This window comes from Hyla sarda, chromosome 7 (genome assembly GCF_029499605.1).
Source record: "Hyla sarda isolate aHylSar1 chromosome 7, aHylSar1.hap1, whole genome shotgun sequence".
NCBI lineage: Eukaryota > Metazoa > Chordata > Amphibia > Anura > Hylidae > Hyla > Hyla sarda.
The window spans coordinates 181,329,019-181,401,107 of NC_079195.1; the positions used below are offsets into that span (position 1 = coordinate 181,329,019).

The 72,089-nt window shown below is 46.0% G+C and overlaps 1 protein-coding gene across 2 annotated transcripts; it reads right to left on the reverse strand.

Moving 5' to 3' along the window:
- Positions 1-13,357: 13,357 nt before the first annotated feature.
- LOC130282820 (protein kinase C delta type-like) lies at positions 13,358-33,209 on the reverse strand. 2 transcript variants are annotated; one of them, XM_056531626.1, is made up of 4 exons: positions 32,533-33,209; positions 32,173-32,448; positions 20,444-20,760; positions 13,358-14,786 (listed from the first exon to the last, which is right to left on the reverse strand). In XM_056531626.1, the coding sequence occupies exons 1-4, from the start codon at positions 32,857-32,859 to the stop codon at positions 14,228-14,230; spliced, it is 1,479 nt and encodes a 492-aa protein (XP_056387601.1). In that variant the 5' UTR covers positions 32,860-33,209; the 3' UTR covers positions 13,358-14,227. The 2 variants fall into 2 exon arrangements, with proteins under 2 accessions (XP_056387601.1, XP_056387600.1); XM_056531625.1 differs by having other exon boundaries at positions 32,173-33,209.
- Between the last annotated feature and the right edge of the window lie 38,880 nt (positions 33,210-72,089).

Genomic DNA, 72,089 nt, shown 5'->3' on the forward strand with positions numbered 1-72,089 from the left:
GCAGCACACAAAGTCAAAGCCGCCATCCTCCTCCTGGTCCAGCATCTTCAGCCAGGTCAACCACTGCTGCCCTCCTTGCCCCTCTCAACCATCCGCCTCTCCGTCTCTCGCCTTGAGCAGTTCCTGCTCATCTGCCCACAGTCAGGTGTCTGTCAAGGAGATGTTTGAGCGCAAGAAGACAATGTCTCAAAGTCACCTCCTAGCCTGGCGTCTGACAGCTGGCTTGTCGGAACTGCTAGCCCGCCAGCTTTTACCATACAAGCTGGTGGAGTCTGAGGCCCTTAAAAAATTTGTAGCCATTGGGACACCGCAGTGGAAGGTACCCGGCCGAAATTTTTTTTGCACAAAAGGCAATCCCCAACCTTTACTCCATTGTGCAAAAGGAAATTATGGCATGTCTGGCACACAGTGTAGGGGCAAGGGTCCATCTGATCACTGATACCTGGTCTGCAAAGCATGGTCAGGGCAGGTATGTCACCTACACTGCGCATTGGGTAAACCTGGTGACGGCTGCCAAGCATGGAATGCGTGGCTCTGCAGAGGAGTTGGTGACACCGCCACGACTTGCAGGCAGGCCTGCTGCCACCTCCTCTACTCCTCCTACTCCATCCTCTTCCATAACATCCTCGGCCGAGTCCTCTTCCACTGCTGCGTCTTGCTCCACATCACCGGCACCCTCCCCCCCCCCCTAGCTCCCCAGATGCTATTCCACATCCTGGATACGGCAATGTCACGCCATCTTGGGGTTGACTTGCCTCAAAGCGGAGAGTCACACCGCACCAGCCCTCCTGTCGGCCCTGAACGCACAGGTGGACCAGTGGCTGACTCCGCATTAACTGCAGATCGGCAAGGTGGTTTGTGACAATGGAACAAATTTGTTGGCGGCATTGAGGTTGGGCAAGTTGACAACTGTGCCGTGCATGGCACATGTGTGTACTCTGAATGTACAATGCTTTGTGCTCAAGTACCCAGGCTTACAGGATGTCCTGAAGCAGTCCAGGAAGTCACTTGTCAGATATCCAGCGGCGAAACAACATGCCAGTGAGGCGCTTGATTTGCGACAGCCCAACACGTTGGAATTCAACACTCCTAATGTTCGACCGCCTGCTCCAACAACAAAAAGCCGTCAACGAATATTTCTATGACCGGGGACTAGGACATCATCTGCGGAGCTGGGATTTTTTTCGCCACCTGTAGGCTCATGCGTCCTTTTGAGGAGGTGACAAACCTGGTCAGTCGCACCGAAGGCACCATCAGCGACATCATACCGTTTTTTTTCTTCCTGGAGCGTGCCCTGCGAAGAGTGCTGGATCTGGCAGTAGATGAGCGTGAAGAGGAAGAGTTGGGGACACCATCACCACCAGAAACAGCCTTATCAGCTTCGCTTGCTGGACCTGCGTCAACGCTGGAAGAGGATTGTGAGGAAGAGGAGTCAGAGGAGGAATGCGGCCTTGAAGAGGAGGAGGAAGACCAACCACAGCAGGCATCCCAGGGTGCTCCTTGTCACCTATCTGGTTCCCCGGTGATGTACGTGGCTGGGGGGAAGAAGATTATACCTTCCCTGACATCACTGAGGACGAGGAACGGGATATGAGTAGCTCAGCATCCGTCCTTGTGTAAATGGGGTCTTTCATGCTGTTGTGCCTGTTGAGGGACCCTCGTATAAAAAGGATGAAGGAGAACGACCTGTACTGGGTGTCCACACTACTAGACCCCCCGGTATGAACGTAAAGTGCCTGACATGTTACCGCATTACAGCAAGGCGGAAAGGATTCAGCAGGTCCAAAATAAATTAAGAAGTATTTACACAGCGTATAAGGGTCATGTCACAGCACAACAGGGATATAACAGGGGAAGAGGTGAAAGTAATCCTCCTCCTCCTCCCACGAACACGCCGACAAGGACAGGAAGCTGTACAGACATGCTGTTGATGGAGGACATGCAGAGCTTTTTAAGTCCTACGCATCGCCACAGCCCTTCGGGGTCCACCGTCACAGAATGACTTGACCAACAGGTAGCAGACTACCTGGCCTTAACCACAGATATCGACACTCTGAGGAGCGATGAACCCCTTGACTACTGGGTTTGCCGGCTTGACCTGTGGCCTGAGCTATCCCAATTTGTGCTCAAACTTCGGGCCTGTCCTGCTTCAAGTGTCTTGTCAGAAAGGACCTTCAGTGCAGCAGGAGGTATTGTCACTGAGAAGAGGAGTCGTCTTGGTCAAAAAAGTCTGGATTACCTCACCTTTCTTAAGATGAAGGGATGGAGGGATGTGGATGGAACCCGAAGGGACTGACACTGGGCGATACATTTGACTGAACAAGGCCTGATCAGATGAGCTGCCTTGGGCTAAAAATGGTCCACACGCTGCTGTATTTGAACTCTGAATGCCGGATGACTTGCGTGACTTATCCGCCACCAACTAGGGTTCAAGCAGAAATGTTTTAGGGCACTTTCTCCCTGGCGAAATAAACAGAAATTTTTCTGGCCGCTGCTACAGCAGCGGCTGCGACAATACCAAATTTTCCAGCCATGTGTACATGCCTAATTTTTCTGGCCTCTGCTGCTGCACTTTTTCTGGTGCTGCAATTTTTCTGGCTGCTTCTACAGCTGCGGCTGCGACAATACCCAATTTTTCATCCATCTGTACATGCCTAATTTTTCTGGCCTCTGCTGCTGCACTTGTTATGGTGCTGCAATTTTTATGGCCGCTGCTACAGATGCGACAATACCAAATTTTCCAGCCAGGTGTACATGCCTAATTTTTCTGGCCTCTGCTGCTGCTGCACTTTTTCTGGTGCTGCAATTTTTCTGGCCGCTGCTACAGATGCGGCTGCGACAATACCAAATTTTTCATCCATGTGTACATGCCTACATTTTTCTGGCCTCTGCTCCTGCACTTGTTATGTTGCTGCAATTTTTCTGGCCACTGCTACAGAAGCGGCTGCAACAATACCAATGCCTAATTTTTCTGGTACTCTCTGTCCATTTTCTGGTAATCTCTGTCCATTTTAGCAACCGTGGATATTAGATGTATGCTAAGGGTAGCATGGTGGCTCAGAGGTTAGCACTGCTGCCTTGCAGCGCTGGGGCCTTGGGTTAAAATCCCACTATGTTCTGCCTCAAGGGGGGCTCTAACTATGTGCTGCCTAATATGGGGGAATCTTATGTGCTGCCTAAAGCGGAGCTCTAACTATGTGCTGCCTAACATGGGGGAATCTATGTGCTGCCTAAAGGGGGATCTAACTATGTGATGCCTAAAGGGGGCTCTATGTGCTGCTCAATATGGGGGAATCTATGTGATGCCTAAAGGGGGGATCTAACTATGTGCTGCCTAAAGGGGGCTCTATGTGCTGCCTAAAGGGAGGCTCTAACTATGTGCTGCTTAATATGGGGGAATCTATGTGCTGTCTAAAGGGGGGAATCTAACTATGTGATGCCTAAAGGGGGCTAAAGCACGTTATTCCAAACCATTTAGGAATAATAGTGATTTATGCCCTTTATGGATTAATACCAGACTCTGCATCAACTATGTAATTTTTCATGGGAGTTTTGCCCTCTGGCATCCCCCTCCGGCACGCCACAGTCCAGATGTTAGTCCCCTTGAAACAACTTTTAAATCACTATTGTGGCCAGAAAGAGTCCCTGTGGGTTTTAAAATTCGCCTGCCCATTGAAGTTTTGCGGAAGTTCGCGTTCGTGGTTCGCGAACCAAAAATGTTATGTTTGCAACATCACTAGAGGGGGGGTCCACTGTTCTGGCACCACAGGGGGCTTTGTAAACGCACATGGCCTCCCACTTCTATTCCAACCAAATTCTCTCACCAGAAGCTCAATGGCGCTCCTTCTCTTCTGAGCATTGTAGTGCCCTAGCAGAGCACTTTACATCCATATATGGGGTATTTCCATACTCCATTTTTCTCCAATTACCCCTTGTGAAAATAAAAAATTTGGGGTAACACCAGCATTTTAGTGAAAAAAATCTAATTTTTCATTTTCACGTCCAACTTTAGCGGAAATTTGTCAAGCACCTGTAGGGTGTTAAGGCTAACTGTACCCCTTGTTACATTCCTTGAGGGTTGTAGTTTCCAAAATAGTATGCCATGTGTTTTTTTTTTTTTTTTTGCTGTTCTGGCACCATAGGGGCTTCCTAAATGCGACATGCCCCCCAAAAACCATTTCAGCAAAATTTGCTTTCCAAAAGCCAAATGTGACTTCTTCTCTTCTGAGCATTGTAGTGCGCCCGCAGTGCACTTGACGTCCACACATGGGGTATTTCCATACCCAGAAGAGATGGGGTTACAAATTTTGGGGGGCATTTTCTCCTATAACCCCTTGTAAAAATGTAAAATTTTTGGGAAAACCAGCATTTTAGTGAAAAAAAAAATCCACTTACAAATCCAACTTTAACGAAAAGTCGTCAAACACCTGTGGGGTGTTAAGGCTCAGCGGACCCCTTGTTACGTTCCTTGAGGTGTTTAGTTTCCAAAATGGTCTGCCATGTTGTTGTTTTTTTTTTTTGCTCTTCTGGCACCATAGGGGCTTCCTAAATGGGACATGCCCCCCAAAAAGCCATTTCAGAAAAACTCACTCTCCAAAATCCCATTGTCGCTCCTTCCCTTCTGAGGCCTATAGTGCACCCACAGAGCACTTGACATACACATATGTGGTATTTACTTACTCAAGAGAAATTGGGTTGCAAACTTTGGGGGGCTATTTCTATTTTTACCCCTTTCTAATTTCTAAAACCGGGTCTACAAGAACATGCGAGTGTAATGAATTTTCTCCTTTACCCTACTGCTATTCCTGTGAAACACCTAAAGGGTTAACACACTTTCTGAATGATATTTTGAATACTTGGGGGGGGGGTACAGTTTTTTTAATGGGGTAATTTATGGGGTATTTCTAATATGAAGACCCCTCAAATCCACTCCAAAACTGAACTGGTCCCAGAAAAATTCCGATTTTGAAAAATTTGTGAAAAATTGGAAAATTGATGCTGAACTTTGAAGCCCTCTGATGTCTTCCAATTGTAAAAACATGCCAACTTTATGATGCAAATATAAAGTAGAGAGATTGTATATGTGAATCAATATATAATTTATTTGGAATATCCATTTTCCTTACAAGCAGAGAGTTTCAAATTTAGAAAAATGCTAAATTTTCAAAATTTTCATGAAATTTGGGGATTTTTCACAAAGAAAGGATGCAAGTAACAACAGAAATTTACCATTAACATAAAGTAGAATATGTCACTAAAATACCAGCACGGAATCAGAATAATTGGTAAAAGCATCCCAGAGTCATTAATGCATAAAGTGACAGTGGTCAGAATTGAGAAAAAGGGCTCATTCCTTAAGGTGAAAAAGGGCTCAGTCCTTAAGGGGTTAATGGGATATGGGGTGCTAAATAGTTTACCACTATAGGGTCAGGAATACACATTTGTGTTCCTGATTCTATAGTGTTCTTTCAATACTCTGTTGACAACTTTATTTCAGTTTTAGGAGACACCAACAAGAATAACTGAGTAGTCAGACACATTTTATTTATTTTTCTATACCCAATGTTTGTGTAAAGATATTTTGTAGAATAATTTAATTAGAAAAATAAGATTTCAAGAGCTGTGAATAGCGAGGTTATGATATATATTAAAGTTTGCCTTAAAATATGCAATTTATACAGATAATTTCCCCACCCCCTCAGCCCAACCCTATTTAAGCAGTAGTTAGCTGCACATGGGCCATTTCTTTCCTAGTAGCCTTCCAGTCTGACTGGGAGAGCATGGTAAGTGAGCTATTACATCCCTGTTCACACTGGTGTGGTGCTGTGCGGTGTCCGTTGCTGCCGTGTCGCCGTGTCTGCGGGGGTGTGCGGCCCATAGACTGGTTTGGGTGGCATTGGGGCCGCTCTGCCGGTGGGTCGTTCCCCCCCTGTGGGCATTGGCGTCGCGGCGGTGGTGGTCGCCGCCCGGTGCTGCGCCATTTTATGCTAGGGACGTTAGGGACCCACTCTGGATAGGTGGCCTTGACGTGGCGAGTGGCTTGTACTTTTTGACCAAAAATGTATACTAACAACCTGTTAGTTTTTGATATTAAGCTGAGAAGCAATCAGATCATTATACAAGATTGTAGATGTGCACCATGTCTGTTTTTCTACCCGAATTCACACTGTGATATATATTAAAGTTTGCCTTAAAATATGCAATTTATACAGTTAATTTTAACATCGCCTGCTTACTTTTTATTTTCTTCTTTTTATCACGCTTGGGGGGCCTCAGATTTTTTTTCGCCTAAGGCCTCAAAAAGTCTAGAGCCGCCTCTGAAGCAGGGTTCTGTCCCTGAGGACTAGCAGGGCTCTGTACACTGAGGACAAGCAGGGCTCTATACACTGAGGACAAGCAGGGCTCTGTACACTGAGGGCAAGCAGGGTTCTGTACATGAGGACAAGCAGGGCTCTGCACACTGAGGACAAGCAGGGTTCTGTACACTGAGCACAAGCAGGGCTCTGTACACTGAGGACAAACAGGGCTCTGCGCATTGAGGACAAACAGGGCTCTGTACTCTGAGGACAAGCAGGGCTCAGTACACTGAGGACCAACAGGGCTCTGTACTCTGAGGACAAGCAGGGCTCTGTACACTGAGCACAAGCAGGGCTCTGTACACTGAGAACAAGCAGGGCTCTGTACACAGAGGACAAGTAGGGCTCTGTACACTGAGGACAAGCAGGGCCCTTTTCCCGGCTGGGCCTTCGGACAATGGCCGAATGGACTGGCCGGTCAGTCCACCCCTGCAGGTAAGGCCATCATTTTAGCTGATCGGGACCCAATGGAGGTCCCAATCAGCCCCTAGGGGTCTGGTTATGTATTTATTTAGGGGCCTGGGGTCTGAGATTTTTTCAGGGGATGGGGTCCAAATTTAGTTTTGTTGCTATAAAGTGTATGACATCAGAAGTTAGGGACCATAGATGTCTCAGCAGTGAACTCTACAGTCCTCAAGAGATATTATCATGGTGATCTAGACCAGATGAAGGGAAGGAGAACGACTCCAATCAGATCAGATGCCACTTGTGAGTCCCAAGATTATTGATTCGCTGTCCGCTCTCCTGATATGTCTATTATAGTAAATTATTGTTTTACCCATGAGATAAGAATTCTGGTGTATCTTGGAACTCTGTTTTTTCCATTCACCTCACCCCCACAAAATGGCAGACAAAAACCGCCATACTTTTCTTAGCTGTTCTTTTGAGCATAGCCTTAGACCAGTGTTTTCCGAACAGTGTGTCTCTAACTGTTGCAAAACTACAAATTCCAGCATGCCTTGCATACTTGGAGTTGTAGTTTTGCAACATCTAGAGACACACTGTTCGGAAAACACTGGTCTAAGACTATGCTCAAAAGAACAGCTAAGAAAAGTATGGTGGTTTTTGTCTGCCATTTTGTGGGGGTGAGGTGAATGGTACCCAGTCGGAATTAAATCCCCCATAGATTTCCAGGAGGAATAACAGGGGGCAGCACAATACAGAGTTCTAAGGAAAGATCGAGAATTATTTCCTCAGCATAACTTCAAGGTAAAAAATGTAAAAAAAATGTAAAAAAGTTTGGGGGGCAGCTGTCGCCGGAGATCGTATTTTATTGTTTACAAGGTAAAATAGTTTCACATTTAATATGCTGAATTATTTCATGGTGGATGCAGGTATTTAGGAAAACAGACATGACAGGGCAGTAGATAAATCCTCTATTATAGTTCTGTATGCTCCCAGGGTGATTCTTCTCTGTAGGTCCTGTGTGGTGTCATCTATATGGTCACTGTATAATGCTATTATTTGTTATAATGCTGCTTGTATAGTGGTATTGTAGACCTGTCACTGATAAGTTTTTTCTATTTTTCACGCTTATTTTCTTATTGTATGGTTAACATATAAGCTGGAAGAGTAGTGACTAAAGCATGGCCATGTTTACATCTGTTTTGTGGCCATATTTGTGGCCTTATTTCCAGTCATATATTACCGCAAACATGGCTGAAATTTTTGACAACTTTTTTTCCAGCAGTTTTTGCTTGAAAAATACCTGTTTTAACCCCTTAAAGGGGTACTCCGCCCCTAGACATCTTATCCCCTATCTAAAGGATAGGGGATAAGATGTCAGATCGCCGTGGTCCCGCTGCTGGGAACCCCCGGGATCACCGCTGCGGCACACCGCTGTCATTACTGCACAGAGCAAGTTTGCTCTGTACGTGATGATGGGCAGTACAGGGGCCAGAGTATCTTTACGTCACGGCCCCGCCCCTCGTGACTTCATGGCCCGCCCCCCTCAATACGAGTCTATGGGAGGGGGCGTGGTGGTTGTCATGCCCCTGCCATAGACTTGTATTAAGGGGCGGGCCGTGATGTCACGAGGGGCAGAGCCATGATGTCACACTGCTCCGTCCCCTGTATCGCCCGTCATTACGCACAGAGCGAACTTGCTCTGTGCAGTAATGACAGCGGGGTGCCGCAGCGGTGATCCCGGGGGTCCCCAGCAGCGGGCCCGCGACGATCTGACATCTTATCCCCTATCCTTTGGATAGGGGATAAGATGTCTAGGGGCGGAGTACCCCTTTAAGGGTGCAGGTTTTTTCCGTTTTTGCATTCTCATTTTTTCCTCATCACCTTCTAAAAATCATAACGCTTTAAATTTTGCACATAAAATTCAATATGATGGCTTATTTTATGCGCCACCAATTCTACTTTGCAGTGACATTCATCATTTACCAAACAATCCACGGCCAAATGGGAAAAAAATTCATTGTGCAACAAAATTGAGGAAAAAATTTAATTTTGTAGATTTTGGGGGCTTCCGTTTCTACGCAGTGCATTTTTTAGTAACAATAACAACTTATCTCTATTCTGTAGGTCCATACGGTTAAAATGATACCCTACTTATATAGGTTCGATTTTGTTGTAATTCGGAAAAAAATCATAACTACATGCACGAAATTTATATGTTAAAAATTCTCATCTTCTAACCCCTATAACTTTTTACATTTTCCGTGTATGGGCCAGTATGAAGTTTTTATCGGTACCATTTTTGTATTGATCAGACTTTTTGATCGCTTTATATTCATTTTTTCATGATGTAAAAAGTGACCCAAAATACGCTATGTTGGACTTTGGAATTTTTTTGCGCGTACGCCATTGACCGTGTGGTTTAATTAATGATATATTTTTATAGTTCGGACATTTCCGCATGGGGACATTTCCGCATAGGGAGCTATAACACTGCACACACTGATCTCTTACCCTGATCCCTGCAAAGCCATAGCTTTGCATGGATCAGCGAGATAGGGTCTCGATTGCTCAAGCCTGTAGCTCAGGCTTGGAGCAATCAAATGCCAATCGGACGTGACCCAGCAAGGTAAGGGGGTCTCCGCTCGCGTCCTAGCTGATCGGGACATCGTGATTTTATCGCTATGTCCCGATCAGCCCGACTGAGCTGCCGGGAAGCGTTTACTTTCGTTTTCAGATGCGGCAATCAACTTTGATCGCCGCGTCTGAAGGGTTAATAGCGCGTGGCACACCCAGGGACCCGGCTATGGTTAGCAGCCGGGACCGATGATGCACCATTTTAAACACCGGGACCGTGCGTAGGGCCTACAGGTACGCCCTTCGTCCTGAGTGAGTTAAACTGACTGATACTGACCTGAACAAAGTGCCAAAAAATGACCATACACAAAGCGTTTTACTATTAAAAGAGATTTCTGGCGAAAGTTGAAGGGGTACTCCCGTGGAAAACTTTTTTTTTTTTTTAAATCAACTGGTGCCAGAAAGTTAAACAGATTTGTAGATTACTTCTATTTAAAAATCTTAATTCTTCCAGTACTTTTTAGGGGCTATATACTACAGAGGAAATGCTTTTCTTTTTGCATTTCTCTGATGTGCATTTCTCTGATGTCCATTTTTGGAACTGTCCAGAGCAGGAGAAAATCCACATAGCAAACATATGCTGCTCTGGACAGTTCCTAAAATGGACAGCAGATGTCAGCAGAGAGCACTGTGGTCGTGACATCAGAGAAATCCAAAAAGAAAAGCATTTCCTCTGTAGTATATAGCCCATAAAATGTATTGGAAGGATTAAGATTTTTTAATAGAAGTAATTTACAAATCTGTTTAACTTTCTGGCACCAGTTGATTTAAAAAAAAAGTTTTAAACGGGAGTACCCCTTTAACTTATCCTCTATTCACAGGATATGGGATAATTAGCTGATCGCAGGGGGTTCAACTGCTGGGTCCAGCCCCCCACCCACGACCACCGGGACAGGACCCGGCACTCAGTGAGGAGTGCGTGATGCAGCCGGCACTCGCTCTATTCATTTTTATGGGAGCGACAAAAAGACATCATCGGCGCTCCCATAGAAATAAATGGAGCGCATGCCATCTACCCGTAGACGACACATCCTCCTCACTGAGAGTGACGGGGTCCCGTTCTGGAAATCGTGGGGTGCCCCAGTGGTCAGACCCTGCGATCAGCTACTTATCCCCTATCCTGTGAATAGAGGATAAGTTCATTTTTGCCTGAGTACTCCTTTAAGTTCTGAAGAAGTCATCAATATTTATTAATATGGGCTGGTGCAGTTTGTATGCCAGGGCTGTTTTTCAGTTCCAGTCCGACCCTGTGTGCAACACTACAGTATAAAACGTATTTATTTGATATAGCACACACAGATTCTACAGCGCTGTACACTCAAATTGGTCCCTGTCCCCAATGTGGATCACAATCTAAATGTACCTATTAGTATGATTTGTTAAGTGTACCCAGAGGAGCTGGGGCTGGGGCTGGGGCTAGGGCTAGGGCTAGACTTTAATACATTACACTGTATTAAACTACACTCTTAACTATCAGAAGAAAAAAGAAAATATTAAAAGTATAGAAAATTGAACAAGTAGCAGTAATTCAGTGATATTGTGCTCAATAAGCAGCGCTGAGGTGTTGTAGGGGGGCGCCTCTGGTTCACTTGTAATAACTTGGTTAAAAGTAGGGAACAGATGCATAACATGATTCCTATGGGTACCAGGACATATTTTGCACTTGGCACCCCCTCCATCCAGTGGCGTACCAAGGGGGGGGGGGGGGGCGGCCCGCCCCGGGTGCCACTCTCAAGGGGGGTGCCAGGGGTGGACTGACCCGCCACCGCCACTGCTGAGGTCCGGGACGCTCGTCCCAGATCCCCAGCAGACAGCGCAACATTCTCCTGTATGCGCGATACACGCACATACAGGAGAAGGCGTCCCCTCTGTGTGAGCCGCATCTGCAGCTACACAGAGGAGACGTGACCTCCGCCCCCACGCAGCACGCAGTACAGGCGCCGGTGATGTCACTCATCGGCGCCTGTACTGTGGAGGGGAGAAGACGCAGGCCCTGCAGCTGAGGAGATCGCTGTGTGGTATATCAGGTGAGCATCTTTTTTTTTTTTTTTTTTTTTTAACCCTGCCTATACCTATAGGGAAGGGGGGGTGCTCTGCATATACTTATAGGGAAGGGGGGGTGCTCTGCATATACTTATAGGGAAGGGGGGAGGAGGGTGCTCTTCATGTACTTATAGGGAAGGGGGAGAGGGGGGGGTGCTCTGCATATACTTATAGGGAAGGGGGAGGGGGGGTGCTCTGCATATACTTATAGGGAAGGGGGAGAGGGGGGTGCTCTGCATATACTTATAGGGAAGGGGGGAAAGGGGGTGCTCTGCATATACTTATAGGGAAGGGGGAGAGGGGGGTTCTCTGCATATACTTATAGGGAAGGGAGGGAGACGGTGGGTGATGCTCTGCATATACATATAGGGAAGGGGGGAGAGGGGGTGCTCTGCATATACCAATAGGGAAGGGAGGGAGAGGGGGGCAGCTCTGCATATACCTATGGGAAAGGGAGGGAGAGGGGTGGGTGTAGCTCTGCATATACCTATTGGGAAGGGTGGGGTGTAGCTCTGCATATACCTATGGAAAAGAGGGTGGGGTGTAGCTCTGCATATACCTATGGGAAAGAGGGTGGGGTGTAGCTCTGCATTTACCTATGGGAAAGAGGGGGTGTAGCTCGGCATATACCTATGGGAAAGAGGGGTTACCTGGCTACCTACCTACCTGCCCATTTACTGTGCACGACACCAAGGAGGGCATTATTACAGTTTGTGGGCCTATAGATGGGAAGATTGTGTAGAGGAGGGGAGGGCACTGAAAAAATGAGTCTGACATGTTTTTCCTGCAGATGTTAAGAGATTCACATGGCGGTCTTATCCGGACGGAGAAGAAGAGGAAAGAGGACGCCGCTGATCAGAAAAGACGTAATTGTGAGTCCCAAAATGTAACTGTAATCACTTATACGGTATACACATCCTGTGTACAGATGATATCTACCGCCATATTGTCCTGTATATAATCGCTTATATTGTATACAGATCCTGTATAGTATACTTGTCTGTATATAGTGGTTTTATTCAGTACAGTATGGTGGTATTATCCAGTTATTGTGTGGTGGTATATGTTTGCTCCTTGTATACCAGTATTATTGGTCATGGAAATTTACCTACGTTAAAGTGTTTCTTACATATATAAATTTTAAAATATTGTGTGTGGGATTTGGGTGGAATAGTAGCGTGGCAGAAGATTGACGAACTGCAGAGCCTAGCAGGGGCCCTTGCCTTTTTTTTGGTCCAGGGGCCCCGAGTGTTGTCAGTCCGCCCCTGGGGGAGGGGGTGTAATTAAGGGGGGTGCGTGTGTGTGTGGGGGGGGGGGGAGGGGGGCAAACAAAGGGTCTGCCCCGAGTGCCAAATGCTCTAGGTACGCCCCTGTCTCCATCTATACCCGTTTATAGGGGAAGATCATTTTTTTTAAATTTTGGGCTCCTTGGGGAGAATTTATCAAGCACCATGTGTCAGTTCTTAGGCACATTTTGCACAATTTTTTTCTGTCTTTGACTTTGTAGACATATTTATCCAGCATATTGTGCCATTTTTTTCTTTTTGCTAATTTACACCATCAGTTATACATGTTTGGCCTAACAAAAGGAGACATGGTTTAAGTGCCATGGTTTTTTAAACACTTTTATTCTATTCAACAAAAAGTTGTCAAATGTTTGCACTACCCAATTCCATTAAATATGTGCAAATGTATCAAACATTATGCAACAATATAATACATTAAGTGCAAATGAAGCTTTGTACCACCTCTTTGAAAAGACCACCCCCATAGTGGTCTTGTTTTTTAGGACACCACTGCAATAGAAGAACAGAAGAAATTTGGGTGGTCTTCTCAAAGAGGTTTCACTGTATTTATTAGAACAATACATGATCAAACAATGGAAATAAAGACACAGACACAATGATGTAAAGGGGAAAAAGGACATTTTATTTTGTTTATGTAGTTATAGGAAGGGGATACTGGGATTCTGCAAATTTTAGAAATGTGTGTTATGTTTTATTTTGCTATGTGTAATGTATAAATGTAAAAGCAAAGCTTTTTTATGTACTGTGTTGATCCAAAGGAAAGCGAAAACCCCCTTGAGGAAAGAGCCAATTATCCTTATGTAAGGGGGGAAAATTCCTTCCTGACCCCAAATATGGCAATCGGAACAAGTCCCAGGATCAAAAGCCAGTACATGACCTATCTAGTATGGTAAACTATTATGTATTTTTTTTTTTTTATATATATTCATATATAATACTTTTTTTATTATTATTATTATTCATTTATTTTTTGTACATTATGTTATGTTACCTATTTATGGCTGGAATGATCCCAAGGAAGGCAAAAACCCCCTTAAAGAATGAGCCAATTGTCCTCAAAGGAGAAAAATTCCTTCTTGACCCCAAATATGGCGATCGGAACAAGTCCCAGGATCAGAGCCGATATCTACCGCTATCTGTTGTGTGTGTCTGTGTGTATGTGTCTATACTATCTATGTATGTACCTGTGTGTATATTTCTATCTACCTGTATGTGTGTGTGATCCTAATGTATATATGATGATGTGTGATACTTACCAGGTCTGTGCTGAGGTGTTACAAGCACAGGCCGCTCCTGGGGTACAGAGGGTCTTCAGAGGCTGTGGAGGATGTGGAGCTAAGATCCAGGGTAACAACTTGATGGAAATCTGCAGCATTCAGATGGTATAGAGAGGATGTTATAGACAAGCCGAGGTCTAATACAGCAGCAGAGGCATGGGTCAGGGGGCACAGAGCTCTGGGCTGTGGCCATGGGATGATGTTAACAGGCCCAGCTTGGAGCAATGAAAGAGAATCCTTCCAAGGGGTGAAGGGCTGTCTCTTCCTCTGGCCACGGCAGGTCTCCATTCTTCAGAGCTGGCTTGAATGGTGTAAATGGCGGCTGTGCTCTCTTCTGCTCCAGTTCCTCCCAGTTGATGGTGGTGAAGAATGGATGGTCTCTGATGTTCCTGTTCACACCCAGCCGCTTCTCAGGATTCTTACGCAGCAGTTTCTTGATCAGATGTTTCAGGTCAGCAGGGAGCCAAGATGGAATATTAGGCTTCTCTCTGGTGATGGAATCGCGAGCCATTTCTCTGTTGCAGCCAAAGTAAAATGGGGAACGTCCTGCTGACATCCGGGATACAACAATCCCCAGGCTCCACCAGTCAACTGCTGCATAGTACATCTTCCTCTGGAGCACCTCTGGGGCCATGTATGGTAACGTGCCCGTCACTCCTTGGATCTTGTTGGAGCAGGTGACGCCATCTTGGGCAACTCCGAGGTCTATGATGCGGATGTGTCCATCTCTATCCAGCATGATATTATCTGGCTTGATATCTCTGCAATGAAAGAAGAAAAAAGAGTTATAAATAAAAGACAATGGTAATGTGGTGCCACAGGGGTGCAAGGAATTCTTATCAGCTTCTCCGGGGCCAGACAATGGGAGTAAGAAACACACCGACGTCGGGTTACGGATAACTGTCTTTTACTAAGCACGTGTAGATGGTACAACACACAGTATAAAGAGTACAAGGGATGCAGTGTAACCCTTGGGAGCCCTGTTGCCTTGATAGGACTTATAGTGCTTTTCATCCACTTGAATAATACTGACTAGAGATTAGAGACTGAAAGGTTTCCCACTCTGGCTAGGGTTCTCACAAGGTCCAAGTACTATCACCGCCAGAGCTTGACTCACCGCTGTACGGGGGAACACTTGCAGAATGGTGGGGCTGACTCCGCTGTACGGGGAACCCTTGCAGATTGGCGGGGCTGACTCCGCTGTATGGGGGAACACTTGCAGAATGGTGGGGCTTCCACTGTATGGGGTAACACTTGCAGAATGGCGGGGCTGACTTTAGAAGATATTTTCTTAGGCTTCCCTCAGGATTTCTCCACACACGACTTCCTCCTCCTTTCCACACAGTTCTCAGCTTGAGCTCTGCAGCTAGACTGGGGCGACTCCTCCCCCCCAACACCATATACAAGAGAATTTAGGGGTTCCCACTGGGCAGGCAGGGTCACCTGATTATCACTGCTCCTCTCTCTCTTAAGGACCGAGGTCATATTGGCCTTAAGGACCAGAGCATTTTTTGCAAATCTGGCCACTGTCACTTTAAGCATTAATAACTCTGGGATTCTTTTACTTATGAATTTGATTCCGAGTTTATTTTTTCATGACATATTCTACTTTATCTTAGTTGTAAATTTTTGTCAATGCTTGCATCATTTCTTGGTTAAAAACTGCAAAATTTTATGAAAAATTAACAAATTTCGCATTTTTCTAGCTTTGAAGCTCTCTGCTTGTGAGGAAAATAGACACACCAAATACATTATATATTGATTCACATTTACAAAATGCCTACTTTATGTTTGCATCATAAAGTTGACAGGTTTTTACTTTTGGAAGACATCAGAGGGCTTCAAAGTTCAGCAGCAATTTTCCTATTTTTCACAAAATTTTCAAAATCAGAATTTTTCAGGGAACAGTTCTGTTTTGAAGTGTATTTGAGGGGTCTTCGTATTAGAAATATCCCATAAATGACCCCATTATAAAAACTGCACCCCTCAAAGTATTCAAAATGACATTCAAAAGGTTTGTTAACTCTTTAGGTATTTCACAGGAATAATTAGCAACAAGAAATAGCAGCGTTGTAGTATAATGTACATTGAAACTACTGGTGTATAAACCATATCTAAAACTCGCTGCGGGTCTATAAACCAATGCTACAGTATAGCTCTGAAAATAAATTTGATATACTTATAGAGAAACACTAGAGCCATGACTACTGATAAAACTAAAATAATTTTATTAATACTCTTTAAAATCACAAATATGACTACTAAATATTAACATTATACAAGGTCAATGATTGTAAACAGATAACCAATCCGAAAAGAAGGTGGTAAGACAGGTATGATTAGTATAATCAAGCTCATATGAAGTATATAAACAGTGAGATCTACAGCAGCAGTAATTGGTGTCCAATAATAATGTCCAATAGGACAAGAAAAGGGGTATATAACCTTTACCAATATAATGTCCAGCTACCCACTCAGGATAGCTGGAATGGACACTAACAGTGCATGAAAGTAAAAGCACTAACAAAGCTGGTACTCACTTACCCATAATGGAGACCTGTCACCACCGCCCCAACGTACGTTTCATCAGCCTGGACTTTCTCAAGGGAATAGCAGCAAAGTGAAGGAGAACATTCTAAATCTCTATTTTTTACACTAACATGTTCCTGTAGACCCAGTATTTGCATTTTTATAAAGGCTAGAAGGAGAAAATGCCACCCAAAATGTGTAACCCAATTTCTATCAAGTAAGGAAATACCTCATATGTGTATGTCAAGTGTTCTGTAGGTGCACTAGAGGGCTCAGAAGGGAAGGAGCGACAATGGGATTTTGGAGAGTGAATTTTGCTGAAACGGTTTTTAGGGGGCGTGTCGCATTTAGGAAGCCCCTATGGTTCCATAACAGCAAAAAAAAAAAAAAAACCCACATAGCTTATTATTTTGGAATCTACACCCCTCAAGTGGTACAGTGAGCTTTAACACCCCACAGGTGTTTGACGACTTTCTGTTAAAGTTGTATGTGTAAATGAATTTTTTTTCCCACTAAAATGCTGGTTTTCCCCCCATATTTTACATTTTTACAAGGGGTAATAGGAAAAATGACACCCAAAATTTGTAACCCCATCTCTTCTGAGTATGGTAATACCCCATGTGTGGACGTCAAACGCTCTGTGTGCGAACTACAATGCTCAGATGAGAAGGAGTCACATTTAGCTTTCGGAAAGCAAATTTTGATGAAATGGTTTTTGGGGAGCATGTCCCATTTAGGAAGCCCCTTTGGTGCAAGGACAGCAAAAAAAAAAACACATGGCATACCATTTTGGAAACTACACCCCTCAAGGAACGTAACAAGGGGTACAGTGAGCCTTAACACCCCACAGGTGTTTGACGACTTTTCGTTAAAGTCGGATGTGTAAATGAAAAAACATTTTTTTTCACTAAAATGCTTTTTTTTTCCCCCCAAATTCAATATTTTTACAAGAGGTTATAGGAAAAAATGCCCCCCAAAATTTGTAACCTCGTGTGGAAATACCCCATATGTGGACGTAAAGTGCTCTGCAGGCGAACTACAATGCTCAGGAAAAAAAAGCTTTTGGAGAGAGAATTTGTTTGGAATGGAAGTCGGGTTCCATGTGCGTTTACAAAGCTCCCATGGTGCCAGAACAGCAGAACCCCCCCCCCCACATGTGACCTCATTTTGGAAACTAAACCCCTAACCAAATGTAATAAGGGGTGCAGTGAGCATTTACACCCCACTGGTGTTTGACAGACTTTTGGAACAGTGGGCTGTGCAAATGAAAAATCTAATTTTTCATTTTCATGGATGACTGTACACAAAATAGGTCAAACGCCTGTGGAGTTTAAATGTTCACTGCACCCCTTATACATTACGTGAGGGGTGTAATTTTCAAAATGGGGTCACATGTGGGGGGGGGGGTCCACTGTTCTGGCACCATGGGGGCTTTGTAAACGCACATGGCCTTCAATTCCAGCCAAATTCTTTCTACAAAATCCCAATGGCGCTCCTTGTCTTCTGAGCATTGTAGTTCGCCCGCAGAGAACTTTACGTCCACTTATAGGGCATTTATATACAAATTTTGGGAGGCTTTTTTCCTATTACACCTTGAGAAAATGAAAAATTTGGGATAACACCAGCATTTTAGTGAAAAAACACAGATTTTTCATTTTCAATGAAAATTCTTCAAACAGGTGTGGGGTGTTAAGGCTCACTATGGGGTCACATGTAGGTGTTTTTTTTTTTTTTATGTCAGAACCGCTGTAACGATCAGCCACCCCTGTGCAAATCACCTCAAATGTACATGATGCTCTCACTCCTGAGCCCTGTTGTGCGCACGCAGAGCATTTTACTCCCACATATGGGGTATTTCCGTACTCAGGAAAAATTGCATTAAAAACTTTGGGGTCTTTTTTTCCTTTTACCTTTTGTGAAAATAAAAAAGTATGGGGCAACACCAGCATGTTAGTGTAAAATTTTTTTTTTTTTTTTACAATAACACGCTGGAGTAGACCCCAACTTTACCTTTTCATACGGGGTAAAAGGAGAAAAAGCCCCCCGAAAAATTGTTAGACAATTTCTCCCGATTACGGAAATACCCCATATGTGGCCCTAAACGGTTTCCTTGAAATACGACAGTGCTCCGAAGTGAGAGAGTGCCATGCCTATCTGATGCCTAAATTAAGGATTTGCATAGGGGTGGACATAGGGGTATTCTAAGGCAGTGTTTCCCAAACAGGGTGTCTCCAGCTGTTGCAAAACTCCCAGCATGCCTGGACAGTCAATGGCTGTCCCGCAATACTGGGAGTTGTTGCTTTGCAACAGCTGGAGGCTCCGTTTTGAAAACAGTGCCATACCTGATGTTTTTCATTTCTATTGGGGAGGGGCGAGGGGGGGGGGGGGACAGTGTTATTTTGTGTTAGTGTAGTGTAGTGTTTTTAGGGTACATTCGCACGGGCGGGTTTACAGCGAGTTTTGAGCTACAGTGGAAAATTAGCTGCATTTCAAACTTGCAGCGAGAAACTCACTGTAAATCCCCCTGTGGGGAAGGCAAAACTACAACTCCCAGCATACCCTTTGGCTGTCCGTGCATGGGGGTTGTAGTTATGCAACAGCTGGAGGTACACTGGTTGCAAAACACTAAGAGTTTGTTACTTAACTCAGTGTTTCCCAACCCATGCGCCTCCAGCTGTTGCAAAACTACAACTCCCAGCATGTATGTTTTTTCAGTGCATTCTGGGAGTTATAGTTTTGCAACAGCTGGAGGCACACAGGTTGAGAAACACTGAGTTAGGAAACAGACAATGTTTCCCAACCAGTGTGCCTCCAGTTGTTGCAAAACTACAACTCCCAGCATGCACGGACAGCCAAAGGGCATGCTGGGTGTTGTAGTTTTGCAACATCTGGAGGAGAACAGTTTGGAGACCACTGTGTAGTGGTGTCCAAACTGTAGCCCTCCACATGTTGCAAAATTACAACTCTCAGCATGCCCAGACTGCCCAGGCATGCTGGGAGTTGTAGTTCGGCAACATCTGAAGGGCCAGATGTTACAGAACTACAACTCCCAGCATGCCTGGACTGTCTGGGCATGCTGGGAGTTGTAGTTTTGCAACATCTGGAAGAGCACAGATTGATCCAAACTGCGGCCCTCCAGATGTTGCAAAACTACAACACCCAGCATGCCCAGACAGCCAAAAGGCATGCTGGGTGTTGTAGTTTTCAAACAACCAGAAGCAGCAGTGAAGAGCTTCACTGCTGCCTCTGATGCAGATGCCGCCGCCTCCTCCACTTACCCGCCGCCAACCCGTGTGCCTCCAGCTGTTGAGAGCCTGCCGCCGGTCCCCACTGTCACGCCGGTACTTGATAAGTGCTGCGGTCCGCACCGCAGCTCTCGGCATCATCTTCCCCTGCTCTGCCCGGACTTCTAGTGGCGGGCAGAGCAGGGGAAATGAACTTTACCCCCAGTCAGCTCATTCACTGTGATTAGTCCACAGGGACCAATCACAGTGATCGCTGACCAGGACCATCCACAGATGGTCCTGGGGGGTGTTGCAGAAGTTGTCCCCTGCTTGAAACAGCGGGACTTCTGCCAGTTAACCCGTGCGATGCTGCGCATCGCGGGGTTAACTGAATGACGTCTATAGACGTGATTATGCGGGAAGGGGTTAAAGATACAGTACATACATTATATAATACACAGTGAAAAATGCATGCCCAAGGAGATCCGCAGCCCACAGGACAGCTTTTGGTGCTGGGACATCACAGGAAATCTTTAAAGATTGAAAATGGTGAAGGGGTTATGAACTGTACCACCACAAGCCCTAACAAAATTCAGGATTCTGGGAAAGTTGGATGCATTATTTACAACATGACAAGGAGACAGGTGTGGGGAAGTTAGACTTACCGGTGGACGATGTTATGTCCGTGAAGGAACTGGAGGCCGCATGCAATCTCTGCTGTGTAGAATCTTACGTTGTCGGTGTTCAGACAGCTGCACATTCTGAGTAAAGCCTCCAGGCTGCCGCCGGACAGGTACTCGGTGATGAAGAATGCATGGTCCTGAGACTGCTGTGCAGCATACAGGTGACACAGGAACGGGCAGTCTCGGGCCAGCATGAGGATCCGTCTCTCTCTCTGCAGGGTCGCTGCATTGTCCCCTGTCTTGGTGATTCCCTTGATGGCCACATAGTTGTTTCGGCCGGGGACTGATGCCAGGCCCACCTGAAAGAAAGCAAAGGGAGCAATAGTAAATAGTGGAAGACTATGGGAAATATTTCCTTTTGACAATATCCCATAGGTATAACTAGAGCCAACTTGTTATAACTAGGTATAACTAGAGGTATAGCTAGAGCCAACCAGTTAGGGACTGTGGGGTGATGGTCATTGTTATTTCCATGCCATGGTACATATTAGATGTAATAGGGATGTAGTTGGAAAAAAAAAAAAGGCCCCAAAAAACACCCATTCTACTGCACAGCGTGGGCAAATGTTAGCTGCAAGTCAATAAGGAACTACAAAATGCCATATCCACTTTTTTTGTTTTTCTAATTGGTGTTTCTTTTTCATCCTTTTGGCATTTTTTTTCAGCTTTTTTGGGCTCATTGGGTGATTCCTAGAAGCGACCTTATGAGACTATGGCGTTTTTTTGGGAAAATCGCTGTGTTTTTCTCCATAGTGTGGGAGTGAAAAAACACAAAAAAAAGCCATGTGAGTTTTAACATTGTTTTTGCAGGCGTGTTTTATTTTTATTTTTATTTGTTACTTTAGTTATTCCATTTTACTATTAAAATAAATAAATATATATATACTAGCTGAGTACCCAGCATTGCCCGGTTTTTCCTTCCTAATCCTTGTTGGGGAGGAAAATAAACAAAGGAGACATATATTGATGCCATATCCCGACCTCCTATCCCGTCCTCCTATCCCGTCCTCATATCCCGACCTCCTATGCCGACCTCCTATGCCGACCTCCTATGCCGACCTCCTATCCCAACCTCCTATCCTGTCCTCCTATCCTGTCCTCTTATCCTGACCTCCTATCCCGACCTCCTATCCCGACCTCCTATCCCTTCCTCCTATCCCGACCTCCTATCCCGTCCTCATATCCCGACATCCTATGCCGACCTCCTATCCTGACCTCCTATCCTGTCCTCTTATCCTTACCTCCTATTCTGACCTCCTATCCCGACCTCCTATCCCTTCCTCCTATCCCGACCTCCTATCCCGTCCTCATATCCCGACATCCTATGCCGACCTCCTATTCTGACCTGAAAATGTAGCCGGCAGTATTACAAATGGATAAGGGGTCCATGTAATTGTAAAAATAATATATTTTTTTCTTAATTTTTTAAAACTTTTTATTCATTATGTATTTTTATAATTAGAATTTTACTAAATACTGTGCAAAATCCAAAATCAACTATATATCTGTCATTATTGTGGTACTACCAGTACTCCAAGCATGGAACAGAGGCGGTGCCGGCCAATCACGTTTCTCAGTGGGGCACTGCGCTCAGCTTATAGCCAGCCACAGCAATGTCCCTCCTGCCTTGGCTGGTGATAGACTGAGCACAGTGTCATGTAAGGCGAGACATCACTGCGGCCAGCGATAAGCTCCAAGATGCGGAAAAAGACCGGGCCCAGAAGATAGAAGACCGATATTGGCACACGGGGGGAGTAGCGGAATGTGAGTTACAGGTTTTTTTTTTTGGCAGCCCAGGCATAATGGATGAAAAAGGGCATCTATCACATCCTTGTAATGGGCATCTATCACATCCTTGTAATGGGCATCTATCACATCCTTGTAATGGGCATCTATCACATCCTTGTAATGGGCATCTACCACATCCTTGTAATGAGCATCTATCACATCCTTGTAATGGGCATCTATCACATCCTTGTAATGGGCATCTATCACATCCTTGTAATGGGCATCTATCACATCCTTGTAATGGGCATCTATCACATCCTTGTAATGGGCATCTATCACATCCTTGTAATGGGCATCTATCACATCCTTGTAATGGGCATCTATCATATCCTTGTAATGGGCATCTATCACATCCTTGTAATGGGGGTTAAAAAGCTTATTCCACTCCTATGTTTCTGTGTATATTTCATTGTTTTATAGCCAAAAGAGAATAAATTCTTTATAATGTGCCTGAGTATCAGAGGGCCGCCAACACCTTTCTCTGCTGACCTCCCATTGACTGACACAGCGGCACACACAGAGGAGCGCAGAAACAGCGAGCTCTTTGCCTCTAGCTATTACAGAGCACCAGTGGTGTTTGCTAAGGTTAATGTCACCCGTTGTGGTAGAAAATGATGTCACCCTATAATGCCCCCCTAAGTAATTTTTTAGCCTGTTGTGATGCCAAGTAAGGGGCAATTGCTCAATAAGTTTGTACCATGTGATACTATAGCTCCCAGTAAAATCTTAGCAGTAATAAGGTTATGCTGGGAGTTGTTGTTTCACCCATGATCACTGCAGAACTTACAAGTGACTACAGCTATGATGCAATACAATTGGCCAGATGACAGCTTCTCTGTAGCAGGGGCGTGTGACAGGTCAGGCACGGAGGGCCCGGCCACCGTAGGTCTTGCTGCTTCTCGGGGAGCATGCAAGCTGAAGGTCTGTATGTATTATATAGAGAGCTCCAGCTTGCATTCTCCCTGATCTTCTAAGAGCCAGTGCAGGAGGATAGCAAGGGGGGACATAAGGCCTAGGGGCATGTAGGACGGAGGCAGGGTGCCACCACATATCTTTATTCCGTGCAGGAACTCCTCCCCTTCACCGATAGGAGCATGCTTAAAGAGACACTGTCATGTTGAAAAACTTTTTATATTTTGTAGTACTACTGATAAGATGACTTTTTTAAATACACATTTATTTAAAAAAAATTACTAAAAAAGGAAAAATGAAAATAACCACCACTAGGGGTCATCAGTCTTTCTGCAGACAGACTACTCTGAATTTTGCAGCATACTGGATACAGGCCATAAAGTGTGTTGGTATCCAGTATAGGAGATCACCACTGCAGCCTTCAGCTATTTCTAAACTACAACTACCATGATGGGAGTTGTAGTTTTGCAACAGCTGGAGTTACAATCTTTGTAAAACTCTGTGTTAGAGCTGGGTTTTCTCCAGCTGTGTGTCTCCATCTCTTGCAAAACTACAGACAAAGGATGTGTGGGCATGCTGGGAGTTGTAGTTTTGCAACAGCTAAAGGCAACACTGTTCTAACACAGTGCTTTACAAACACTGCAGCTCAAGCTATTGCAAAACTACAACTCCCAGCATGCTTGAACAGCCAAAGCTTTCTCTGACTCCTGAATGACAAAGAAGCTGAACAGACTGAGGAGTCTGTTAAAGCTGAATGACACACATTTTCTATCTGTTCCTAGTAAAGCTGGAATAGCATCCATCTTTACTAGGAACAGATATAAAATGTATGCATAAAAACTACTGTGTTTTTATCACTAAAATCCTTGCACTAATTTAGAAAGATCTGCAAACTGCCAGGCTGCTCCCAGACTCAGTGAGGGAAAGAGATGGACACGCCCCCTCCACAAGGCAAGAAGACAAAGCAAGTGACCAAGATATAAATGCTATCTGTTAGGGATATATAGGTCCTAGACACATAACATTTTATATGTACAGGATCAGCATTAGGTACTGAGCAACATATCACTTTTTTTTCTTTTGGCACTATGACAGGTACCTGATTCACGTTCACAGAGGAAGAAGACAGAGACAAGGTGTGTGTACTCACTTTTTTGCTGTTAATAAAATGTGCTTGACTGCTCTGATCCTTTCCTCCGCTCCTGTGCCTGGACTGTCGGGTAGCGTTCCCCTCCACAGACATGGACAGCAATAGAAGTATCCGGCACCACGGTAGCAGTTAAAAAAACTTCAAGCTTTATTTAGATAAATACAGGCACAGCCTGGTAGACACTATTTTGCTGTTACACCATATCTCGTCCTCCTGTTACTGCCAAAGCTGTACTTACTTTTCTACTATTACATCTTGTCGCATCCTCAAGTTGCCTCCAGTGCTGCAACCACTATTCTGCTGTTACATCATGTCTTAACCCCTTAAGGACACATGACGTACTGGAACGTCATGTGTCCACTCCCGATCTATAACGCGGGGCCACGGCGTGGCCCCGCGTCATAGCGGGTCGGGCCCGGCCTCTAACAACGGCCGGGACCCGTGGCTAATAGCGCGCGGCATTGATCGCTGTGCCGCGCGCTATTAACCCTTTAGACGCGGCGTTCAAAGTTGAACGCCGCATCTAAAGTGAAACCGAAAGCATCCCGGCTAGCTCAGTGGGCTGTTCGGGATAGCCGCGGTGAAATCGCGGCATCCCGAACAGCTGACAGGACAGCGGGAGGGCCCCTTCCTGCCTCCTCGCTGTCCGATCGCCGAATGACTGCTCAGTGCCTGAGATCCAGGCATGAGCAGTCATCCGGCAGAATCGTTGATCACTGGTTTCTTATGAGAAACCAGTGATCAACATAGAAGATCAGTGTGTGCAGTGTTATAGGTCCCTATGGGACCTATAACACTGCAAAAAAAAAGTGAAAAAAAAAAGTGAATAAAGATCATTTAACTCCTCCCCTATTAAAAGTTTGAATCACCCCCCTTTTCCAATAAAAAAAAAAACACAGTGTAAATAAAAATAAAAATAAACATATGTGGTATCACCGCGTGCGGAAATGTCCGAATTATAAAAATATTTCATTAATTAAACCGCTCGGTCAATGGCGTGCGCGCAAAAAAATTCCAAAGTCCAAAATAGTGCATTTTTGGTCACTTTTTATATCATTTAAAATCAATAAGTCCTATCAATGCAAAAATGGTACCGTTAAAAACTTCAGATCACGGCGCAAAAAATGAGCCCTCATACCGCCCCATACACGGAAAAATAAAAAAGTTATAGGGGTCAGAAGATGACAATTTTAAACGTATTAATTTTCCTGCATGTAGTTATGATTTTTTCCAGAAGTCCGACAAAATCAAACCTATATAAGTAGGGTATCATTTTAATCGTATGGACCTACAGAATACATATCAGGTGTCATTTTTACCGAAAAATGTACTACGTAGAAACGGAAGCCCCCAAAAGTTACAAAACAGCGTTTTTTTTTTTCAATTTTGTCGCACAATGATTTTTTTTCCCGCTTCACCATAGATTTTTGGGCAAAATGACTGACGTCATTACAAAGTAGAATTGGTGGCGCAAAAAATAAGCCATCATATGGATTTTTAGGTGTAAATTTGAAAGAGTTATGATTTTTTAAAGGCAAGGAGCAAAAAACGAAAATGCAAAAATGGAAAAACCTCCGGTCCTTAAGGGGCAAAGCTGTACTTACTTTTCTACTATTACATCTTGTCGCATCCTCAAGTTGCCTCCAGTGCTGCAACCACTATTCTGCTGTTACATCATGTCTTAAGCTCCTTTCACCTCTAGAGCTGCAGCCACTATTCTGCTCTCACATCATGTGTTATGCTCCAGTCATCTCCAGAGTTGCAGTCAGTATTCTGCTTTTACATTTTGACTTATCCTCCAGTCACCTTAAGAGCTGCTGTCACTATTCTGCTGTCACAACATGTCTTATCCTCCTGTCACTTCCAGTGCTGCAGTTACTTTTCTGCTGTTAGAATATGTCTTATACTGCAGACACCTCCAGATCTGCATTGGCTGAGGGTGATAGGAGTGTGGTAGCTGTAATCACACTCCTATCACTCTCAGACAGGGGGGACGGCGGGGGAGTGGTCCACCCCATGTTAGAGGGGGGGGGGAGGGTTGTGCCATCTCTCAATTCATACTTTTTAACTTACTGGGGGGGTCAGCATAGCCGAACTTCAGGCACTAGAGGAATCCTGCCTCTCTAGTGCCAAATACCTGGCGGTGCTGACTCAACCTACAGAAACACCAGCCAGTAATGACCGACAATGGAGATCACTTTGATGCTGGTCATTTAACCCCTTTAAAGGGTTATCCACCATAAGGTGATTTTAGTACATACCTGGCAGACATTAATGGACATGCTTAGGAAGGATCTGCGCTTGTCTTGGGGCTAAATGGCGTGAGATTACCATAACGCTGTGGCTAGCTTTTTGTGAACTAGTATTTCCTTTTTGAGTTTACTTCTTTGCCTACAAAGCCCATAATTCCATTTTCCTCCCTCCCACACATCAGTCACACTCCCATAAATGAGCAGCATTCATTCAAAAGACCTGTGGTTTTCAATCAGGGTGCCCACAGTTGTTGCAATAGTTGCAGATTGATCTCTCTCCCACCAAGCGATCGCTCCACCCATTGAAGCAGACAGGATCCCTGTCATCAGCTGACTAGTGAGTCAGGTCTCGGCCGCATTGCAACCTGGGAAAAATCTGAGACAACAGTAATTTTGTATGATGTTAAAAGTAAATATTGGGGTGAAAATCACATAAGAATTGTGAGAAATCCGTCACATACGGGTACAGACACTACATTATTAACTACACTAACTTTACAGCCTCTGTAGCATAGTCAAATGTCAAATAAAAAATAATTTCTGGAATACCCCTTTAGAGACACAGCAAATTTTGGCCTTGAGGACACAACAAATTTTAGTTTACACATTTTTTAGTTTACGCCTTTCAAGAGCCATAATTCTTTTATTTTTCCATCCACAGACCCATATGTTTGTTTTTTCACAACAAAATGTACTTTATAAAGACACCTTAAATTTGAATTTAAAATTGAAAAGAAAATAAATTAAAGAAAATCACAATTTTGCTAATTTTTGGGGGTTTTGGTTTTAAGCAATGCATTTTACAGTGGAATTGACATGTTTTCTTAAAGGGGTACTCCCATGGAAAACGTTTTTTTTTTTTTTTTTTTAAATCAACTGGTGCCAGAAAGTTAAACAGATTTGTAAATTACTTCTATTAAACAATCTTAATCCTTTCAGTACTTATTAGCTGCTGAATACTACAGAGGAAATGGTTTCCTTTTTGGAACACAGAGCTCTCTGCTGACATCATGACAACACTGGACTGACATATCAGTCCATTTTAAGAACTGTCCAGAGTAGGAGAAAATCCCCATAGCAAACGTGTTGCTCTGGACAGTTCCTAAAATGGACAGAGATGTCAACAGAGAGCACTGTGGTCATGAGGTCAGCAGAGAGCTCTGTTTTCCAAAAAGAAAACAATTTCTTCTGTAGTTTACAGACCCTAAAAAGTACTGGAAAGATAAAGATTTTTTAATAGAAGTAATTTACAAATCTGTTTAACTTTCTGGCACCAGTTGATTAAAAAAAAAAGTTTTGGACAGGAGTACCCCTTTAATTATGTGGATGAATACAATTAAAATGATACTCATGTTTGCATTCTTTTCTATTACTGCACTTCTTTTAAAAAAGGCAAAGTATGTTTAAAATTTCCCTATTCTGACCTCCTATTACTTTCTTATTTTTCTGCATACAGTGCTGTATGAGAATTTTTTGCACCATTATCTGTAGTTTTTAATAAAGGGGTACTCCCATGGAAAACTTTTTTTTTTTAAATCCATACACTGGTTCCAGAAAGTTAAACAGATTTGTAAATTACTTCTATTAAAAAATCTTAATCCTTCCAGTAATTTTTAGGGGCTGTATACTACAGAGGAAATGGTTTTCTTTTTGGATTTCTCTTCTGTCATAACCAAAGTGCTCTCTGCTGACCTCTGCTGTCCATTTTTGGATCTGTCCAGAGAACAAATCCCCATTGCAAACATATGCTGCTCTGGACAGTTCCTAAAATGGACAGCAGAGGTCAGCAGAGAGCACTGTAGTCATGACATCAGAGAAATCCAAAAAGAAAACCATTTCCTCTGTAGTATACAGCCCCTAAAAAGTACCTGAAGGATTAAGATTTTTTAATAGAAGTAATTTACAAATCTGTTTAACTTTCTGGCACTAGTTTATTTAAAAAAAAAAAAAGTTTTCCACGTAGTACCACTGTAACATAACTTTTGCGTATATTTGACTTTTTCATCACTTTTATTCCATTGTTTCTCAGATATGATGTGACCAAAAATCTGCAATTATTTCACTTTGGTTCACATTCCTGATATTGCATTGTCAATGATGTGAATGCAAAAAAAAAATTGCCAATTTTTGTCACATCAACACATAAAAAGTAATCAAACAATCAATACAATGCACAAGTGGTACCGGCAAAAACTACAGATCACAGTGTCTGTATTTATGGGTATATAGTATATAAAAAAAAATATTGCAGCTCTCCATATAATAGTTAAATCACTGCCACATTTCTGCTTCTTGTTGAAGCTTTTTTCAAGCATGTTCACACACATCACTAAGGGTCTATATTTACCCAGACACGTAATTACCAAATAAAGTAATATCAAGTATAACAAGTATAACGTGCATATTCATCATAAATGTATAAAGACAATTCATCATGGTGACATTGTATGTTCAACACATGAGAAATACATATATGTTCAGTCAAGTGTCAGTGCAAAAAATAGATAAATGGCTTAAAAAAGATTACTACAGTTATAACATTTACAGTATCTGACATAAGTGAGTACAACCTTCACATGTTTTTAAATATTTTATTTTATCTTTTCATGTGACAACACAGAAGAAATGAAACTCTTCTATAATGTAAAGTGTAACAGTGTTTAATATTGTGTGTCCCCCCCCCACCCAAATAACTCATCATAAAGCCATTAATATCTTGACCTTGGCAAAAAAAAAAGTGAGTACAACCCTAAGTAGAAATGTTCAAATTGGGCCCAATAAGTAATTGTGACTCATTAGTGTTACATGCAGGGCCGCCAACAGCTGGGTACAGCCGGTACTCCCGTAAGGGGCCAGGTCCCGAGGGGGGCCGGGCCCAAAATTTTTTTTTTTTTTTACTCCTAGTCAGTCAGTGAGTGACTGTCACTCACTGACCGCTGGGGGCCTGCCATTTTCCACTGACTGACTGACCGTACTCTGTACAATGTACAATCAGTCAGTCAGTTACCCTCTTTCCCGGGCCCCGGCCCTGCCGCACATACCTCGTAGGCCGCTGCCACTTTAAAAAAAAAAAAAAAAACTGCAGTGACCGTCGGGAGGTACTAGCGCAACAAACGTGCCACGCGTAGGCAAGTTCGGTGCGCTATGACGCGGCAAGCCAGCCCAGAAGTCAGAGGAAAGCGGCGCCCCAAAGAAGAACTGGAGCGGAGGAGCTGCCTGGAAGACGCGTGGCTGACATCGGGTCAGGAAGGTAACCACAGCAGGCTGCCTTCAATGCTCCGACCACTACTCCTCCAGTCTGGGGGCCCACTGCTCTGATCCGTAGGCCCCGAACCGGAGGAGCAGTGGTCAGAGCACAGACATACTGCCTCCAGCCAGATACCGTGTATGTCTGGAGGCAGTATGTCTGTGGGGGTACATGGGGCCTATAACTACTTGTTGGGGCACAAAGGGGGGCCTATATCAACTGTGGGGGCTGAAAGGGGGGCCTATATTTAACTGTGAGGGCTGAAAGGGGGGCTTATATTTAACTGAGGGCGCTGAAAGGGGGGGCCTATATTTAACTGAGGGGGCTGAAAGGGGGGGCCTATATTTAACTGTGGGGGCTAAAAAGGGGGGCCTATATTTAACTGTGGGCTGAAAGAGGGGCCTATATTTAACTGAGCGGGCTGAAAGGGGGGGCCTATATATAACTGTGGGGGCTGAAAGGGGGGCCTATATTTAACTGGGGGCTGAAAGGGGGCCTATATTTAACTGTGGGGCTGAAAGGGGGGCCTATATTTAACTGTGGGGGCTGAAAAGGGGGTCTATATTTAACTGGGGGCTAAAAGGGGGGTCCTATATTTAACTGAGGGCACTGAAAGGGGGGGCCTACATTTAACTGAGGGGGCTGAAAGGGGGGGGCTATATTTAACTGAGGGGGCTGAAAGGGGGGGCCTATATTTAACTGTGGGGGCTGAAGGGGGGGCCTATATTTAACTCGGGGCTGAAAGGGGGGGCCTATATTTAACTGTGGGGGCTGAAAGAAGGGGCCTATATTTAACTGTGGGGGCTGAAAGGGGGGCCTATATTTAACTGTGTGGGCTGAAAGGGGGGCCTATATTTAACTGGGGGCTGAAAGGGGGGCCTATAACTGGGGGCTGAAAAGGGGGGCCTATATTTGGCTGTGGGGCTGAAAGGGGGGGGCTATATTTAACTGGGGGATGAAAGGGGGGGCCTATATTTAACTGTGGGGCTGAAAGGGGGGCCTATATTTAACTGTGGGGGCTGAAAAGGGGGGCTATATTTAACTGGGGGCTAAAAGGGGGGGCTATATTTAACTGTGGGGGCTGAAAGGGGGGGAGTCTATATTTAACTGTGGGGGCTGAAAGGGGGGGAGTCAATATTTAACTGTGGGGGCTGAAAGGGGGGCTATATTTAACTGTGGGGGCTGAAAGGGGGGGCTATATTTAACTGTGGGGGCTGAAAGGGGGGGCTATATTTAATTGAGGGGGCTGAAAGGGGGGGCTATATTTAACTGTGGGGGCTGAAAGGGGGGGCTATAACTAACATTGGGGGCTGAAAGGGGGGACTACCTCTAACTGTGGGGGCTGAAAGGGGGGGCCTATAACTAACTGTGGGAGCTGAAAGGTGGGGCCTATAACTGTGGGAGCTCAAAGGGTGGGCCATCATTACACACAGGGGCACAAAGGGTGTCTACAATCATGTATATTGGAGACACGTTGGATCTACAATTATATATGGGGCACAGGGGCCTACAACTATATATGGGGCACAAAATTGGCCTATAACTATATATGGGGCAAAGATGGGTGTACAACTATATATGGGGGCACAGAGGAGGTGTACAACTATATATATATGTATATATATATATATATATATATATATAAGTGTGTGGGGGGGCAGAGAGGGGGTCTACAACTATATAGAGGTGGACATTGTGCTGGAGAAAGTACACAGAAAGTTTCACAGTATTCAGAATAGGGTATATTAGATTACAGCACAGTAAGTGTGTGTGGCGCAGTAAAATTACTTTGCAGCACAGTGTATTACTGCACTACAATCTTCTATAAAGTAATTGGAAATATATCATTAGGAAAAAAAATGGGTTGGGGGTTGGCCCTGGGGCGGACTCGCGGGCATGACACTGGGGGGGGGGGGGGGCTGGAATTAAGCTGCATAAGGCGCCCCAAAATTTCTGATGGCAGCCCTGGTTACATGTCTCAGGTGTGAATGGGGAGCAATGTCCTAAATCGCTCTCACACTCTCTAATACTGGTCACTGGAAGTTCAACATGGCCCCACATCGTTGCTCTACATTAAGATGGCCTACGCTATAAGAAGATTGCCAAGACTCTGACACTAAGCTGCAGCATGGTGGGTAGGATCAAACAGCTGTGTATAACCACTGCCTAAATCTACTGAAATGGGATATAAATAGGGACATAAATATTACTGGAGGTCTCTAGTGCTGCAGATATGTGATATATATTAGTGAAGATGGGGCTGGTTATTTTCTAGACTTACAATTAGCTGCAGAATATCAATGGGAAAAACCACATTGACTATCCATTTAACAACAAAAAATAAAAAATTAAATAAACTTACCACTCCAAAGCTGCCCCTACCCAATACCTGATGGATAGTGAGGTGATAGATGTTAAATTTGGGGTAGGAGCTTGATGTTCCGGGGTCCTGGCTGGTGCCTGGTCTTGGCTCCTCATCCTCCAATAATCTGGCATCTTCTCCTCTCCTCTTCTCCACATCCTCGCTTTCCTCTTCTCTCTTCCTCTTCTTCACCTCCTCGCTCACCTCTTCCTCCTTCCTCTTCTCTCCTGTCTTCTCCACCTCCTCGCTTTCCTCTTCTCTCTTCCTCTTCTTCACCTCCTCGCTCACATCTTCCTCCTTCCTCTTCAATTCTGTCTTCTCCACCTCCTCACTTTCCTCTTCTCTCTTCCTCTTCTTCACCTCCTCGCTCACATCTTCCTCCTTCCTCTTCTCTCTGCTCTCCTTCACCTCCTCGCTTTCCTCTTCTCTCTTCCTCTTCTTCACCTCCTCGCTCACCTCTTCCTCCTTCCTCTTCTTTCCGCTCTCCTTCACCTCCTCGCTTTCCTCTTCCCTCTTCCTCTTTCCTCCGCTCTCCTCTTCCCTCTTCTCTCCTCTCTCCTTCTCGACATCTCCTCTTCTTCCAGTAGCCGCCATCTTTGGGATCCTGTAGACGTCCGTCCGCTCGGTCCAACTGACAGTTGTGGGTAAACAACAACAACAGCCGTTGTCCAGGTGACGTGATGTCATCAAAACATCAGGTGGCACCTGCTACCAGTGGTCCAGGGACCTGTGGATCCATATACATTGTGATATAGGCATCATGGGTGATAGCCTAGGGTCCAGAAGAATGGAGATATTCATGGCTGTTTCTTGTAGTGCTTTATTATTAGTAGATGGGGCAGGTGATGTGACTTTTATGTGTTGTATAGGTTGGCAGTGGTGCCCATAAACTCTGCTGGAAGGTTAGAATAAGGAGGCTGGAATAAACCAGACCATGTACTTGCTGCTAATGGCAGAAATAATAAAGCCTTGTAATGGCCTGTAATGTTCTGCTACATTCAATAAGTGTCATCACTCAGATACATTAGATTATGTCCATAGGAGGAGATTTATCAAAACCTGTCCAGAGGAAAAGTTGACCAGTTGCCCATAGCAACCAATCACATTGCTTCTTACATTTTTTTTAAATGGCCTATGAAAAGTAAAAGAAGCCATCTGATTGGTTGCTATGGGCAACTGGTCAACTTTTCCTCTGCACAGGTTTTGCTAAATCCAAAAAGCAGTATATAGGACATCATACGGCTTCACCACCACTGGGACCTTTATTTTTAAGCCGAGCACCATAAATATTTTTTATCATAGAAATTTGTGGGTGTCCAGTCTTAGTTATGGGAGAATGAGATGTTCTATATAAGATGTAGACAGATTTACAATTGACTTTGCTGAACAATCTTCTTCACTAGGTCTCATATAATGAATGCAGAATTCCAACCAGAGAGAGATTATAGCGAGGGCAAAAATGGGTCCTTTCTAAGGTCCTCCACCACCCAGGTTCACCAATGTTTCCCCGAGAAAGCGTTAGTGTTTGGAAAGTGTTCCTCCAACATTATCTAAGGTTTACTGTGTGGTTTACACAGGAGAATCTTACTGTCAGCGGAGGATCTTACTGACACAGAGAAGGCTTTTCTGACAGGGAGAGGATCTTACTGACACAGAGAAAGTCTTACTGACAGGTGAAGGATCTTACTGACACAGAGAAGGCTTTTCTGACAGGGAGAGGATCTTACTGACACAGAGAAAGTCTTACTGACAGGTGGAGGATCTTACTGACACAGAGAAAGTCTTACTGACAGGTGAAGGATCTTACTGACACAGAGAAGGCTTCTGTCAGGGAGAGGATCTTACTGACACAAAGAAAGTCTTACTGACAGGTGGAGGATTTTACTGACACAGAGAGGGACATACTGACAGGCAGAGGATCTTACTGACATAGAAAGGGCCTTACTGACAGGCAGAGGATCACACTGATTCACAGGTGGGCTTACTGACAGGTGAAGGATCTTACTGACACACAGCAAACCTTACTAACAGGTTATATGGGGGCTCAGACAAATGGAGGGTGATTTGGAGGTGCAGACAGATGGAGGGATATATGAGGGTGCAGACAATTATAAGGTGATTCAAGGGTGCAGACAGGGGAGGGTGATATGAGGGTGCAGACAGGGGGTGATATGGGAGTGCAGACAATTATAGGGTGATATGAGGGTGCAGACAGGGGAAGGTGATATGAGGGTGCAAACAGGGGGTGATATGGGGTTGCAGACAATTATAGGGTGATTCGAGGGTGCAGACAGGGGAAGGTGATATGAGGGTGCAGACAGGGGGTGATATGGGGGTGCAGACAAATGGAGGGTGATATGAGGGTGCAGACAATTATAGGGTGATTCGAGGGTGCAGACAGGGGAGGGTGACATGAGGGTGCAGACAGGGGAGGGTGATATGAGGATGCAGACTGGGGGGTGATATGAGGGGGCAGACAGGGGAAGGTGATATGAGGGTGCAGACTGGGGGGTGATATGGGGGTGCAGACAAATGGAGGGTGATATGGATGTTCAGACAGGGGAGGGAGATATGAGGGTACAAATAGATGGCAGAGGATTATATGGGGTGCAGACAGATGCAGGGTAATATGGATGGGTAGACAGATGGAGGGTGATATGGGGGTGCAGAGTGAGTGTAGCCCTTATCAGATGGACACTTTAGGCCAGCGCCCACCTCACCTAGAGCCAGAAGGACCAAAATGTCAGATTGCTGCAAAACCTGGCATTCAGTTATGTCTCAGGAAAATATGTAAATATTACAGGTGTATTCTGATGAGACATGAGTCCTGCCACAAGACAGCATAAAAGCACTTCCCCTGGGGCGGCTCTCTAATTAGGCGATTTAGGCGGCCACCTAAGGCCTCGCGCTGAAAAGGGCCTCGCGGCCGCCTAATTTGTCTAATTAGCCCGTTCCCGCAGAATGACATATATAAATGTCATGATGTGCAGGTAGTTCGCGCATCATGACATTTATATATGTCATGCAGATAACCCGGTGATGCGCAGCATCGCACGGATTAACTGGCAGAAGTCCTGCTGTCACCAGTGGGGGACAACTTCTGCAAGCCCCCCCCAGGACCATCTGTGGATGGTCCTGGTCAGCGATCACTGTGATCACAGTGATCGCTGACTGGGGGTGTTAAAGTTCAGAACCCCCTTCTCTGCCCACCCTTAGAATTCAGGCAGAGTGGAGGAAGAGGATCCCAGAGCAGTGGGGGGCAGCGGCATATACCTGCAGAGGGACCGTCGGGACGGCGCGGCAGTAAGGATCGGGGACCGGCGGCAGGCACACGTGGAGGCTGCGGCAGCAGGCAAGTCTAGAAGACAGCGACGGCAGGCAAGTGGAAGCAGTAGTGAAGATCACCGTAAAGTAATATTCACTGCTGCTTCTAGGAGTTTGGCTGTCTGGGCATGCTGGGCGTTGTAGTTTTGCAACATCTGGAGGGCCACAGTTTGGAGACCACTGTGCAGTGGTCTCCAATCTGTGCTCTTCCAGATGTTGCAAAACTACAACTCTCAGCATGCCCAGATAGTCCAGGCATGCTGGGATTTGTAGTTCTGTAACATCTGGCCCTTCAGATGTTGCCGAACTACAACTACCAGCATGCCTGGGCAGTCTGGGCATGCTTGGAGTTGAAGTTTTGCAACAGCTGGAGGCACATGGGTTGGGTAACACTGAGTTAGGAAACAATGTTTCCCAACCAGTGTGCCTCCAGTTGTTGCAAAACTACAACTCCAGCATGCCCAGACAGCCGAAGGGCATGCTGGGAGTTGTAGTTTTGCAACAACTGGAGCAGAACAGTTGGGAGACCGCTAAGTAGTGGTGTCCAAACTGTAGCCCTCCAGATGTTGCAAAACTTCAACTCCAAGCATGCCCAGACTGCCCAGGCATGCTGGAAGTTGTAGTTCAGCAACATCTTAAGGGCCAGATGTTACAAAACTACAACTCCCAGCATTCCACGACTGTCTGGGCATGCTGGGTGTTGTAGTTTTGCAACATCTGGAATAGCACAGATTGAAGACCACTGCACAGTGGTCCCCAAACTGCGGCCCTCCAGATGTTGCAAAACTACAACTCCCAGCATGCACGGACAGCCAAAGGGTATGCTGGGAGTTGTAGTTTTGCAACAGGTTTGCACAGGGTACATTCACATGGGCGGGTTTACAGCGAGTCTCACGCTGCAAGTTTGAGATGCAGCAAATTTTCCCAAAAATGTTCACTCGCTGTGAACCTGTCCATGTGAATGTGCCCTAAAAACACTACAGTACACAAAATGAAAAGTAAAACACTACATATACACATACCCCTACACAGTCCCCCCTCCCCCCCCAGTCCCCCGTCCCCCCCAATAAAAATGAAAAACATCAGGTACGGCACTGTCTCCAAAACGGAGCCTCCAGGTGTTGCAAAACAACAACTCCCAGTATTGCCGGACAGCCATTGACTATCCTGGCAGGCTGGGAGTTTTGCAACAGCTGGAGGCACCCTGTTTGGAAATCACTGGCGTAGAATACCCCTATGTCCATCCCTATGCAAATCCTGAATTTAGGCCTCAGATAGGCATGGCGCTCTCTCACTTCGGAGCCCTGTCATATTTCAAGGCAACATTTTAGGACCACATATGGGGTATTTCCGTAATCGGGAGAAATTGCCTAACAAATTTTGGGGAGCTTTTTCTCCTTTTGCTCTTTATGAAAAGGTAAAGTTGGGGTCTACTCCAGCATGTTATTGTAAATAAAATACATTTTTTACAGTTACGTGCTGGTGTTGCCCCATACTTTTTATTTTCACAAATAGTAAAAGGGGAAAAAAAAGACCCCCAAAATTTGTAACATAATTTCTCCTGAGTACGGAAATACCCCATATGTGGATGTAAAATGCTCTGCGGGAGCACAACATGGCTCAGGAGTGAGTGCACTATGTGCATTTGAGCTGATTTGCACAGGGGTGGCTGGTAAGGTACCTTTTTTCTAAAATAAACCCCTTAAGGAGGCCGGGCGTATCCATACGCCCCCGTTTTAAACTCCTTTAGGACTGAGGGCATATGGATACGCCCGTGGGAATTCTGGTCCCCGCCGCTCGCCGGGCGGGGACTGGACCGGGGTGACTGCTGATATCTATCAGCAGCCACCCCGTGCAAACCCCTGGGGGGGGGGTCCGAGACCAAATAGTCGGTAAATTCAGACCAACAATTTGCTGCTTTTCTGGTGACCCGGAAAAAATGGGTGAATGGAGCTGTCCAAGACAGCCCCATTCACCCTTACCCAGCAGGAGTGAGGTGGCATGGTTGCCGCCTCACGATCACGTGATTGATTGGTCGGAACGATCGACCAATCACAACCCTGCTAGGTGGCGATCGGTATGGCGAAGTTGGCGGAGATCGGTGCCAGCGGGGGTCTCCTACCTTGCCCTGGTCTGGCGGGGGTCCCCTCGGGATCGGTGGCGGCGACAGGAGCAGTAGGATCGGCAGCAGCAGCGGCGGTGGTCCCGGTGGCAGGATACAGCAGGAGGTGAGGCCTGTTCACCTCCTGCTGTTGCTTAGCAACAACTCGCAGCATGCACAGCCAAAGGGCATGCTGGGAGTTGTAGTTTTGCAACAGCTGGAGTTCCAACTACAACTCCCAACATGCCCATTGGTAGTCTGTGCATGCTGGGGGTTGTAGTTATGCAACAGCTGGAGGCACATTTTTTTCTATCAAAAAGTGTGCAGCCAGCTGTTGCACAACTACAACTCCCAGCATGCACAGACTACCAAAGGGCATGCTGGGAGTTGTAGCAGTGTGCCTCCGGCTGTTGCAAAACTACAACTTCCAGCATGCCCTTCGACTGTTAATGCATGCTGATTGTTGCAGCTTTGCAACAGCTGGAGACACATTGGTTGTGAAACCGAGTTTGTTACCTAACTCAGTGTTTTGCAACCAGTGTGCCTCCAGCTGTTGCAAAAATACAACTCCCAGCATGCACTGAGAGACTGTACGTGCTGGGAGTTCTAGTTTTGCAACAGCTGGAGGCACACTGGTTGCGAAACACTGAGTTAAGTAACAAACTCTGTATTTCACAACCAATGTGCCTCCAGCTTTTGCACAAATACAACTCCCAGCATGTATGGTCTGTCAGTGCATGCTGGGAGTTGTAGTTTTGCAACAGCTGGAGGTTTGGCCCCCCCCATGTGTGGGGGACATTCCCATGGGCGGGTTTACAACGAGTTCTTCTGCAAGTTTGAGATGCGGCAAATTTTCTGCCGCAGCTCAAACTCCCAGCGAGAAACTCATTGTAAACCTCCGCCCGTGTGAATGTATCCTAAAAACACTACACTACACTAAACTAACACATAGTAAAGGGTAAAACACTACATATACACATACAGTACCCCTACACAGTCCCCATCCCCCCCCCCACCAATAAAAAAAAACATTGTACGGCAGTGTTTCCAAAACGGAGCCTCCAGCTGTTGAAAAACAACAACTCCCAGTATTGCCGGACAGCCACTGACTGTCAAGGCATGCCGGGAGTTTTCCAACAGCTGGAGACACCGGTGATAGCCTGGGAGGTGTATTGTATGAGGAGTGTAGCTGTGCGGTAATTAAAGGGTGCCTGTTAACCCTTGCTATTCGTGACGCCAGGGTGTGGGTTCCTCAATTACGCTTTTCCTACCGCCACCCTTTTCAAGAGCATTAGAGAGGTAGATAAGAAGAATAGATTGTCCACAACCGGAGAGTTTCTGAAACAGTATTAACTTTTACTGAAGGTTTTCTTCAAGCTTCAATAATACAACAGTCTCTGAGCATAACAACAGCTTTTCTTGGAGATTGACAAAGGTTGGGACTTTAGCATTAAGGGTCTTTTTAGTATGTTGCGTTGCTCCACTGGATTTAGGAGTTAATTGCGGTCCAGTAGTCACGCTAGCATTTGCGGGATTTAGATTTGAACTCACGGTTTTGATTCCACTGAGGCCTGCAGGTTTGGAGGCCTAGCGTGTCTTTGAAAGTTGCGTAGCACCGTCCTGTTAGTCCGGCATCCACAAGAGCAGCAACCCAAGAGAGCGATAATTGGATGCAGCTCCCTTATATGGGCACGGGCTGAACTAACGCTAATTGGTCCATACTGATGTCAATCACCATTACAGAGATTTGTTTGGTAACACGTGACCCAAGGACCTCCTTAGGTCCTACAACATACCATAGAGGTTACTAGTATGGTCACATGACCGAAGGTCCTGCGACGCTGAGCAAGGTAAGCACTATACATAACTATAGGATATATATAATTATAAAATATATACATATATATTAATGTGGTACGCCTGGGGGTTGTAGGGCACTAGGGGTGTTGCGCTTCTATACATAATGGGCGCTGTTAACCCTTGTCACTCGTGACGCCAGAGTGATGGTTAAAATTCTGTAGTGATGCTGGGCCTATCGCCACCCTTCCAAAGATTTTCTGTATATGCAGTAACGGTAACAGTCCAAATAACAGAGTCTTTACAAACAGCACAGCAGTGATTGACAGATGCTTAGGACCGGAAAGCTCCCTTTAGATTTTGAGGATTGTATTTGCATAGATCCGCCGGATTTAGGGGTTGGATTAGGTCCGGAGATCTTGCGGAGATAGCGGGGAATTGTAAGAGCTATCCGTCACTAGCGCAGGCCTAAGCCACAAGGCTTTGGGCCTAGTAATTTGTCTTGGAAGCTGCGAAGGTCCTACCTCTTCCAGAGTCAGCAACCCAAGAGAGCGACAAGATGGCGCAGCTCCCTTGTATGGGCAGGGGCTGGCCGTTTTGGATTGGTCCAATCAGCTGTCATGATCTGAAAATGTAGACTAAAACTTAACATTTAATAGGTACAACTAAAACTGTCCTCAAAAACCTGGACAGAAAAACACCACATGTGCAATAATACAAATTAATGGAGATTCTGCTCCAAATACAAATATAAAGATTCAGCACATTAGCTGCACTCAGATATTTAGATATTCTTTAACCATATAGTACCAGCCTAGCTGATTCTGTCCCTTTCCCCATGATTCAGGAGGGGTCTCAGGGTGGGACAACAGGAGGGGGTTGGTAGGGAGCCTGTTATATACTATGCTACCCCTAGATAGCCTACCCCTAGGCGGGGTGGGCGTCCTAATAAGGACGGACCCGCACAGGAACCTATTCCCTGTTGTACTATCACCACCCTACAATAAACTCACTTGCTAGCTACTCAATATAACTGACTACCTGCGGGGCCAATACCCTAATGCTGATCTATATATAATAATAATATTTATGATCAGTCAGAGCAGGGGAGTCAGGGCTGCAAGGAGATGGTCAACCTTAGTATAGTCAGAGTCAATGACAGTATCTATCCCTTTCCCCTTTAAGGCTGATATGACACAAATTTCCTACTAATATAAGGATATCATTCGTACATGTGCATAGCAGCAAGAGGATACAGCACTATCACCATTCCATATTAAACATAAGGTATACATCAGACCATTTAGCTGGAATACTTATGGTTTGTAGTCAAGAAGATGCATGGTTAATGTCTCGACGCGTTTCTTACTGTCCCGTTCATCAGGAGACCGATACGGATATAGATAGAGGATAAGGAGCACGCCATCTATGTGCACCCTGCAGCGATGTCAGAGGGTTCTGTGCAGCTACCGATCTGGCACGCGATGTGCCCTTAAGTATCAGGTGAACCACACGCCAGCACACCCATTGCGATTCACGGTGGAACGCACACTCGCGTCATTTCCGGTCGAGACTGGAAATGACATATCGTATTGTATGCGAGCTTACACTGGTAAGTATATTAAATATAATTTAAAACTGGTCCTAAGTTACCGGACTATTCCAATATAGGTGAGAGATATACCTCATATTAATTTTGGTGCATTATGTGAAGTAACTACGGTCGTTTAGATAGATGATGGTCCTTTAGGGGCATCATTCTGTTATCCTGCCGACCAATCAGGTTAGCTTTAGTATAGATATTAGCTATAGGTAACTAGGACCAAACCCCAGGTTTTAGTACTTTTACTCTGGGTCCTAGGTGTCTGGTATATTTTCCCTCAATAGTACCTATATATATGAAAAAAGGTGTGTCAGCACTTTTGCTGGCATCCAAATGCAAAAAGATAAATTAAAACCGGCACTATCTCGTGCCAAATGGGCAGGTTTTCTACATAGTTGGGGTAAATCTGAAATTTAGTATTCGTAGGGTATGCCTTTCGGAGGTATAAACAGTAATTAGCTAGACAGTGGATTTATATAAAACATCCGAAGGATAGTGCCTCATTTAGGCCGTGGGGAGAAAATGATCTTATCCTATAAATCCATCTCAGTTCCCTCTGCAGAAGTAATTTATCAAAGTCTCCTCCCCTCATTGGCGGACGTACAACCTCAATTATGGTGAAACATATCACCTTCTCATCCCCTGCATGTTTTTCATGTATGTGCCGCGCAATAGGGGTGTTCCGATTATGTCTTATATCACCCATATGTTCACCAATTCTCCTTCTTGCCTCCCTTATGGTTTTCCCCACATAATCGAGGGGGCAGGGGCATTGACAGAGATATATCAGGCCCTTCGTTTTACAATTGGTTAACTCTCTGGAATAGAAGGTTTCACCTGTAGATGAACTTTTCCATGTGTTTGTGCGTTTCATTTGGGGACAGAAAGAACATGTACCACAGGGAAAGTTCCCAACAGTTGTATGTTGAAGCCAAGTCCCTCGTGATTTGGGTCTGGAGTAGTGGCTGTGAACCAGCCTATCTTTTAAACTCCTTCCTTTCTGAAATGTGATAAGGGGACGGTCAGCAACAAATTCACTAATGTGAGGGTCAGCCCGAAGGATGTCCCAGTGTTTAGATAGAATGTCATACACAGTAGATGATCTATCAACATATGTTGCAATGATTCGTGTCTTTTTATCCTCCTGTCTAGGCCCATTTGGGGTCAATAAACCTTCTCGATGAAGGCTCCTAGCATGACCAAATGCCTTCTGTAGGCAGTCCTCCGGGTACCCCCTCATTTTAAATCTGTCCTTTAGGATGTGGGCTTGTTTGAAAAATTCTTCATTCGAGGAGCAATTGCGTCTCACTCTAATATACTGCCCTTTGGGGATACCTTTTTTTTGGGATGCCGGATGGTAACTGGACCAATGCAACAATGAGTTTGTTGCTGTGGCCTTTCTGTATAGTGTGGTAGAGAGATTCCCCACCTGATCTTTAACGACCAGTACATCCAAAAAGGGGAGACTTTTTTCATTAATTTCAGAGGTGAAAAATAGGCCAAATGTGTTATTGTTTAGAAATTTTATGAAGTCCTCAAATTCCGCTTTTGTACCTCCCCATAAGACGAATACATCGTCGATGTATCTAAGCCAAAGATGTATTTTTGATGGCCATATTATTTCATCTTCGGGTGGAAATACGGCAGTATCCTCCCACCACCCCAACATCAAATTTGCATATGTAGGGGCGCAGGGGCTCCCCATCGCCGTCCCCTTAGTTTGATGATATATCCGGCGATCAAATGTAAATGCATTATGGGTGAGGACAAATTGTAACAACGAAATGACAAATTCATTGTGTGCCGTGAATTGATTACCACGTGTTCTTAAAAAATGCCATACAGCTAGTATACCCTTATTGTGTGGAATCGAGCTGTACAATGATTCCACATCGATACTAGCTAGGAGCTAGTGCCTAAATGAGGCACTATCCTTCGGATGTTTTATATAAATCCACTGTCTAGCTAATTACTGTTTATATCTCCGAAAGGCATACCCTACGAATACTAAATCTCAGATTTACCCCAACTATGTAGAAAACCTGCCCATTTGGCACGAGATAGTGCCAGTTTTAATTTATCTTTTTGCATTTGGATGCCAGCAAAAGTGCTGACACACCTTTTTTCATATATATAGGTACTATTGAGGGAAAATATACCAGACACCTAGGACCCAGAGTAAAAGTACTAAAACCTGGGGTTTGGTCCTAGTTACCTATAGCTAATATCTATACTAAAGCTAACCTGATTGGTTGGCAGGATAACAGAATGATGCCCCTAAAGGACCATCATCTATCTAAACGACCGTAGTTACTTCACATAATGCACCAAAATTAATATGAGGTATATCTCTCACCTATATTGGAATAGTCCGGTAACTTAGGACGAGTTTTAAATTATATTTAATATACTTACCAGTGTAAGCTCGCATACAATAAGATATGTCATTTCCAGTCTCGACCGGAAATGACGCGAGTGTGCGTTCCACCGTGAATCGCAATGGGTGTGCTGGCGTGCGGTTCACCTGATACTTAAGGGCACATCGCGTGCCAGATCGGTAGCCGCACAGAACCCTCTGACATCGCTGCAGGGTGCACATAGATGGCGTGCTCCTTATCCTCTATCTATATCCCTATCGGTCTCCTGATGAACGGGACAGTAAGAAACGCGTCGAGACATTAACCATGCATCTTCTTGACTACAAACCATAAGTATTCCAGCTAAATGGTCTGATGTATACCTTATGTTTAATATGGAATGGTGATAGTGCTGTATCCTCTTGCTGCTATGCACATGTACGAATGATATCCTTATATTAGTAGGAAATTTGTGTCATATCAGCCTTAAAGGGGAAAGGGATAGATACTGTCATTGACTCTGACTATACTAAGGTTGACCATCTCCTTGCAGCCCTGACTCCCCTGCTCTGACTGATCATAAATATTATTATTATATATAGATCAGCATAAGGGTATTGGCCCCGCAGGTAGTCAGTTATATTGAGTAGATAGCAAGTGAGTTTATTGTAGGGTGGTGATAGTACAACAGGGAATAGGTTCCTGTGCGGGACCGTCCTTATTAGGACGCCCACCCCGCCTAGGGGTAGGCTATCTAGGGGTAGCATAGTATATAACAGGCTCCCTACCAACCCCCTCCTGTTGTCCCACCCTGAGACCCCTCCTTAATCATGGGGAAAGGGACAGAATCAGCTAGGCTGGTACTATATGGTTAAAGAATATCTAAATATCTGAGTGCAGCTAATGTGCTGAATCTTTATATTTGTATTTGGAGCAGAATCTCCATTAATTTGTATTATTGCACATGTGGTGTTTTTCTGTCCAGGTTTTTGAGGACAGTTTTAGTTGTACCTATTAAATGTTAAGTTTTAGTCTAAATTTTCAGATCATAAAATTGTTGGTAGACCATACATCCCAATTTTTTGTCCAATCAGCTGTCACTCACCGTTACAATGGATTGTGGGTGATCACATGTCCAAAACCACCAAAGGTCCTTTAGCAAAATCCATAGAGTTCTGCAACCCGGTCACATGACCCACAGGTCCTGCGACGCTAAAACAGTGAGTATTACCATATACATTTATTTAGATAGATAATATTTACAAATATTAAGTGACTAAGGGGTGACTAAGGGTTAAATGAGGAAAGCGAACCCAGACAGTCCTAGGGACTCTAACTTTGGGGACTAATTAACAAGGCACATAATGAAATACGGTGCTGGGACACCACCAACCCCCTTACTTATAACAAGTCGACCCTGACGCCTGTCCCCTAAGGTAGAGGGACTAGGACAAAGACAGAATTATATATGCACTCTGAAGACATTTTCTTTTAGTCTGACTAGTATCTTTACTAGGCAATTATGAAGCTTACTAGACATTAGGAAGCTGTCTAAGCATTATGAAGCTATCTAGACATTATGAAGCTATCTAGACATTAGTTTCTAGCTCCTTAGACATTTTTATAGCTCTCTATACATTTATGAGGCTAACTAGACATTAGTACAGCTCTCTATACCTCTACTTTCAAGCCTACTAAAACATTTTTGAAATCTCACCACATTTACTTTGTTTTGCCACGATGAGTCACCTGTTAGTACACAAAAAGGGTATATTGGCTTGCCTGAGGCTCTCTACCAATAAGGTTAGCTACTAAGGTCTATCAGCTACACGCTACTTACCCTTAGAACACAACAGTATAACCTTACCTAGGTTACCTTTAGAAATATGTGCTCGCAAGAGCATGTACTGGCCAAGTAGATCATCTCACTTACGTAATAAAGAGAAGAGAAATATGAGTGTACCTAACAGTGGCAGGAATTGAATATCAATAGGCTACAATTCCTAAGCGTTTCTTGAGTGTGAGACATATTTTTGTTTTTGTGTATGTACTTAAGAAGACTGAGGTAGTACATTTAAGTGAGCTATTTAGGTACTATGTGTGCAAGTACTGCTAAAAAGTTAGTCTTGATATCTTAAGGGTAGTTTACCCTGTTATTTTTGTTGAGACAGGTGCTAGCGATTGGCGACTGGAATGCTACTCTCGGAGGGTCCGGGAGAGTCACCTATTTAGTAACTACTAAAACACCTTTTTAGTATTTTTATACATTTGTATGTACATGTATACAAGAATTATAAGTTTTTTGTTTTTTAGTGTACACGTGCATCAAGCGGACATTTTTTTCGTGTACAACCTTTACCTACTTTTTATGTACACAGACACAAAGCTATCTTTTCTGTGTACAAGGACCATATACATTTTTATTATACAAGCTTACATATTTATTAACACTCCAACAAGGTTCAGGCGCATACACCTGATAAGTGCAATTTTTAGCTAGAAAGTCTCATAAATATAGGGATATGTACACAAAACTGGCATGTAAGGATCTGCAGTCCACCTACACTAGGAGTCTATTGTGGTAACCTTGGGGGATAAAGCCTTGTGGGGTGTAGGGTAGTTAGGGTGTTGCTGTTCAGAATAATAAAGGGCGCTGTTAACCCTTGTCACTCGTGACACCAGGGTGACGGTTAAATTCTGTAATCTTGATAGGCCTATTGCCACCCTTCCCAAAAGCAATAGGTGAATGTAGAATAAAGGATTGTCCACAACCACTGTTAACTGAAAACTTGCAGGAACTTTTACTGAAGAATTTCTGTACATGCAGCAATAGTAACAGTCCAGATAACAGAGTCTCTATAGATATAGCTGAGTAGCGATTGACAGTTGGTTGGGATCAGATAAGCTCAATTTAGCTTCTCAGAGATTTGGTAGCATAGATCCGCTGGATTTAAGGGAGCGTTTAGCTCCAGTGATCTTGCGGGGAGTAGCGGGGAATTGCTTAGTATATCCGCTATGTTAGAGGCCGAGGCCGCAAGGCTTTGGCCTAGTAAATTGTCTTGTAAGCTGCGGAGGTCCTACCTCATCCAGAATCAGCAACCCAAGAGAGCGATCAAGATGGCGCAGCTCCCTTATATGGGCAGGGGCTGGCCGTTTTGGATTGGTCCATAACAACTGTCACTCACCATTACATTGCATTGTGGGTGAACACGTCATGAGAACCACCAAAGGTCCTTTAGCAAAACCATAGAGTTCTGACCCTAATCACATGACCCGCAGGTCCTGCTACGCTGAACAGGTAGGCATTTGAATATATACATATGAACTAACTAAGGGGTGGTGAGGGGATAACTATAGAAGAGAGACCCCGACGGTCCTAGGGACTCTGACTATGGGGACCTCTACAAAGGTACAGTATGAAATACGGTACCGGGACACCACACTATGTTTCACGACTGCCACAATCAGCCGGGCCCAAAACTTACGAATCTCCTACTGGCTAGGAGTCTCTTGACCTGATGGTCAGACACAAAGCTTAATGGTTACGTTGCTGAACTTGGAACTGGAACAATCTTAGCATAGTCCTGCTAGGCACAATTTCTTAAAGGGGTACTCCGGTGAAAAACTTTTTTTTTTTTAATCAACTGGTGCCAGGAAGTTAAACAGATTTGTAAATTACTTCTATTAAAAAATCTTAATCCTTCCTTTACTTATTAGCTGCTGAATACTACAGTGGAAATTCTTTTCCGTTTGAAACACAGAGCTGTCTGCTGAATCACGAGCACAGTGCTCTCTGCTGACATCTCTGTCCATTTTTAGGAACTGTCCAGGGTAAAAAGAAATCCCCATAGCAAACATATGCTGTTCTGGACAGTTCATAAAATGGACAGAGATGTCAGCAGAGAGCACTGTGCTCATGATGTCAGCAGACAGTTCTGTGTTTCAAAAATAAAAGAATTTCCGCTGTAGTATTCAGCAGCTAATAGGTACAGGAAGGATTAAGATTTTTTTAAAGAAGTAATTTACAAATTTGTTTAACTTTCTGGCACCAGTTGATTTAAAAAAATAAATAAAAAGTTGTTCACCGGAGTACCCCTTTAACCCCTTAAGGACCAAGGGCGTACAGGTACGCCTTTGCTCCCTGGTACTTAAGGACCAAGGGCGTACCTGTACGCCCGTTGGAATTTCGGTCCCCGCCGTGCGCCGGGCGGGGACCGGGCCGGGGTGACTGCTGATATCTATCAGCAGACACCCCGCGCAAATGCCCAGGGGGTCATTAGACCCCCCCCCCCATGTTGGCGATCGGCGCAAATCGTATGTGAATTGACACTTGCGATTTGCGCCGATTCCGGGTCATTACGGGTTTATGGTGACCCGGTGACCCGGTGACCCGGAAAAGAAGAGGGATCGCGGGTGTCCTAGACACCCACGATCCCCCTGTAGCGATAGGAGTGAGGTGACAGAGGTGCCACCCCTCCTATCTCTGCTATTGGTGGTCTAGACGCGACCACCAATAGCAGATCGGGGGCGGAGGGGTTTACTTTCGGTTTCCCCGTTCTGCCCACCCACAATAGGCGGGGCAGGACGGGGAAACCGACAGGGACCGGCGCCGAAGATCCACTTACCCATCGGCGACGGCAGCGGGTGACGATCGGCGGAAGAAGAGGACAGCGACGCAGCTTCCTGGATCCAACGGAAGCCGGTGAGTTATTTAGCAACATCTGGAGGGCTACAGTCTGAGACCACTATAGTGGTCTCTAAACTGTAACCCTCCAGATGTTTCAAAACTACAACTCCCAGCATGCCCAGAGAGCTGTTTAGGCTTGCTGGGAGTTGCAGTTTCGCAACAGCTGGAGGTCTACAGTCTGAGACCACTGCAAAGTGATCTCTATACTGTGCATCTCCAGATCTTGCAAAACTACAACTCCCAGCATGCCCACACAGCAGTTTGCTGTCTGGGCATTCTGGGAGTTGTAGTTTTGCAACATCTGTGCAGTGGTCTCTAAACTATAGCTCTCCAGATGTTGTAAAACTGCAACTCCCAGCATGCCTAAACAGCAAACAGCTGTCTCTGCATGCTGGGAGTTGTAGTTGCGATCCCTCCAGCTGTTGCATAACTACATCTCCCAGCATGCCTTTCGGAGATCAGTACATGCTTGGAGTTGAAGTTTTGCAACAGCTGGAGGCACACTGGTTGGAAAATACTGAGTTAGGTAAATGAACCTAACTGAAGGTTTTCCAACCAGTGTGCCTCCAGCTGTTGCAAAAGTACAACTCCCAGCATGCACAGTCTGTCAGTACATGCTGGGAGTTGTAGTTTTGAAACAGCTGGAGGTTTGCCCCCCCATGTGAACGTACAGGGTACATTCACACTGGCGGGTTTACAGTAAGTTTTTCTGCTTCAAGTATGAGCTGCGGCAAATTTTTCGCTGCAGCACAAACTCCTAGCGGTAAATTCACTGTAAACCTCCGCCAGTGTGAACGTACCCTAAAAACACTACACTACACTACACTTGCACATAATAAAGGGTAAAACACTACATTTACACCCCCTTACACTGTCCCCCCAATAAAAATAAAATATGTATTGTACGGCAGTGTTTCAAAAACAGAGCCTCCAGCTGTTGCAAAACAACAACTCACAGCATTTCTGGACAGCCACTGACTGTCCAGGCATGCTGGGAGTTTAGCAACAGCTGGAGGCACCCTGTTTGGGAATCACTGGCGGAGAATACCCCTATGTCCACCCCTATGCAATCTCTAATTTAGTCCTCAAATGCGCATGACGCTCTCTCACTTCAGAGCCCTGTCGTATTTCAAGGAAAAAGTTTAGGGCCACATATGGGGTATCTCCGTACTCGGTAGAAATTGCACTACTAATTTTGGGGGCTTTTTTTCCTTTTACCCCTTATGAAAAAGAAAAGTTGGGGTCTACACCAGCCTGTTAGTGTAAAAAAAAAAACACATTTTTTTACACTAACATGCTGGTGTTGTCCTTTACTTTTTATTTTCACGGGAGGTAAAAGGAAAAAAAGACCCCCAAAATTTGTAACGCAATTTCTCCAGAGTACAGAAATACCCCATATGTGGGCGTAAAATGCTCTGCGGACGCACAACAAGGCTCAGGAGGGAGAGCGCACCATGTACATTTGAGGCCTAAATTGGTGATTTGCACAGGGGTGGCTGATTTTACAGCGGTTCCGACTTAAACCCAAAAAAATAAATACCCACATGTGACCCCATTTTGGAAACGAAACCCCTCATGGAACGTAACAAGGGGTATAGTGAGTCTGAACACCCCACAGTTGTTTGACAAATTTTCATTAAAGTTGGATGGGAAAAGGAAAAAAAAAATTTTTTCACTAAAATGCTGGTGTCACCCTAAATTTTTCATTTTCACAAGGGAAAATAAAAAAAAGCCCCCCAAAATTTGTAACACAATTTCTTCTGAGTAAGAGCATACCCCATATGTGGATGTAAAGTGCTCTATGGGTGCACTACAATGCTCAGAAGAGAAGGAGTGCCATTGGGATTTTGAAGAGAAAATGTAACCGGAATTGAAGGCCACTTGTGTTTACAAAGCCACCATGGTACCAGAACAATTGACCCCCCCCCCCCATATGTGACCCCATTTTGGAAACTACAACCCTCATGTATTGTAATAAGGGGTACAGTGAGCATTTACGCCCCACAGTGATCAGTGAAAATGAAAAATTTAATTTTCCATTTGCACAGCCCACTGTTCCAAAGATCTGTCAAACGCCAGTGGGGTGTAAATGCTCACTGCACCACTTATTAAATTCTGTGAGGGGTGTAGTTTCCAAAATAGGGTCACATGTGGGGGGGGGGTCCACTGTTCTGGCACCACGGGGGGCTTTGTAAATGCACATGGCCCCTGACTACCATTCCAAACGAATTCTCTTTCCAAAAGCTCAATGGTGCTCCTCCTCTTCTGAGCATTGTAGTTCGCCCGTAGTGCACTTCAGGTCCACTTATGGGGTACCTCCATACTCATAAGAGATGGGGTTACAAATTTTGGGGGGTATTTTCTGCTATTAACCCTTACAAAAATTTGACATTTGGGGGGAAACACACATTCCTGGACGTCCTACGGCAGCACAGAATGGGTTAAGTTCGTCCTCCCGAACTTGTCAGAAGAGGTAATCAGCATATAATTAAACAAATTAACATAATTAACAATCCCTCCCACCAGGTATAAGTAGGTACATAGGAACTCAGACCACAGAGTTTTTTTCTTCTGATCTTAGAAGGGGTAATGTTTGGACGGGGTTTTTAACTTATTCCCTGTCTCATTTTGTTTCTTTCAGAGTTAGTATGAAATCCTGGGAGGTACTGTGAAGTCCTCTGCATCAGGCCGATTATTAGACACTGTGAAGTCTATTTTTTTATCTCAAGGGCTACTGTGAAGTGCCCTTTTTTTGTGGACAGCAGGGTTGGAGCGAGATCGCTGATGTTATGGCCCTTCCCTCCTCCAGAAGATCCACGGTGGACGATGGGGTCACAGTTACTGGAATGATTTGCTGGTTACTCACGTTTATCTGCATCCCTAGCTGCAGCAGGATACGGTACAAAGGTCCGCCAGCCGGTGAGTCAGCGCTACTCGCGGAGCTTTACTTCCGGCGGCGTTCCACGTGCAGTTGTTTACTGCACGCGCAGACCGGAAGTACGTCACATTCAAGCAAGGGGCGGTACGGGCGGTGATTCGCGCCAGAAACCCTTCATAAACTGCTCCCGGCCCGTCCCTGCTGCCGCATACACTGTACTCAGGGCAGCAGGGCTATTGGAGCTTAAAAGTAAGTGCTTGTTTGTAGGTGTGATTAATATTTATGCTGGGCAGATTATTGGGACTACTGTGAAGTGTCCTATTGCGCCTCCTTCTAGGAATACTGTGGGATACCAGGTTACTGTGAAGTACCTAGGTTTTTTGCCTGTTTTTTCCGCTGCCTGTCTTTCCAACATTCAATATGTGCGCTTTATGTGTCAAGTGATCATCTCACTTATAATTTATTATTTGACCTCTTTTTTTCCTCAGATGTCTGAGGATTCTCACACAAGGGTCAAAAAGTCAAGAAAGACGAAACACCGACTGTGTGTATCATGTTCCCAGCCTTTGGCAGACGATATAGAAGGAGACACTTGTGGCATGTGTTCCCCACAACAACATCCAGTTCAAGAGGAAACATTTGGTGACGAGGCTTCTTTATTTTTTTCTTGGTTTAAGAAACGTATTTCTGCCATATTACCCGAGGAAGGTTCCTGTGCAAAAAAACGCAAAATTCAACACAGAACGACCTCTCCTCCTGACTCGGAGGATTCCGGTCCAGGCTCCTCTATTGAATCACAAGATTCTCCGGAAGATTACTATATTTTCCACAAAGACGACATGCATACCCTGATAATATCAGTGAAGCATGTACTAGAAACAGACCGATCCACTGAAGATAAGCCTCCCAGGGAAAGTCTATATTACTTTCCAGCTTCTAAAGATAGGGTGTTACCCTCTCATCCAGCCATTACTAAATGGTTCAGGTCCAACTGGGATAAGCCTGAAAAGAGAGTGGACGTCGGTTCCAGATTTAGGTCTATATACAAATTGTCTTCTGAGGCTACAGGTTCTTGGTTCAATCCACCTAAAGTGGATTTATCAGTAGCCAAGCTTGTTAAAAAATCGTATTTTCCTTCCGAAGAGTCATCGGTGTTATCCAACCCCATGGATAGAAAGGCGGAGTCTCTATCTAAAAAAGCGTTCTCCACAGGAGCAGCGATTTCAAAGGTAGCGATGGCCTCTGTTCCAGTGGCTAGAGCCCTTCGTGTTTGGATAAGTCAATTATCCAGAGACCTGAGTGATGGAGTTTCCAGGGAGGACATCATCAAGAGAATCCCTGTTATGAAATCCGCGGCAGAATTTCTGTGCGATGCACCACTGGATACAATGCGATTATCAGCTCAGAACATGGCGGAATCTAACTCCATTAGGAGAGCGCTATGGATCAAGAATTGGAGTAAAGGAGATGTAGCAGCAAAGAATAATCTCTGCTCCCTTCCATTCTCTCCAGAGTCTCTTTTCGGACCTAGTCTGAAAAGCATTCTCAAAGATATGAACGATGAGAATGACGCATTTCCAGGTACATCTAAGAGGGATGCATCAAAGGATCGCCCGAAATGGAGAAGATCACCCAAGTTCCAAAGGAGGAATTTTCAGTCGGGCCAATATAACAAGCCTAGATTTAATAGGCAGAGGAAGAACACAGGCTTTAATCCTGCATCTAAGAACAAGCTACCAACCAAAAAGAAGGACTTATGACGCCAGCTTAGTACCCCTAAAAGTTGGTGGAAGATTAGAAGCATTTTTTCCTACCTGGGCACAGACGACGGAGGACAAGTGGGTACTCTCAGTAGTAGAGAAAGGATATCGTCTCGAGCTTCTCAGTGCTCCTCAGGAGATGTATTTTGTCAACTCGAACCAGGACCAGAACGTACTGTCTCTGGTCAAGGATTTTCTGGAGAAGAATGCTGTCGAGTGGGTACCCCCTCAAGAGCAATCATCAGGAATTTATTCAAGGATTTTCGCAGTACCGAAATCCAACGGCAAATGGAGGTTGGTCATAGACCTCACATACCTGAACAAGTTCATGGCCAGAAGGCATTTCAAGATGGAGACCATCAGGTCAGTACTCCCCATTCTGAATCAGGGGGACTTCATGGCCACATTAGATCTATCGGACGCATATCTACATGTACCAATTCATCCGTCCTACAGGAAATTCCTGAGGTTTGCAGTGTTGGTAGGACACTCAACATGGCACCTCCAGTTCAGGTGCCTCCCCTTCGGTCTGAGCTCAGCTCCAAGGGTGTTTACAAAGCTGGTGGTGGTTCTTTCAGCAGCCCTGCGGCTTCAAGGTATGACGATAGTACCATATTTGGACGACTGGTGGATAAAGGCAGACAATAAAGTTTCTAGAACATCATGGATTTATAATCAATCTGAAGAAATCCCACTTAGCCCCATCACAACAAATCCTTTTCTTGGGATTCCGAGTGGATTCTCTATCAATGAAAATTTAGATTTCTCAGGAAAGGGAAATGAAGTTGAGGAAGCAAATAAAGTTCCTCATAAGAGCCAGAACAGTGTCCATTCGGTTAGCCATGAGAGTACTAGGCAGCCTCACATCAACAATAGATGCAGTACCTTGGGCGAAGGTCCACATCCGCAGTCTTCAGTCAAGAGTTCTGTCGTATTGGAACAGATCGAGGACGGGTTTAGAAACATCCATCTGGATTCCGTCGATCCTCTGCAAAGAACTCAAATGGTGGCTCGCACGAAACAGGTTCTCGGAAGGAAGGTCCTTGCTTCCGGCCCGACAAGTGGTCGTTACAACCGATGCGTCAGCTCATGGATGGGGAGCATTCATTGGGGACCACTGGGCCCAGGGCCTCTGGTCCCACTCAGAGAAAACTTTGTCCTCAAACATGAAAGAACTAAGGGCAGTACGTATGGCCCTGCTTCATTTTTCCCCCTGCTTGTCAAACAAGGATGTTCTAGTGAGGTCAGACAATCTTCCCACAGTCTTTTACTTGAACAAGCAGGGGGGGACCAGGTGTCATTCATTAATGACGGAGTGTGCCAAAATCTTCAAATGGGCAGAAACCAATATCAAGAACTTGGCGGCGGTACATCTACAGGGGACTGTTACGCCGAGCGCTCCGGGTCCCCGCTCCTCCCCGGAGCGCTCGCTTCACTCTCCCCGCTGCAGCGCTCCGGTCACATCCTCTGACCCGGGGCGCTGCGATTCCGCTGCCAGCCGGGATGCGATTCGCGATGCGGGTAGCGCCCGCTCGCGATGCGCACCCCGGCTCCCGTACCTGACTCGCTCTCCGTCTGTCCTGTCCCGGCGCGCGCGGCCCCGCTCCCTAGGGCGCGCGCGCGCCGGGTCTCTGCGATTTAAAGGGCCACTGCGCCGCTGATTGGCGCAGTGGTTCCAATTAGTGTGTTCACCTGTGCACTTCCCTATATCACCTCACTTCCCCTGCACTCCCTTGCCGGATCTTGTTGCCATTGTGCCAGTGAAAGCGTTCCTTGTGTGTTCCTAGCCTGTGTTCCAGACCTTCTGCCGTTGCCCCTGACTACGATCCTTGCTGCCTGCCCCGACCTTCTGCTACGTCCGACCTTGCTTCTGCCTACTCCCTTGTACCGCGCCTATCTTCAGCAGCCAGAGAGGTGAGCCGTTGCTAGTGGATACGACCTGGTCACTACCGCCGCAGCAAGACCATCCCGCTTTGCGGCGGGCTCTGGTGAAAACCAGTAGTGGCTTAGAACCGGTCCACTAGCACGGTCCACGCCAATCCCTCTCTGGCACAGAGGATCCACTACCTGTCAGCCGGCATCGTGACAGTAGATCCGGCCATGGATCCCGCTGAAGTTCCTCTGCCAGTTGTCGCTGACCTCACCACGGTGGTCGCCCAGCAGTCACAACAGATAGCGCAACAAGGCCAACAGCTGTCTCAACTGACCGTTATGCTACAACAGTTACTACCACAGCTTCAGCAGTCATCTCCTCCGCCAGCTCCTGCACCTCCTCCGCAGCGAGTGGCCGCTCCTGGGCTACGCCTATCCTTGCCGGATAAATTTGATGGGGACTCTAAGTTTTGCCGTGGCTTTCTTTCCCAATGTTCCCTGCATCTGGAGATGATGTCGGACCTGTTTCCCACTGAAAGGTCTAAGGTGGCTTTCGTAGTCAGCCTTCTGTCCGGAAAAGCCCTGTCATGGGCCACACCGCTCTGGGACCGCAATGACCCCGTCACTGCCTCTGTACACTCCTTCTTCTCGGAAATCCGAAGTGTCTTTGAGGAACCTGCCCGAGCCTCTTCTGCTGAGACTGCCCTGTTGAACCTGGTCCAGGGTAATTCTTCCGTTGGCGAGTATGCCGTACAATTCCGTACTCTTGCTTCAGAATTGTCCTGGAATAATGAGGCCCTCTGCGCGACCTTCAAAAAAGGCCTATCCAGCAACATTAAAGATGTTCTGGCCGCACGAGAAATTCCTGCTAATCTACATGAACTTATTCACCTAGCCACTCGCATTGACATGCGTTTTTCCGAAAGGCGTCAGGAACTCCGCCAAGATATGGACTCTGTTCGCACGAGGCGTTTCTTCTCCTCGGCTCCTCTCTCCTCTGGTCCCCTGCAATCTGTTCCTGTGCCTCCCGCCGTGGAGGCTATGCAGGTCGACCGGTCTCGCCTGACACCTCAAGAGAGGACACGACGCCGTATGGAGAACCTCTGCCTGTACTGTGCTAGTACCGAACACTTCCTGAGGGATTGTCCTATCCGTCCTCCCCGCCTGGAAAGACGTACGCTGATTCCGCACAAAAGTGAGACAGTCCTTGATGTCTACTCTGCTTCTCCACGTCTTACTGTGCCTGTGCGGATGTCTGCCTCTGCCTTCTCCTTCTCTACTGTGGCCTTCTTGGACTCTGGATCTGCAGGAAATTTTATTTTGGCCTCTCTCGTCAACAGGTTCAACATCCCGGTGACCAGTCTCGCCAGACCCCTCTACATCAATTGTGTAAATAATGAAAGATTGGACTGTACCATACGTTTCCGCACGGAGCCCCTTCTTATGAGCATCGGATCTCATCACGAGAGGATTGAACTTTTGGTCCTCCCCAATTGCACCTCGGAAATTCTCCTTGGACTTCCCTGGCTTCAACTTCATTCCCCAACCCTGGATTGGTCCACTGGGGAGATCAAGAGTTGGGGGTCCTCTTGTTCCAAGAACTGTCTAAAACCGGTTCCCAGTAACCCTTGCCGTAACTCTGTGGTTCCTCCAGTAACCGGTCTCCCTAAGGCCTATATGGACTTCGCGGATGTTTTCTGCAAAAAACAAGCTGAGACTCTACCTCCTCACAGGCCTTATGATTGTCCTATCGACCTCCTCCCGGGCACTACACCCCGGGGCAGAATTTATCCTCTCTCTGCCCCAGAGACTCTTGCCATGTCTGAATACGTCCAGGAGAATCTAAAAAAGGGCTTTATCCGTAAATCCTCCTCTCCTGCCGGAGCCGGATTTTTCTTTGTGTCCAAAAAAGATGGCTCCCTACGTCCTTGCATTGACTACCGCGGTCTTAATAAAATCACGGTTAAGAACCGCTACCCCTTACCCCTCATCTCTGAACTCTTTGATCGCCTCCAAGGTGCCCACATCTTTACTAAATTGGACTTAAGAGGCGCCTATAACCTCATCCGCATCAGAGAGGGGGATGAGTGGAAAACGGCATTTAACACCAGAGATGGACACTTTGAGTATCTGGTCATGCCCTTTGGCCTGTGCAACGCCCCTGCCGTCTTCCAAGACTTTGTCAATGAAATTTTTCGTGATCTGTTATACTCCTGTGTTGTTGTATATCTGGACGATATCCTAATTTTTTCTGCCAATCTAGAAGAACACCGCCAGCATGTCCGTATGGTTCTTCAGAGACTTCGTGACAATCAACTCTATGCCAAAATTGAGAAATGTCTGTTTGAATGCCAATCTCTTCCTTTTCTAGGATATTTGGTCTCTGGCCAGGGACTACAGATGGATCCAGACAAACTCTCTGCCGTCTTAGATTGGCCACGCCCCTCCGGACTCCGTGCTATCCAACGCTTTTTGGGGTTCGCCAATTATTACAGGCAATTTATTCCACATTTTTCTACCATTGTGGCTCCTATCGTGGCTTTAACCAAAAAAAATGCTGATCCCAAGTCCTGGCCTCCTCAAGCAGAAGACGCCTTTAAACGACTCAAGTCTGCCTTTTCTTCGGCTCCCGTCCTCTCCAGACCTGACCCTTCCAAACCCTTCCTATTGGAGGTTGATGCCTCCTCAGTGGGAGCTGGAGCTGTTCTTCTACAAAAGAATTCTTCCGGGCATGCTGTCACTTGTGGTTTTTTCTCTAGGACCTTCTCTCCAGCGGAGAGGAACTACTCCATCGGGGATCGAGAGCTTCTAGCCATTAAATTAGCACTTGAGGAATGGAGGCATCTGCTGGAGGGATCAAGTTTTCCTGTTATTATCTACACCGACCACAAGAACCTCTCCTACCTCCAGTCTGCCCAACGGCTGAATCCTCGCCAGGCCCGGTGGTCTCTGTTCTTTGCCCGATTTAATTTTGAGATTCACTTTCGTCCTGCCGATAAGAACATTAGGGCCGATGCTCTCTCTCGTTCCTCGGATGCCTCAGAAGTTGAACTCTCTCCGCAACACATCATTCCACCTGACTGCCTGATCTCCACTTCTCCTGCCTCCATCAGGCAGACTCCTCCAGGAAAGACCTTTGTTTCTCCACGCCAACGCCTCGGAATCCTCAAATGGGGTCACTCCTTCCATCTCGCAGGTCATGCGGGCATCAAGAAATCTGTGCAACTCATCTCCCGCTTCTATTGGTGGCCGACTCTGGAGACGGATGTTGTGGACTTTGTGCGAGCCTGCACTATCTGTGCCCGGGATAAGACTCCTCGCCAGAAGCCCGCTGGTTTTCTTCATCCTCTGCCTGTCCCCGAACAGCCTTGGTCTCTGATTGGTATGGATTTTATTACTGATTTACCCCCTTCCCGTGGCAACACTGTTATTTGGGTGGTCGTTGATCGATTCTCCAAAATGGCACATTTCATCCCTCTTCCTGGTCTTCCTTCTGCGCCTCAGTTGGCTAAACAATTTTTTGTACACATTTTTCGTCTTCACGGGTTGCCTACGCAGATTGTCTCGGATAGAGGCGTCCAATTCGTGTCTAAATTCTGGAGGGCTCTCTGTAAACAACTCAAGATTAAATTAAATTTTTCTTCTGCATATCATCCCCAGTCCAATGGACAAGTAGAAAGAATTAACCAGATCTTGGGTGATTATTTGCGACATTTTGTTTCCTCCCGCCAGGATGACTGGGCAGATCTCCTCCCATGGGCCGAATTCTCGTATAACTTCAGGGTCTCTGAATCTTCCTCCAAATCCCCATTTTTCGTGGTGTACGGCCGTCACCCTCTTCCCCCCCTCCCTACTCCCTTGCCCTCTGGTCTGCCCGCTGTGGATGAAATTTCTCGTGACCTTTCCATCATATGGAGAGAGACCCAAAATTCTCTCTTACAGGCTTCATCACGCATGAAGAAGTTCGCGGATAAGAAAAGAAGAGCTCCTCCCGTTTTTTCCCCTGGAGACAAGGTATGGCTCTCCGCTAAATATGTCCGCTTCCGTGTCCCTAGCTACAAGTTGGGACCACGCTATCTTGGTCCTTTCAAAATTTTGTGTCAAATTAATCCTGTCTCTTATAAACTTCTTCTTCCTCCTTCTCTTCGTATCCCTAATGCCTTTCACGTCTCTCTTCTCAAACCACTCATCCTCAACCGTTTTTCTCCCAAATCTGTTCCTCCCACTCCTGTTTCCGGCTCCTCGGACATCTTCTCTGTCAAAGAAATCTTAGCTTCCAAAAAGGTCAGAGGGAAAACTTTTTTTTTAGTGGACTGGGAGGGTTGTGGTCCTGAAGAGAGATCCTGGGAACCTGAGGACAACATCCTAGACAAAAGTCTGCTCCTCAGGTTCTCAGGCTCTAAGAAGAGGGGGAGACCCAAGGGGGGGGGTACTGTTACGCCGAGCGCTCCGGGTCCCCGCTCCTCCCCGGAGCGCTCGCTTCACTCTCCCCGCTGCAGCGCTCCGGTCACATCCTCTGACCCGGGGCGCTGCGATTCCGCTGCCAGCCGGGATGCGATTCGCGATGCGGGTAGCGCCCGCTCGCGATGCGCACCCCGGCTCCCGTACCTGACTCGCTCTCCGTCTGTCCTGTCCCGGCGCGCGCGGCCCCGCTCCCTAGGGCGCGCGCGCGCCGGGTCTCTGCGATTTAAAGGGCCACTGCGCCGCTGATTGGCGCAGTGGTTCCAATTAGTGTGTTCACCTGTGCACTTCCCTATATCACCTCACTTCCCCTGCACTCCCTTGCCGGATCTTGTTGCCATTGTGCCAGTGAAAGCGTTCCTTGTGTGTTCCTAGCCTGTGTTCCAGACCTTCTGCCGTTGCCCCTGACTACGATCCTTGCTGCCTGCCCCGACCTTCTGCTACGTCCGACCTTGCTTCTGCCTACTCCCTTGTACCGCGCCTATCTTCAGCAGCCAGAGAGGTGAGCCGTTGCTAGTGGATACGACCTGGTCACTACCGCCGCAGCAAGACCATCCCGCTTTGCAGCGGGCTCTGGTGAAAACCAGTAGTGGCTTAGAACCGGTCCACTAGCACGGTCCACGCCAATCCCTCTCTGGCACAGAGGATCCACTACCTGTCAGCCGGCATCGTGACAGGGACACTGAATGTCAAGGCAGATCTCCTCAGTCGGAAATCCCTACATCCGGGAGAATGGGAGCTGAATGCAGAAGTCTTCGAGCAGGTGACCAGACGTTTCGGGACACCGGAGATAGATGTATTCGCAACAAGGAAAAATTCCAAACTGCAAAAGTTTTGTTCCCTTTCCAGCCTGGACCACCCGCAGCATGTGGACGGCCTGTCATTCTCTTGGAGAATGACATTTCTGTATCTATTTCCACCTCCGGCCTTGATACAGAGAACCTTACTGAAGGTCAAGAGAGAGAACCCTCGGGCGATTCTAATTCTTCCATACTGGCCCAGGAGAGCATGGTTCTCCATGATAAGAGAGATATCGGACAACCAATTCTGGCATCTGCCCAAGAGAATGGATCTATTGTCACAACACGGGATCTATCATCAGGATCTAGACCCATTACACCTAACTGCATGGAGGGTGAACTGAGTTTACTTAAGGACAAGGGTCTGTCGGGTGAGGTGTTATCGACACTGGAGAAATCAAGCAGACCAGGGACAAAGAAGTGCTACACCAGGGTATGGAATCTATTCAAGTCCATGACCCCTAATAGGGATCCTACAGTCATCGATATCTTGAATTTTTTGCAAAAGGGGTTGAACAAGGGTCTCAAGCAGTCTACACTGAAAGTACAGTTTGCGGCTATAAATTTCTTCTTAGCGGGGAAATTCGCCAAAGACCCTTTGGTTAAGAGATTCTTTAAAGGAGTCAATAATCTATGTCCAAAAGTCAGTAAACCTATACCTTCATGGGACCTTTCCAAGGTACTAAGATGTCTCGCTTCAGACCCATTTGAGCCTATACATTCCATTGATATTAAGATTCTCACGTGGAAAACCTGTTTCCTGGTAGCCATCGCATCAACTCGAAGAATCAGCGAAATACAGGCCTTTTCTTGCCGTGAACCCTACCTGCGGGACCTGGGGGATGCGTTAGTCCTTCGAACCCTGCCAGGTTTTATTCCTAAGGTTCATTCGGTTAATAACCTGCAACATGAAATTGTCTTGCCGGCTTTGGCGGAAAACCAAGAAGTCTCAAAACTGGATGTGAGGCGATCAGTTCTGGAATATTTGTCTAGAACAGCATCCTTTAGATGCTCGGAGCATCTATTCGTGCAATTTGGGGCCAAGTCTAAGGGCTCGAAAGCAGCCAAACCTACTATTGCCAACTGGATTAAGAAGACGATCAGTTTTTGCTTTCAGAAGGAAGGCTTGGAGCCCCCGAAGGATCTCAAAGCCCACTCAACTAGGGCGACATCTGCATCCTGGGCAGAAGCTTCTCATGTGTCTCTTCTAGAGATTTGCAGAGCTGCAATGTGGGCAACTCCGATGACGTTCATTCAGCACTATCGCCTAGACATATCCAATAGCTCAGCCCTGGGTAAGACGGTGTTGGAAGAAGCGTTTAAGAAGTAATGCCCGCCCTTTTTTGTTTTTTGCTACTTAAGTCCCATTCTGTGCTGCCGTAGGACGTCCAGGAATGAATTAAATTTTGCTTACCTGAAAATTTCAATTCCTGGAGTCCGTAGGCAGCACAGAGGACCCTCCCTAAATAAATATTGCTATAAAAATACTCTGTGGTCTGAGTTCCTATGTACCTACTTATACCTGGTGGGAGGGGTTGTTAATTATGTTAATTTGTTTAATTATATGCTGATTACCTCTTCTGACAAGTTCGGGAGGACGAACTTAACCCATTCTGTGCTGCCTACGGACTCCAGGAATTGAAATTTTCAGGTAAGCAAAATTTAATTCATTTTAGTGAACAAAATCTATATATTTTTTTTACATATGCAAAAGTCGTGAAACCCGTGTGGGGTATTAAGGCTCACTTTATTCCTTGTTACATTCCTCAAGGGGTCTAATTTCCAAAATGGTATGCCATGTTTTTTTTTTTGCTGTTCTGGCACCATAGGGGCTTCCTAAATGCAACATGCCCCCCGAGCAAAATTTGCTCTCAAAAAGCCAAATATCACTCCTTCTCATCTGAGCATTGTAGTTCGCCTGTAGTGCACTTCAGGCCAACTTATGGGGTGCCTCCATACTCAGAAGAGATGGGGTTACAAATGATGGGGGTATTTTCTGCTACTAACCCTTGCAAAAATGTGAAATTTGGGGGAAACACACATTTTTTACATATGCAAAAGTCGTGAAACACCTGTGGGGTATTAAGGCCCACTTTATTCCTTGTTACGTTCCCCAAGGGGTCATGTTTCCAAAATGGTATGCCATGTGTTTTTTTTTTTTTTTTGCTGTTCTGTCACCATAGGGGCTTCCTAAATGCAACATGCCCCCCAAAAACCATTTCTGAAAAACGTACTCTCCAAAATCCCCTTGTCGCTCCTTCGCTTCTGAGCCCTCTACTGCGCCCGCCGAACAATTTACATAGACATATGAGGTATGTCCTTACTCGAGAGAAATTGGGTATACATTTTCTCCTTTTACCCCTTGTAAAAATTAAAAAATTGGGTTTACAAGAACATGCGAGTGTAAAAAATGAAGATTGTGAATTTTCTCCTTCCCTTTGCTGCTATTCCTGTGAAACACCTAAAGGGTTAAAACACTTACTGATTGTCATTTTGAATACTTTGGGGGGTGTAGTTTTTATAATGGGGTCATTTATGGAGTATTTCTAATATGAAGATCCTTCAAATCCACTTCAAACCTGAACTGGTCCCTGAAAAAAAGCGAGGTTCAAAATTTTGTGAAAAATTGGAAAATTGCTGCTGAACTTTGAAGCCCTCTGGTGTCTTCCAAAAGTTAAAACACGTAAATTTTATGATGCAAATATAAAGTAGACATATTGTATATGTGAATAAAAAAAAATATTTGGAATATCCATTTTCCTTACAAGCAGAGAGCTTCAAAGTTAGAAAAATGCAAAATTTTCAAATTTTTCATCAAATTTTGGGATTTTTCACCAAGAAAGGATGCAAGTTACCACAAAATTTTACCACTATGTTAAAGTAGAATATGTTACGAAAAAACAGTCTCGGAATCAGAATGATAACTAAAAGCATTCCAGAGTTATTAATGTTTAAAGTGACAGTGGTCAGATGTGCAAAAAACGCTCTGGTCCTAAGGTGTAAAATGGCCTGGTCCTTAAGGGGTTAAACTTGGTTACTGAAAAACAAAAGTGGTTAGCACAGACAAACAATAGACATTACTTTACAGTCCTTCAGAAAATATTCCTCCGAACTCTTCTTGTGCCTTTTGTAGTTTCTCTATACCTTCCAACATCTGGAGCAGGCGAGGAGTTAATGTAACTCTCCCACACCACATTGGTGAGAGTAGAATGGGTAACAGTAGGATTCAAAGTGACCTGACCAGAGGTTTACTGGCCGGGATCAAGGTTGGTGCATAAGGTTTTAGCCCCATCTCCATGCCAGGAGAGGGTCAGAGCACTTTCGTTTGGTACCCTGGAAGCAGGCAAACTCTCCACGTCAGAAGAGGACCTTGGTACATATGTTGGTACCTGTGCAGGAGGCAAACTCTCATTGCTCCGAGAGGGCCTAGGTACGGTCTTTGGTGCCCGCAATTTGGGCCAACTTTCTTGGTCTTGAGCAGGTCTTGGAACTTTTCTGTATGAAAAAGATGACTGTAGAGGCTCCTCCTACTTGAGTACGGTGGTGGAGGCATCAGGAGCAGACAATTTCGGCCTCAGGTTGAAGGGATCCGATTCCCAATCTGTAGACGGAAAGTATTTGAAGGGAATCTGTGTTGGAGCCGTTGGTCTTGTGACCGCTGCAGCCCATTCTCCATGCAGGCTCTGGACGGGGGTGTACTCCACTATCTCTCCCACCTCCAGAGATTAGAACTTTTTATGAAGATATGGCCTCTGTACTGCTCGCCGGTTTCCGAGGATGGTTTGCCCTGTATGGCCCATAACCTCTGACCTTGTCGAACTTGGCCACAGTTGCTCTTCGTCGTTCTAAAGGCTCCTCCCCTTCTCGGGGGTGATCCCACTTGCGAATGTAGAGTGCCTCCATCTCTTTAGTATTCTCCCGATGACGAATTCTTTCCTCAGGAGGCAAATGCACATGCTTTGGGGCGTACAGTTCTCTGTGTCGGGCCTTTAATTTGTCCATCAACTCAGCCAGCTCGGCTTCTTGACGGGCCCTTTCTCTTTGTGCGGTTGGAATTGGTGGGAGTGGCTTCCCAGGTATAGGTTGTAGAACCGCGTGCATATACTCCATGATTCCCGGCTCGTCCCCAAAAATCCACTGGGGCAAATCTGGTGAGCACGGCCGTGCACGTGGCAAGCTGGATAGGGGTATTTCAGCTTCAGGGCTGGAGGAGGAAGAAAAGGCCGCCTCTGGCGGGGTACTCACTGCAGACTCCTCCGATGGGATCTCGGCCCACGAGCCCCAAGTTCTGTGGTGAGGGGACAATCTCACCGGTGATGCACCTCCAGGTGTCCCTGCGCTCTCCACTGGAGGTGTGTCCAGCCAGTCATCGTCGTCATCGGGCAGTGGGGGAAGATTGCAGGCCCCCTCTTCATCCAGTGACAACCGCTGCAGATGGTCGGCAATATCTTGCAATAGTTGGGCTGCGACTGCCACAACTTTCCGCTGTTCCGGCGCCATTTTGCTGTTCTCACCACGTGGAACGCTGCTCTTCTCCATGCCTGTACTCTCCGGCTCCTTGTGCAGACTGAAGAGGTCACTGTGCTTGGTGTCTTTTATATGGTGCTTCCCCAAAATGGCGGCTGGCAGGAAGGACATCATCGGTGCAGCCCCGACTTCCTGTCCTCCCAGAAACGACTCCTCTGTTTCCAAGTTCCCTTTCGGCTGCGATACACCGCAGGCCTTTTTCACGCGCTTCTTTGAACTCTTTCTATGCCGACCAGAACAGAGGGTCGTAGCATGTATTCATTTAGCAGTTTACACATTCTTGATGAGCATAAATTTTCGCCTCCCCCCCTTACTTTTCAGGTGGCCCCCTTGTAACGTTCTCCACACGCACCGCTCTCGTACACAATAATGCGGTTTACAGCACATGAATAAAGTCTGTTATATTGGGGGAGTACAATTTCACTAGTGGCAACAGCAGCAGGCACACACCCGAATCCTGTTCGTCAGACGCCAATAAGGCTTTGTGGTACGCCTGGGGGTTGTAAGGCAGTAGGGGTGTTGCGGTTCTATATAATAAAGGGCGCTGTTAACCCTTGTCACTCGTGACGACAGGGTGAGGGTTAAAACTCTGTAGTGATGCTGGGCCTATCGCCACCCTTCCCAAGAGCGATAGGTGAGTGTGAAATAGATTGTCCACAGCAGTGCTGAACTTAAAACTTGCAGGAATCTTTACTGAAGATTTTCTGTATATGCAGTAACGGTAACAGTCCAGATAACAGAGTCTTTACAAACAGCACAGCAGTGATTGACAGATGCTTAGGACCGGAAAGTTCCCTTTAGATTTTGAGAATTGTATTTGCATAGATCCACCGGTTTTAGGGGTTGGATTAGGTCCGGAGATCTTGCGGAGATAGCGGGGAATTGTAAGAACTATCCGTCACTAGCGCAGGCCTAAGCCACAAGGCTTTGGGCCTAGTAATTTGTCTTGTAAGCTGCGGAGGTCCTACCTCGTCCAGAGTCGGCAACCCAAGAGAGCGACAAGATGGCGCAGCTCCCTTATATGGGCAGGGGCTGACCGTTTTGGATTGGTCCAATCAGCTGTCACTCACCGTTACAATGGATTGTGGGTGATCACATGTCCAAAACCACCAAAGGTCCTTTAGCAAAAACCATAGAGTTCTGCAATCCGGTCACATGACCTGCAGGTCCTGCAACGCTAAAACAGTGAGTATTACCATATACATTTATTTAGATAGATAATATTTACAAATATCAAGTGTCTAAGGGGTGACCAGGGGTTAAATGAGGAAAGTGAACCCCGACAGTCCTAGGGACTCTAACTTTGGGGACTAATTACCAAGGAACAGTATGAAATACGGTGCCGGGACACCACATTAACACTAGAGATAGACTTTAGGAGAGGCGACTAGGGTCTGTCCAACCTGAGGAACCCTACCTGAATGTAGTTACTCTGACTTTAGGGACCTTTACACTAGGTACTGTATGCAATACTGTACAGGGAAACCACACACCCTTTTTGGGAAACACTGCCGTAGGGTATTTTTGTGGCGGATTCAAATCCCCAATTTAGTCCTCAAATGCGCATGGTGCTCTCTCATTTCGGAGCCCTGTCGTATTTCAAGGAAACAGTTCAGGGCCACATATGGGGTATCTACGTACTCGGGAGAAATTGCGTTACAAATTTTGGGGGGCTTTTCTTTCCTTCTACCCCCTATGAAAAGGTAAAGTTGGGGTCTACACCAGCAAGTTTGTAAAAAAAAATATATTTTTACACTAACATGCTGGTGTAAAACATGCTGGTCAGCAGACACATTACAGCTAATCAGCAGCAGTCCCTCCCTTCCAGACCCTCCTACCTCTTGCACGGACACCGTTTTACCCTCATTCAGCATGCTGCAGGCTTAGGAAGTGGAGGGTCAGAGAAGCTGCTCCTGCTGTATAGGGAAAGCGATAGCTAGGTTGCTGCTAGGTGGTGTATTCAGGGTCCAGTTTACTTCTAAAGCACTATTGTAACATCTGCTTTAAGGACAGCACCCAAAAAAGCCCTTTATTGGGCTGAAAGATATCAGTCCGTATGTCTAGCAACAGCTGGAGGCACCCAGTATAAAACTTAAGTTCCTTCAAGCATCTAACTTCTACAGTATTCAAAGGGCTGAAATATATCAGTCTGTGTGTTTTGCAACAGCAGGAGGCACCCTGGTTGGGGACCACTGCATAAAAGGGGAACTCCGCTGGCAAGCTTTTTTTCTTTAAAGCAACTAACTACTACAGTATTCAAAGGGATGAAATATATCAGTCCGTGTATTTTGTAACAGCTGGAGGCACCCTGGTTGGGGACCACTGCTTAAAAGGGCAACTCTGCTGGCAAGCTTTTTTGCTCATTGTCACACCAGTGCAAATCACATTAGGTGTGACAGTTGTTGGCTGTTGAATAAAATCAGTCGTCACTGTCAGTTCACGTCACAGTTGCCAGTTTTTTTGCCTGCAGGGCAAATTGTGTCACCCTAGTGCAAATCACATTAGGTGTGACAGTTGTGCAAATTTAACCCAAAAAATGACAGGCAGAGGAAGGCCACCCCACAGGGGCCGTCGTGGTGCTGGGACTCCCTTTGGCCCTAGAATGGCCAGTGTTCAGAGGCCACGTACCCTGAACCCCCAAAGTTCTGAGGACTTAGTTGGCTGGCTATCACAAGACACCCAATCAACTACTAAAGCTTCCGCTCGGAACCTTGACGCACCATCCTTCTCCTCCTCTAGCTTAGCTTCGGGCACCTCTCATGCTACCACTTGCCCGCCTGCCGCCACCACCAACACTAGCACCACAGCAGCTTTACTTGATCCGTCAGAGGAGTTATTTACACATCAGTTTGAAGACATGAGTGATGCGCAACCATTATTGCCAGAGGATGTAGATAACAGGGATATGTCTCAGTCAGGCAGCATTACACACATGGAAGTGTGTCCATGATGATGATGTTGTACCCGCTGCTGCCTCCTTTCTTGAGGTGTCAGATAGCGGTGAAGGTGTTGATGATGACGATGTATCCGTGGATGTCATGTGGGTGCCCGCTAGAAGAGAAGAAGAGGGGGAAAGTTCAGATGGGGAGACAGAGAGGAGGAGGAGACGAGTTGGAAGCAGGGGGAGGTCGTCGCAAGGAGCTAGTGGCACAGTCAGACAGCATGCATCGGCACCTGGGGTCAGCCAGACGGGACACCAATCAACGCATGCTGTTGCTACCACCAGAATGCCGTCATCGCAGAGCTCAGCAGTTTGGCATTTTTTGTGTGTGTCTGCCTCTGACAACAGCGAGGCCATTTGCAACCTGTGCCAGAAGAAACTGAGTAGTGGGAAGTCCATCACCCCCCTAGGCACAACTGCTTTGCGAAGGCACATGATGTCACATCACAAACGCCTATGGGATAAACACGTCAGTACAAGCAGCACACAAAGTCAAAGCCGCCATCCTCCTCCTGGTCCAGCATCTTCAGCCAGGTCAACCACTGCTGCCCTCCTTGCCCCTCTCAACCATCCGCCTCTCCGTCTCTCGCCTTGAGCAGTTCCTGCTCATCTGCCCACAGTCAGGTGTCTGTCAAGGAGATGTTTGAGCGCAAGAAGACAATGTCTCAAAGTCACCTCCTAGCCTGGTGTCTGACAGCTGGCTTGTCGGAACTGCTAACCCGCCAGCTTTTACCATACAAGCTGGTGGAGTCTGAGGCCTTTAAAAAATTTGTAGCCATTGGGACACCGCAGTGGAAGGTACCCGGCCGAACTTTTTCTGCACAAAAGTCAATCCCCAACCTTTACTCCATTGTGCAAAAGGAAATTATGGCATGTCTGGCACACAGTGTAGGGGCAAGGGTCCATCTGACCACTGATACCTGGTCTGCAAAGCATGGTCAGGGCAGGTATGTCACCTACACTGCGCATTGGGTAAACCTGGCGACGGCTGCCAAGCATGGAATGCGTGGCTCTGCAGAGGAGTTGGTGACACCGCCACGACTTGCAGGCAGGCCTGCTGCCACCTCCTCTACTCCTCCTACTCCATCCTCTTCCATAACATCCTCGGCCGAGTCCTCTTCCACTGCTGCGTCTTGCTCCACATCACCGGCACCCTCCCCCCCTAGCTCCCCAGATGCTATTCCACATCCTGGATACGGCAATGTCACGCCATCTTGGGGTTGACTTGCCTCAAAGCGGAGAGTCACACCGCACCAGCCCTCCTGTCGGCCCTGAACGCAGAGGTGGACCAGTGGCTGACTCCGCATTAACTGCAGATCGGCAAGGTGGTTTGTGACAATGGAACAAATTTGTTGGCGGCATTGAGGTTGGGCACTTTGACACATGTGCCGTGCATGGCACATGTATGTAATCTGAATGTACAACGCTTTGTGCTCAAGTACCCAGGCTTACAGGATGTCCTGAAGCAGTCCAGGAAGGTGTGTGGCCATTTCAGGCGTTCCTACACGGCCATGGCTCACTTGTCAGATATCAAGCGGCGAAACAACATGCCAGTGAGGCGCTTGATTTGCGACAGCCCAACACGTTGGAATTCAACACTCTTAATGTTCGACCGCCTGCTCCAACAACAAAAAGCCGTCAACGAATATTTGTATGACCGGGGTGCTAGGACATCATCTGCGGAGCTGGGATTTTTTTTGCCACCTGTAGGCTCATGCGTCCTTTTGAGGAGGTGACAAACCTGGTCAGTCACACCGAAGGCACCATCAGCGACATCATACCGTTTGTTTTCTTCCTGGAGCGTGCCCTGCAAAGAGTGCTGGATCTGGCAGTAGATGAGCGTGAAGAGGAAGAGTTGGGGACACCATTACCACCAGAAACAGCCTTATCAGCATCGCTTGCTGGACCTGCGGCAACGCTGGGAGAGGATTGTGAGGAAGAGGAGTCAGAGGAGGAATGCGGCCTTGAAGAGGAGGAGGAAGACCAACCACAGCAGGCATACCAGGGTGCTCCTTGTCACCTATCTGGTTCCCCGGTGATGTACGTGGGGGGAAGAAGATTATACCTTCCCTGACATCACTGAGGACGAGGAACGGGATATGAGTAGCTCAGCATCCGTCCTTGTGTAAATGGGGTCTTTCATGCTGTTGTGCCTGTTGAGGGACCCTCGTATAAAAAGGATGAAGGAGAACGACCTGTACTGGGTGTCCACACTACTAGACCCCCCGGTATGAACGTAAAGTGCCTGACATGTTACCGCATTACAGCAAGGCGGAAAGGATTCAGCAGGTCCAAAATAAATTAAGAACTATTTACACAGCGTATAAGGGTCATGTCACAGCACAACAGGGATATAACAGGGGAAGAGGTGAAAGTAATCCTCCTCCCACGAACACGCTGACAAGGACAGGAAGCTGTACAGACATGCTGTTGATGGAGGACATGCAGAGCTTTTTAAGTCCTACGCATCGCCACAGCCCTTCGGGGTCCACCGTCAGAGAATGACTTGACCAACAGGTAGCAGACTACCTGGCCTTAACCACAGATATCGACACTCTGAGGAGCGATGAACCCCTTGACTACTGGGTTTGCCGGCTTGACCTGTGGCCTGAGCTATCCCAATTTGCGCTCAAACTTCGGGCCTGTCCTGCTTCAAGTGTCCTGTCAGAAAGGACCTTCAGTGCAGCAGGAGGTATTGTCACTGAGAAGAGGAGTCGCCTTGGTCAAAAAAGTCTGGATTACCTCACCTTTCTTAAGATGAAGGGACGGAGGGATGTGGATGGATCCCGAAGGGACTGACACTGGGCGATACATTTGACTGAACAAGGCCTGATCAGATGAGCTGCCTTGGGCTAAAAATGGTCCACACGCTGCTGTATTTGAACTCTGAATGCCGGATGACTTGCGTGACTTATCCGCCACCAACTAGGGTTCAAGCAGAAATGTTTTAGGGCACTTTCTCCCTGGCGAATCAAACAGAAATTTTTCTGGCCGCTGCTACAGCAGCGGCTGCGACAATACCAAATTTTCCAGCCAGGTGTACATGCCTAATTTTTCTGGCCTCTGCTGCTGCACTTTTTCTGGTGCTGCAATTTTTCTGGCTGCTGCTACAGCAGCGGCTGCGACAATACCCAATTTTTCATCCATCTGTACATGCCTAATTTTTCTGGCCTCTGCTGCTGCACTTGTTATGGTGCTGCAATTTTTATGGCCGCTGCTACAGATGCGACAATACCAAATTTTCCAGCCAGGTGTGCATGCCTAATTTTTCTGGCCTCTGCTGCTGCTGCACTTTTACTGGTGCTGCAATTTTTCTGGCTGCTGCTACAGATGCGGCTGCGACAATACCAAATTTTTCATCCATGTGTACATACCTACATTTTTCTGGCCTCTGCTGCTGCACTTGTTATGTTGCTGCAATTTTTCTGGCCACTGCTACAGAAGCGGCTGCAACAATACCAATGCCTAATTTTTCTGGTACTCTCTGTCCATTTTCTGGTAATCTCTGTCCATTTTAGCAACCGTGGATATTAGATGTATGCTAAGGGTAGCATGATGGCTCAGAGGTTAGCACTGCTTCCTTGCAGCGCTGGGGCCTTGGGTTAAAATCCCACTATGTTCTGCCTCAAGGGGGGCTCTAACTATGTGCTGCCTAATATGGGGGAATCTTATGTGCTGCCTAAAGGGGAGCTCTAACTATGTGCTGCCTAACATGGGGGAATCTATGTGCTGCCTAAAGGGGATCTAACTATGTGATGCCTAAAGGGGGCTCTATGTGCTGCTTAATATGGGGGAATCTATGTCATGCCTAAAGGGGGGATCTAACTATGTGCTGCCTAAAGGGGGCTCTATGTGCTGCCTAAAGGGAGGCTCTAACTATGTGCTGCTTAATATGGGGGAATCTATGTGCTGTCTAAAGGGGGGGATCTAACTATGTGATGCCTAAAGGGGGCTAAAGCATGTTATTCCAAACCATTTAGGAATAATAGTGATTTATGCCCTTTATGGATTAATACCAGACTCTGCATCAACTATGTAATTTTTCATGGGAGTTTTGCCCTCTGGCATCCCCCTCCGGCCACAGTCCAGGTGTTAGTCCCCTTGAAACAACTTTTAAATCACTATTGTGGCCAGAAAGAGTCCCTGTGGGTATTAAAATTCGCCTGCCCATTGAAGTTTTGTGGAAGTTCGCGTTCGTGGTTCGCGAACCAAAAATGTTATGTTTGCAACATCACTAGAGGGGGGGTCCACTGTTCTGGCACCACAGGGGGCTTTGTAAACGCACATGGCCTCCCACTTCTATTCCAACCAAATTCTCTCACCAGAAGCTCAATGGCGCTCCTTCTCTTCTGAGCATTGTAGTGCGCCAGCAGAGCACTTTACATCCATATATGGGGTATTTCCATACTCCATTTTTCTCCAATTACCCCTTGTGAAAATAAAAAATTTGGGGTAAATTTGGGGAAAATAAAAAATCTAATTTTTCATTTTCACGTCCAACTTTAGCGGAAATTTGTCAAGCACCTGTGGGGTGTTAAGGCTAACTGTACCCCTTGTTACATTCCTTGAGGGTTGTAGTTTCCAAAATAGTATGCCATGTGTTTTTTTTTTTTTTTTTTTTGCTGTTCTGGCACCATAGGGGCTTCTTAAATGCGACATGCCCCCCAAAAACCATTTCAGCAAAATTTGCTTTCCAAAAGCCAAATGTGACTTCTTCTCTTCTGAGCATTGTAGTGCGCCCGCAGTGCACTTAACGTCCACACATGGGGTATTTCCATACCCAGAAGAGATGGGGTTACAAATTTTGGG

Bases quoted from the DNA above. Each gene is read 5' to 3' on its own strand.
- LOC130282820 (XM_056531625.1), bottom strand. From the start codon at position 32,859: ATGACATCACGTCACCTGGACAACGGCTGTTGTTGTTGTTTACCCACA. The intron at 20,761-32,172 runs GTAAGTTTATTT...GCTTTCTTTCAG, and splicing joins GTAGGGGCAGCTTTGGAGTG to GTGGGCCTGGCATCAGTCCC. The intron at 14,787-20,443 runs GTAAGTCTAACT...CTTTCATTGCAG, and splicing joins GGACATAACATCGTCCACCG to AGATATCAAGCCAGATAATA.